The 72,089-nt window shown below is 39.8% G+C and overlaps 1 non-coding gene across 1 annotated transcript; it reads left to right on the top strand.

Moving 5' to 3' along the window:
- The first annotated feature begins 44,361 nt into the window (after nt 1-44,361).
- TRNAL-AAG lies at nt 44,362-44,442 on the top strand. The gene has a single exon. It is a non-coding gene; the product is annotated as a tRNA-Leu (tRNA).
- Nucleotides 44,443-72,089: the final 27,647 nt, after the last annotated feature.

Genomic DNA, 72,089 nt, shown 5'->3' with positions numbered 1-72,089 from the left:
TCACCATAAGTCAAAGAAGAAGAAGAAAAAAGAGCAGACCAAGGAACACCAGCCTTCCCCTTCCTCGAATCTCTAACACCATTCTCAAAATCTTCATTATGCTGAGTATTACCATCTTTCCCAGCCCCTTCAAGGGCAGCAGCCTGAATCGGTTCTAGAACCTGTACCACACCATCTCCAATATTCTCACCATGCACCACCGGAGCACCATCCCCCACCAAACCACCAAGGGTAGGCCACACCTCCTTCCCCGAGCCACCAAGAGCAGCACCACCTTCCCCCAAGCTGATATTCCCCCCACCTTCCCTTCCTCCCTGATTGGGAAGAAGGGGAGGACCATTAGCCGAAGCTAATGGCCTGCCGGCCATCACCAAGAGCAAACCAAAACACTCCCTCCCAAATCACCAAGAGCAAACCAAAAAACCAAAACCTGTATCGTACCTGATGGGAAGGTTGCCAACTAAAGACCAACTCATTAGAAGGAATATTGTTGTAGGATAGAATTGCGTCCTGTGTTGGGGAGGTTTGGAGAGCCATGCCCATCTCTTCTTTGCCTGTCCCTTCTCTAATACCATTTGGGATAGGGTTAGCTCTATGTGTTCTCTCAATGGCAAAGGACCTGCTGCCCTGACTGATGTGGTCAATTGGCTTTCTCATGTGGTTTGTGCTAAAGATAATATGGATTTTATTCCCAAGCTTGCTTTTTGTGCGATGATTTATCATGTTTGGTGGGAGAGGAATCAACGGCTCTTTAGTAATCAGTCAAGAGTGAGGCATGTTTTGAGAGAATTGAACCAACCGGCGGACTTTATTGCTTCCATAAATAGTAGGGATGGGGAAACTATTATGTATCCTCAAGAGTTTCATGAGGACCTGATCCGGCTGATTCATGATGATTCTGTTGGTAAGGCCCAGTTTAGGCCTCCATAATTGGGTTTGGGTGGTTCTCCTTGAATATTCGAGGGGTTTGTCCTCGGGGGTGTGGGGCCTCTTTCTCCTCCTTAGGAATGTCTAAGGGGTGTCAGTACGTTCCCTTCTCTTGTATCTTTCTTTTCTTCTTCTATACATTCACAAATTACTTATAAAAAAAAAATGGTATCAATTCGAAGGTCATGACCCTCAACATCACATCTACACATCTAATAAGAGATGTGGACACATTTTAGAACATCCCAAACCCAAAAAAGTTCAGAAATGCTCCCAAATAACCCCAAACGACCCACCCGGTCTGGTTTAAATAAAAAATGAATGTTTGTCTAAATTGGTATCGATACGAAGGTCACGACCCTCAACTTCATATCCACACGTGTAATAAGAGATAAGGACACATTTTAGAACAATCCAAACACAAAAAAGTACAGAAATGCCCCCAAATAACCCCAAACGAACCACTCAGTCTTGTTTAAACCGAAAATGAACATACGTCAAAATAGGTATCGATTCCAATGTCACAACCCTCAACATCGCATCCACACGTCTAATAAGAGATAAGGACACTTTTTAGAACATCCCAAACCCAAAAAAGTGCAGAAATGCCCCCAAATAACCCCAAACGACCCACCCGGTCTGGTTTAAACCGAAACTGAACATTTGTCTAAATTGGTATCGATATGATGGTCACGACCCTCAACTTCATATCCACACCTGTAATAAGAGATAAGGACACATTTTAGAACATCCCAAACCCAAAAAAGTACAGAAATGCCCCCAAATAACCCCAACGACCAACCCGGTCTAGTTTAAACCGAAAATGAACATTTGTCAAAATTGGTATCGATACGAAGGTCACGACCCTCAACTTCATATCCACACGTGTAATAAGAGATAAGGACACATTTTAGAACTTCCCAAACCCCAAAAAGTACAGAAATGCACCAGAATACCCCAAACAACCCACCTGGTGTGGTTTAAACCAAAAATGAACATATGTCAAAATAGGTATCGATTCAAAGGTCTAGACCCTCAACAACGCATCCACATGTCTAATAAGAGATAAGGACATTTTTTAGAACATCCCAAAAGCAACAAAGTGTAGAAATGCCCCTAAACAACCCTAAACAACCCACCTGGTTTGGTTTAAACCGAAAATGAACATATGTCGAAATAGGTATCGATTCGAAGGTCACGACCCTCAACATCGCATCTGCACGTCTAATAAGAGATAATGACACTTTTTAGAACATCCCAAACCCAAAAAAGTACAAAAATGCTCCCAAATAACCCCAAACGACCCACCCGGTCTGGTTTAAACCGAAAATGAACATTTCTCGAAATTGGTATCGATACGAAGGTCACGAGCCTCAACTTCATATCCACATGTGTAATATGAGATAAGGACTCATTTTGGAACATCCCAAACCCAAAAAAGCATAGAAATGCCCCCAAATAACCCAAAACGACCCACTCGGTCTTCTCTAAACCGAAAATGAACATCAGTGAAAATAGGTATCAATTCGAAGGTCATGACCCTCAACATCGCATCCACACGTCTAATAAGAGATAAGGACACTTTTTAGAACATCCCAAACCCAAAAAAGTATAGAACTGCGCCCAAACGACCCAATCGGTCTGGTTTAAATGGCAAATGAGGAATCGATTTGAAGGTTACGACCCTCGACATCGCATCCACACGTTTAATAAGAGATAAGCACACTTTTTGGAACATCCCAAACCCAAAAAAGTATAAAAATGCCCACAAATAACCCCAAACGACCCACCTGATCTGGTTTAAACCGAAAATGAACATTCGTCAAAATTGGTATCGATACGAAGGTCACGGCCCTGAACTTCATATCCACAGCTGTAATAAGAGATAAGGACACATTTTAAAACATCCCAACCCCAAAAAAGTACAGAAATGCCCCCAAATAACCCCAAACGACCTACCCGGTCTGGTTTAAACCGAAAATGAACATTTGTTTAAATTGGTATCGATACGAAGGTCACGACCCTCAACTTCATATCCACACATGTTATAAGAGATAAGGACAAATGTTAGCACATCCCAAACCCAAAAAAGCATAGAAATGCCCCCAAATAACCCCAAATGACCCACTCGATCTTGTTTAAACCGAAAATGAACATATGTCAAAATAAGTATCGATTCCAAGGCCACGACCCTCAACATCGCATCCACACGTTTAATAATAGATGGACAGTTTTTAGAACATCCCAAACCCAAAAAAGTACAGAATTGCCCCCAATCAACCCCAAACGATCCACCTAGCCTGGTTTAAACCGCAAATGAACATAATTTCAAATAGGTATCGATTCGAAGGTTACGACCCTCGACATCGCATCCACACGTCTAAGAAGAGATAAGGACACTTTTTAGAACATCCAAAACCCAAAAAACTACAGAAATGCCCCCAAATAACCCCAAATGACCCACCCAGTCTAGTTTAAACCGAAAATGAACATATGTCGAAATAGGTATCAATTCGAAGGTCACAACCCTCAACATCGCATCTACACGTCTTATAAGAGATAGGGACACTTTTTAGAACATCCAAAACCCAAAAAAGTACAGAAATGGCCCTAAATAACGCCAAACGACCCACCCGGTTGGTTTAAACCAAAAATGAACATATGTCGAAATATGTATCAATTCGAAGGTCACGACCCTCAATAAGAGATAAGGACACTTTTTAGACCATCCCAAACCCAAAAAAGTACAGAAATACCCCCAAATAACCCCAAACAACCCACCCGGTTTGGTTTAAACCGAAAATGAACAAATAAGGAAATAGGTGTCGATTCGAAGGTCACGACCCTTAACAACGCATCCACACGTCTAATAAGAGATAAGGAAATTTTTTAGAACATCTGAAACCCGAAAAAGTATAGAAATGCCCCCAAATAACGCCAAACGACTCACCCGATTTGGTTTAAACAGAAAATGAACATATGTCGAAATAAGTATCGATCCGAAGGTCACGACCCTCAACATGCATCCGCATGTCTAATAAGAGATGAGGACACTTTTTAGAACATCCCAAACCCAGAAAAGTACAGAAGTACCCCAAAATAACCCCAAAAGACCTACCCGATTTGGTTTAAACCTAAAATGAACAAATGTCAAAATAGGTGTCGATTCGAAGGTCACGACCCTTAACAACGCATCCACACATCTAAGAAGAGATAAGGACATTTTTTAGAACATCCGAAACCCAAAAAAGTATAGAAATGCCCCCAAATAACACTAAAAATGACCCACCCGGTTTGGTTTAAACTGAAAATGAACATTTGTCGAAATTGGTATCAATTCGAAGGTCACGACCCTCAACATCGCATCTACACATCTAATAAGAGATGAGTACACATTTTAGAACATCCCAAACCCAAAAAAGTTCAGAAATGCTCCCAAATAACCCCAAATGACCCACCCGGTCTGGTATAAACCAAAAATGAACATTTGTCTAAATTGGTATCGATACGAAGGTCACGACCCTCAAATTCATATCCACACGTGTAATAAGAGATAAGGACACATTTTACAACATCCCAAACCCAAAAAAGTACAAAAATGCCCCCAAATAACCCCAAACAACCCACTCAGTCTTGTTTAAACCGAAAATGAATATATGTCAAAATAGGTATCGATTCCAAGGTCACGACTCTCAACATCGCATCTACACGTCTAATAAGAGATAAGGAGACTTTTTAGAACATCCCAAACCCAAAAAAGTATAGAAATGGCCCCAAACAACCCCAAACGACCCACCCGGTCTAGTTCAAACCACAAAAGAACATAAGCCGAAATAGGTATCGATTCGAAGGCTACGACCCGTGACATCGCGTCCACACGTGTAAGAAGAGATAAGGACACTTTTTAGAAAGTCCAAAACCCAAAAAACTACAAAAATGCTGCCAAATAATCCCAAACGACCCACCTGGTCTGGTTTAAATCGAAAATGAACACATGTCGAAATAGGTATCAATTCGAAAGTCACGACCCTCAATATCGCATCCATACATCTAATAAGAGATGTAGACACATTCTAGAACATCCCAAACCCAAAAAAGTACAAAAATGCCCCAAATAACACCTAACGACCCACCCGGTCTAGTTTAAACCGAAAATGAACATTTTTCGAAATTGGTATCGATACGAAGGTCATGACCCTCAACTTGTTATCCTCAAGTGTAATAAGAGTTAAAGACACATTTTAGAACATACAAAACTCAAAAAAGTACAGAAATGCCCCCAAATAATCCCAAATGACCCACCCGATCCTGTTTAAATCGAAAATGAACATATGTCAAAATAGGTATCAATTCGAAGGTCACAACCGTCAACAACGCAGCCACACGTCTAATAAGAGATAAGGACATTTTTTAGAACATCCGAAACCCAAAAAAGTATAGAAATACCCCCAAATAACGCTAAATGACCCACCCGATTTGGTTTAAACTGAAAATGAACATATGTCAAAATAGGTATCGATTCGAAGGTCACGACCCTCAACATCGCATCTGCACGTCTAATAAGAGATAATCACACTTTTTAGAACATCCCAAACCAAAAAAGTATAGAAATGCCCCCAAATAACCCCAAACGACCCACCCGGTAGGGTTTAAACCGAAAATGAACATTTGTCGCCATTGGTATCGATACGAAGGTCACGAGCCTGAACTTCATATCCACATGTGTAATAAGAGATAAGGACACATTTTAGAACATCCCAAATCCAAAGAAGTACAGAAATGCCCCCAAATAACCCCAAACGACCCACTCGATCTTGTTTAAACCGAAAATGAATATATATCAAAATAGGTATCGATTCGAAGGTCACGACCCTCAACATCGCATCCACACATCTAATAAGAGATAAGGACACTTTTTAGAACATCCCAAACCCTAAAAAGTAAAAAAATGCCCCCAAATAACCCCAAACGACCCGCCCGGTCTGATTTAATCTGAAAATGAACCTTTGTCGCAATTGGTACCGATAGGAAGGTCACGACCGTCAACATCGCATCCACACATCTAAGAAGAGATAAGGACACTTTTTAGAACATCCAAAACCCAAAAAAATACAGAAATGCCTCCAAATAACCCCAAACGACCCACCCGGTCTCATTCGAATAAAAAATGAACATATACCAAAATAGGTATCGATTCAAAGGTCACGACCCTCAACTTCATATCGACACGTGTAATAAGAGATAAGGACACATTTTAAAATAACCCAAACTCAAAAAAACACAAAAATGCCCCCAAATAACCCCAAACGACCCACCCGGTCTGGTTTAAATCGAAAATGAACATTTGTCAAAATTGGTATCAATACGAAGGTCACGACCCTCAACTTGATATCTACTCGTGTAATAACAGATAAGGACACAGTTTAGAACATCTCAAATCCAAAAGAGTCCAGAAATGCCCCCAAATAACACCAAACGACCCACTCGGTCTTGTTTAAACCGAAAATGAACATATGTCAAAATAGGTGTCGATTCGAAGGACACGGCCCTCAACTACGCATCGACATGTCTAATAAGAGATAAGGACATTTTTTAGAACATCCCAAACCCAAAAAGGTACAAAAATGCCCCTAAATAACCCAAACGACCCACCCGGTTTGGTTGAAACCGAAAATGAACGTATGTCGAATTAGGTATCGATTTGAAGGTCATGACCTTCATAATCGCATCCACACGTCTAATAAGAGATTAGGACACTTTTTAGAACATCCCAAACCCAAAAAAGTACAGAAATGCCCCCAAATGATCCCCAACGACCCACTCGGTCTTGTTTAAACAAAAAATGAACATATGTCGAAATAGGTATCGATTCGAAGGTCACGACCCTTAACATCGCATTCACACGTCCAATAAGAGATAAGGACAATTATCAGAACATCCCAAACCCAAAAAAGTACAGAAATGCCTCCAAACAACCCCTAACGACCCACCTTGTCTGGTTTAAACCGAAAATGAACATAAGTCGAAATAGGTATCGATTCGAAGGTTACGACCCTCAACATCGCATACACACGTCTAATAAGATATAAGGACACATTTTAGAACATCCCAAACCCAAAAATGTACAGGAATGCCCCCAAATAACCCTAAACCACCCACCCGATCTCATTCGAACCGAAAATGAATCTTTGCTGAAATAGGTATCGATTCGAAGGTCACGACCCTCAACATCGCATCAACACGTCTAATAAGAAATGAGGACACGTTTTAGAACATCCCAAACCCAAAAAAGTACAGAAATGCCCCCAAATAACCCCAAACGACCCACCCGGTCTGATTTAAACCGAAAATAAACATATATCAAAATAGGAATTAATTCGAAGGTCACGACCATCAACATCGTACCCACACATCTAAGAAGGGATAAGGACACTTTTTAAAACATCCCAAACCCAAAAAGGTACCGAAATGCCCCCAAATAACCCCAAACATCCCACCCGGTCTCGTTCGAACCGAAAATGAACACATGTCGAAATAGGGATCGATTCGAAGGTCACGACCCTCAACTTCATATCGACACGTGTAATAATACATAAGGACACATTTTAAAACAACCCAAACCCAAAAAAGTACAGAAATGTCCCCAAATAACCGAAAACGACCCACCCGGTTAGGATTAAACCGAAAATGAACATTTGTCAAAATTGGTATCTATACGAAGGTCACGACCCTCTACTTCATATCCACACGTGTAGCAAGAGATAAGGACACATTTTAGAACATCCCAAACCCAAAAAAGTACAGAAATGCCCTCAAATAACCCCAAACAACCCACCCGGTCATGTTGAAACTGAAAATGAACATATGTCAAATTAGGTATCGATTCGAAGGTCACGACCCTCAACATCGCATCCACACGTCTAATAGGAGATAAGGACACATTTTAGAACATTCCAAACCCGGTCTGGTTTAAATAAAAAATGGACATTTGTCAAAATTGGTATCGACAACTTGATATCCACTGGTGTAATAACAGATAAGGAAACTTTTTAGAACATCTCAAATCCAAAAAAGTACAGAAATGCCCCCAAATAACCCCAAACGACCCACTCAGTCTTGTTTAAATCGAAAATGAACATATGTTGAAATAGGTATCAATTCGAAGGTCAAGACCCTCAACAGTGCATCCACACGTCTAATAAGAGATAAGGACACTTTTTAGAACATCCCAAACCCAAAAAAGTACAGAAATGCCCGCAAACAACCCCAAACGACCCACCCTGTCTGGATTAAACCGTAAATGAACATAAGTCGAAATAGATATCGATTCCAAGGTTACGACCCTGGACATCGCATCCACACGCCTAATTTGAGATAAGGACACTTTTTAAAACATCGCATACCCAAAAAAGCAAAGAAATGCCCCCAAATAACCCCGAATGACCCACCCGGTCTGGTTTAAACCGAAAACGAACAAATGTCAAAATAGGTATCAATTCGAAGGTCACGACCCTCAACATCGCATCCACACATCTAATACGAGCTGAGGAAACCTTTTAGAACATCCCAAACCCAAAAAAGTACAGAAATTCCCCCAAATAACAGCAAATGACCCACCCGGTCTAGTTTAAACCGAAAATGAACATTTGTCGAAATTGGTATCGATACGAAGGCCACGAAGCTCAACTTCATATCCACACGTGTAATAAGAGATAAGGACACATTTTAGAACTTCCAAAACTCAAAAAAGTACAGAAATGCGCCCAAATAATCCCAAACGACCCACCAAGTCTTGTTTAAACCAAAAATGAACATTTGTCGAAATAGGTATCGATTCGAAGGTCACGACCCTCAACATCGCATCCACACGTCGAATAAGAGATAAGGACACTTTTTAGAACATCCCAAACCCAAAAAAGTACAGAAATGACACCAAACGACCCACCCGGTCATGTTGAAACCGAAAATGAACATATGTCCTAATAGGTATCGATTCGAAGGTCACGACCCTCAACATCGCATCCACACATCTAATAAGAGATTAGCACACTTTTTAGAACATCCCAAATCCAAAAGAGTATAGGAATGCCCCCAAATAACCCCAAACGACCCACCCGGTCTCGTTCGAACCGAAAATGAGCATATGCTGAAATAGGTATAGATTCGAAGGTCACGACTCTCAACATTGCATCGACACGTCTAATAAGAGATGAGGACACATTTTAGAACATCCCAAACCCAAAAGAGTAGAGAAATAGTCCCAAATAGTCCCAAACGACCCACCCGGTCTGGTTTAAGCCAAAAATGAACATTTGTCAAAATTGGTATCGGTACGAAGGTCACGACCCTCTACTTCATATCCACACGTGTAACAAGAGATAAGGACACATGTTAGAACATCCCAAACCCAAAAAAGTACAGAAATGACACCAAACGACCCACCCGGTCATGTTGAAACCGAAAATGAACATATGTCAAAATAGGTATCGATTCGAAGGTCACAACCCTCAACATCACATCCACATGTCTAATAAGAGATAAGGACACATTTTAGAACATTCCAAACCCAAAAAAGTATAGAAATGCCCCCCAATAACCCCAAAAGAACCACCCGGACTGGTTTAAATAAAAAATAAACATATATCGAAATAGGAAACGATTCGAAGGTCATGACTGTCAACATCGCATCCACACATCAAAGAAGAGATAATGACACTTTTTAGAACATCCAAAACCAAAAAAAGTATAGAAATGCCCCCAAATAACCCCAAACGACCCACCCGGTCTGATTCAAACCGAAAATAAATATATACCAAAATAGGTATCGATTCAAGGGTCACGACCCTCAACTTCATATCCACACGTATAATAGGAGATAAGGACACATTTTAAACCGTCCCAAACTCAAAAAAACTTAGAAATACCCCCAAATAATCCAAAATGACCTACCCGGTCTGGTTTAAATCGAAAATGAACATTTGTCGAAATTGGTATCGATACGAAGGTCACGGCCCTCAACTTGATATCCACTCATGTAATAACCGATAAGGACACATTTTAGAACATCTCAAATCCCAAAAAGTACAGAAATGCCCCCAAATAACTCCAAACCACCCACTCGTTCTTGTTTAAATAAAAAATGAACATATGTCAAAATAGGTATCGATTCGAAGGTCACGACCCTCAACAACGCATCCACACATCTAATAAGAGATAAGGACACTTTTTAGAACATCTCAAATCCAAAAAAGTACAGAAATGCCCCCAAATAACCCCAAACGACCCACTCAGTCTTGTTTAAATCGAAAATGAACATATGTTGAAATATGTATCAATTCGAAGGTCAAGACCCTCAACAGTGCATCCACACGTCTAATAAGAGATAAGGACACTTTTTAGAACATCCCAAACCCAAAAAAGTACAGAAATGCCCGCAAACAACCCCAAACGACCCACCCTGTCTGGATTAAACCGTAAATGAACATAAGTCGAAATAGGTATCGATTCCAAGGTTACGACCCTGGACATCGCATCCACACGCCTAATTTGAGAGAAGGACACTTTTTAAAACATCGCATACCCAAAAAAGCAAAGAAATGCCCCCAAATAACCCCAAATGACCCACCCGGTCTGGTTTAAATCGAAAACGAACATATGTCAAAATAGGTATCAATTCGAAGGTCACGACCCACAACATCGCATCCACACATCTAATACGAGCTGAGGAAACATTTTAGAACATCCCAAACCCAAAACAGTACAGAAATGCCCCCAAATAACAGCAAATGACCCACCCGGTCTAGTTTAAACCGAAAATGAACATTTGTTGAAATTGGTATCGATACGAAGGCCACGAAGCTCAACTTCATATCCACACGTGTAATAAGAGATAAGGACACATTTTAGAACTTCCAAAACTCAAAAAAGTATAGAAATGCCCCCAAATAATCCCAAACGACCCACCAAGTCTTGTTTAAACCAAAAATGAACATTTGTCGAAATAGGAAACGATTCGAAGGTCACGACCGTCAACATCGCATCCACACATCCAAGAAGAGATAAGGACACTTTTTAGAACATCCAAAACCCAAAAAAGTATAGAAATGCCCCCAAATAACCCCAAACGACCCACCCGGTCTGATTCAAACCGAAAATAAATATATACCAAAATAGGTATCGATTCAAGGGTCACGACCCTCAACTTCATATCCACACATATAATAAGAGATAAGGACATATTTTAAACCGTCCCAAACTCAAAAAAACTTAGAAATGCCCCCAAATAATCCAAAACGACCTACCCTGTCTGGTTTAAATCGAAAATGAACATTTGTCGAAATTGGTATCGATACGAAGGTCACGGCCCTCAACTTGATATCCACTCATGTAATAACCGATAAGGACACATTTTAGAACATCTCAAATCCCAAAAAGTACAGAAATGCCCCCAAATAACTCCAAACCACCCACTCGTTCTTGTTTAAATAAAAAATGAACATATGTCAAAATAGGTATCGATTCGAAGGTCACGACCCTCAACAACGCATCCACACATCTAATAAGAGATAAGGACACTTTTTAGAACATCTCAAATCCAAAAAAGTACAGAAATGCCCCCAAATAACCCCAAACGACCCACTCAGTCTTGTTTAAATCGAAAATGAACATATGTTGAAATAGGTATCAATTCGAAGGTCAAGACCCTCAACAGTGCAACCACACGTCTGATAAGAGATAAGGACACTTTTTAGAACATCCCAAACCCAAAAAAGTACAGAAATGCCCGCAAACAACCCCAAATGACCCACCCTGTCTGGATTAAACCGTAAATGAACATAAGTCGAAATAGGTATCGATTCCAAGGTTACGACCCTGGACATCGCATCCACACGCCTAATTTGAGAGAAGGACACTTTTTAAAACATCGCATACCCAAAAAAGCAAAGAAATGCCCCCAAATAACCCCAAATGACCCACCCGGTATGGTTTAAACCGAAAACGAACATATGTCAAAATAGGTATCAATTCGAAGGTCACGACCCACAACATCGCATCCACACATCTAATACGAGCTGAGGAAACATTTTAGAACATCCCAAATCCAAAACAGTACAGAAATGCCCCCAAATAACAGCAAATGACCCACCCGGTCTAGTTTAAACCGAAAATGAACATTTGTCGAAATTGGTATCGATACGAAGGCCACGAAGCTCAACTTCATATCCACACGTGTAATAAGAGATAAGGACACATTTTAGAACTTCCAAAACTCAAAAAAGTACAGAAATGCCCCCAAATAATCCCAAACGACCCACCAAGTCTTGTTTAAACAAAAAATGAACATTTGTCGAAATAGGTATCGATTCGAAGGTCACGACCCTCAACTTCGCATCCACACGTCGAATAAGAGATAAGGATACTTTTTAGAACATCCCAAACCCAAAAAAGTACAGAAATGCCCCCAAATAACCCAACATGACCCACCCGGTCCGGTTTAAATCGTAAATGAAAATATGTCGAAATAGGTATCGATTCGAAGGTCACGACCCTCAACATCGCATCCACACATCTAATAAGAGATTAGCACACTTTTTAGAACATCCCAAATCCAAAAGAGTATAGGAATGCCCCCAAATTACCCCAAACGACCCACCCGGTCTCGTTCGAACCAAAAATGAACATATGCTGAAATAGGTATCGATTCGAAGGTCACGACCCTCAACATCGCATCGACACGTCTAATAAGAGATGAGGACACATTTTAGAACATCCCAAACCCAAAAGAGTAGAGAAATAGTCCCAAATAGTCGCAAACGACCCACCCGGTTTGGTTTAAGCCAAAAATGAACATTTCTCAAAATTGGTATCGGTACGAAGGTCACGACCCTCTACTTCATATCCACACGTGTAACAAGAGATAAGGACACATGTTAGAACATCCCAAACCCAAAAAAGTACAGAAATGACCCCAAACTACCCACCCGGTCATGTTGAAACCGAAAATGAACATATGTCAAAATAGGTATCGATTCGAAGGTCACAACCCTCAACATCACATCCACATGTCTAATAAGAGATAAGGACACATTTTAGAACATTCCAAACCCAAAAAGTATAGAAATGCCCCCCAATAACCCCAAAAGAACCACCCGGACTGGTTTAAATAAAAAATAAACATATATCGAAATAGGAAACGATTCGAAGGTCACGACCATCAACATCACATCCACACATCCAAGAAGAGATAAGGACACTTTTTAGAACATCCAAAACACAAAAAAGTATAGAAATGCCCCCAAATAACCCCAAACGACCCACCCGGTCTGATTCAAACCGAAAATAAATATATACCAAAATAGGTATCGATTCAAGGGTCACGACCCTCAACTTCATATCCACACGTATAATAAGAGATAAGGACACATTTTAAACCGTCCCAAACTCAAAAAAACTTAGAAATGCCCCCAAATAATCCAAAACGACCTACCCGGTCTGGTTTAAATCGAAAATGAACATTTGTCGAAATTGGTATCGATACGAAGGTCACGGCCCTCAACTTGATATCCACGCATGTAATAACCGATAAGGACACATTTTAGAACATCTCAAATCCCAAAAAGTACAGAAATGCCCCCAAATAACTCCAAACCACCCACTCGTTCTTGTTTAAATAAAAAATGAACATATGTCAAAATAGGTATCGATTCGAAGGTCACGACCCTCAACAATGCATCCACACATCTAATAAGAGATAAGGACACTTTTTAGAACATCTCAAATCCAAAAAAGTACAGAAATGCCCCCAAATAACCCCAAACGACCCACTCAGTCTTGTTTAAATCGAAAATGAACATATGTTGAAATAGGTATCAATTCGAAGGTCAAGACCCTCAACAGTGCATCCACATGTCTAATAAGAGATAAGGACACTTTTTAGAACATCCCAAACCCAAAAAAGTACAGAAATGCCCGCAAACAACCCCAAACGACCCACCCTGTCTGGATTAAATCGTAAATGAACATAAGTCGAAATAGGTATCGATTCCAAGGTTACGACCCTGGACATCGCATCCACACGCCTAATTTGAGATAAGGACACTTTTTAAAACATCGCATACCCAAAAAAGCAAAGAAATGCCCCCAAATAACCCCGAATGACCCACCCGGTCTGGTTTAAACCGAAAATGAACATATGTCAAAATAGGTATCAATTCGAAGGTCACGACCCTCAACATCGCATCCACACAACTAATACGAGCTGAGGAAACATTTTAGAACATCCCAAACCCAAAAAAGTACAGAAATACCCCCAAATAACAGCAAATGATCCACCCGGTCTAGTTTAAACCGAAAATGAACATTTGTCGAAATTGGTATCGATACGAAGGCCACGAAGCTCAACTTCATATCCACACGTGTAATAAGAGATAAGGACACATTTTAGAACTTCCAAAACTCAAAAAAGTACAGAAATGCCCCCAAATAATCCCAAACGACCCACCAAGTCTTGTTTAAACCAAAAATGAACATTTGTCGAAATAGGTATCGATTCGAAGGTCACGACCCTCAACTTCGCATCCACACGTTGAATAAGAGATAAGGATACTTTTTAGAACATCCCAAACCCAAAAAAGTACAGAAATGCCCCCAAATAACCCAAAACGACCCACCTGGTCTGGTTTAAATCGTAAATGAAAATATGTCAAAATAGGTATCGATTCGAAGGTCACGACCCTCAACATCGCATCCACACATCTAATAAGAGATTAGCACACTTTATAGAACATCCCAAATCCAAAAGAGTCTAGGAATGCCCCCAAATAACCCCAAACGACCCACCCGGTCTCGTTCGAACCGAAAATGAACATATGCTGAAATAGGTATCGATTCGAAGGTCACGACCCTCAACATCGCATCGACACTTCTAATAAGAGATGAGGACACATTTTAGAACATCCCAAACCCAAAAGAGTAGAGAAATAGTCCCAAATAGTCGCAAACGACCCACCCGGTCTGGTTTAAGCCAAAAATGAACATTTCTCAAAATTGGTATCGGTACGAAGGTCACGACCCTCTACTTCATATCCACACGTGTAACAAGAGATAAGGACACATGTTAGAACATCCCAAACCCAAAAAAGTACAGAAATGACCCCAAACGACCCACCCGGTGATGTTGAAACCGAAAATGAACATATGTCAAAATAGGTATCGATTCGAAGGTCACAAGCCTCAACATCACATCCACATGTCTAATAAGAGATAAGGACACATTTTAGAACATTCCAAACCCAAAAAAGTATAGAAATGCCCCCCAATAACCCCAAAAGAACCACCCGGACTGGTTTAAATAAAAAATAAACATATATCGAAATAGGAAACGATTCGAAGGTCACGACCATCAACATCGCATCCACACATCCAAGAAGAGATGAGGACACTTTTTAGAACATCCAAAACCCAAAAAAGTATAGAAATGCCCCCAAATAACCCCAAACGACCCACCCGGTCTGATTCAAACCGAAAATAAATATATACCAAAATAGGTATCGATTCAAGGGTCACGACCCTCAACTTCATATCCACACGTATAATAAGAGATAAGGACACATTTTAAACCATCCCAAACTCAAAAAAACTTAGAAATGCCCCCAAATAATCCAAAACGACCTACCCGGTCTGGTTTAAATCGAAAATGAACATTTGTCGAAATTGGTATCGATACGAAGGTCACGGCCCTCAACTTGATATCCACTCATGTAATAACCGATAAGGACACATTTTAGAACATCTCAAATCCCAAAAAGTACAGAAATGCCCCCAAATAACCCCAAACCACCTAGTCGGTCTTGTTTAAATAAAAAATGAACATATGTCAAAATAGGTATCGATTCGAAGGTCACGACCCTCAACAACCCATCCACACGTCTAATAAGAGATAAGGACACTTTTTGGAACATCGCAAACCCAAAAAAGTGCAGAAATGCCCCCCACATAACCCCAAATGATCCACTCGGTCATGTTGAAACCGAAAATAAACATGTCAACATAGGTATCGATTCGAAGGTCACGACCCTCCACATTGTATCCACACGTCTAATAAGAGATAAGGACACATTTTAGGACATTCCAAACCCAAAAAAGTACAGAAATGCCCCCAAATAACCCCAAACGACCCACTCGGTCTGGTTTAAACAAAAAATGAACATATATCGAAATAGGTATCGATTCGAAGGTCACAACCCTCAACATCGCATCCACACGTCCAATAAGAGATAAGGATACTTTTTAGAACATCCCAAACCCAAAAAAGTACAGAAATGCCCCCAAATAACCCCAAACGACCCACCCGGTCTGGTTTACACCGTAAATGAACAAATGTCAAAAGAGGTATCGATTCGAAGGTCACGACCCTCAACATCGCATCCACAAATCTAATAAGAGATTAGGACACTTTTTAGAATATCCCAAATCCAAAAGAGTGTAGAAATGCCCCCAAATAACCCCAAACGACCCATTCGGTCTTATTTAAACCAAAAATGAACATACGTCGAAATAGGTATCGATTCGAAGGTCCCGACCCTCAACATCGCATCCACACGTCTAATAAGAGATCAGGACATTTTTTAGAACATCCCTAACCCAAAAAAGTACAGAAATACCCCCAAATAATCCCAAATGACCCACTCAGTCCTGTTTAAACCGAAAATGAACAAATGTCAGAATAGGTATCGATTCGAAGGTCCTGACCCTCAGCATCGCATCCACATGTCTAATAAGAGATCAGGACATTTTTTAGAACATCCCTAATCCAAAAAAGTGCAGAAACGCCCCCAAATAATCCCAAACGACCCACTCAGTCCTGTTTAAACCGAAAATGAACATATGTCGGAATAGGTATCGATTCGAAGGTCACGACCCTCAACATCGCATCTACACGTCTAATGAGAGATAAGGACACATTTTAGAACATTCCAAACCCAAAAAAGTACAGAAATGCCCCCAAATAACCCCAAACGACCCACCCTATATGGTTTAAACCGCAAATGAACATAAGTCAAAATAGATATCAATTCGAAGGTTATGACCCTCGACATTGCATCCACACATCTAATAAGACATAAGGACATTTTTTAGAACATCCCAAACCCAAAAAAGTATAGAAATGCCCCCAAATAACCCCAAACGACCCACCCGACCTTGTTTAAACCGAAAATGAACATTTGTCGAAATTGGTATCTATACGAAGGTCACGACCCTCAACTTCCTATCCACACGTGTAATAAGAGATAAGGAAAATTTTAGAACATCCCAAACTAAAAAAAACACAGAAATGCCCCCAAATAATCCCAAACAACCCACCCGGTCTTGTTTAAACCGAAAATGAACATTGTCAAAATAGGTATCGATTCGAAGGTCACAACCCTCAACATCGCATACACACGTCTATTAAGATATTAGGACACATTTTAGATCATCCCAAACCCAAAAAAGTACAGGAATGCCCCCAAATAACCCAAAACCACCCACCCGGTCTCGTTCAAACCAAAAATGAACATATGCTGAAATAGGTATCGATTCGAAGGTCACGACCCTCAACATCGCATCAAGACGTCTAATAAGAGATGAGGACTCGTTTGAGAACATCCCAAACCCCAAAAAGTACAGAAATGCCCCCAAATAACCCCAAACAACCCACCCAGTCTGGTTTAAACAAAAAATAAACATATATCAAAATAGTAATCAATTCGAAGGTCACAACCTTCAACATCGCATCCACACATCTAAGAAGGGATAAGGATACTTTTTAAAACATCCCAAACCCAAAAAGGTACAGAAATGCCCCCAAATAACCCCAGACATCCCACCTGGTCTGATTCAAACCGAAAATAAATATATACCAAAATAGGTATCGATTCAAGGGTCACGACCCTCAACTTCATATCCACACGTATAATAAGAGATAAGGACACATTTTAAACCATCCCAAACTCAAAAAAACTTAGAAATGCCCCCAAATAATCCAAAACGACCTACCCGGTCTGGTTTAAATCGAAAATGAACATTTGTCGAAATTGGTATCGATACGAAGGTCACGGCCCTCAACTTGATATCCACTCATGTAATAACCGATAAGGACACATTTTAGAACATCTCAAATCCCAAAAAGTACAGAAATGCCCCCAAATAACCCCAAACCACCTAGTCGGTCTTGTTTAAATAAAAAATGAACATATGTCAAAATAGGTATCGATTCGAAGGTCACGACCCTCAACAACCCATCCACACGTCTAATAAGAGATAAGGACACTTTTTGGAACATCGCAAACCCAAAAAAGTGCAGAAATGCCCCCACATAACCCCAAACGACCCACTCGGTCATGTTGAAACTGAAAATAAACATGTCAACATAGGTATCGATTCGAAGGTCACGACCCTCCACATTGTATCCACACGTCTAATAAGAGATAAGGACACATTTTAGGACATTCCAAACCCAAAAAAGTACAGAAATGCCCCCAAATAACCCCAAACGACCCACTCGGTCTGGTTTAAACAAAAAATGAACATATATCGAAATAGGTATCGATTCGAAGGTCACAACCCTCAACATCGCATCCACACGTCCAATAAGAGATAAGGATACTTTTTAGAACATCCCAAACCCAAAAAAGTACAGAAATGCCCCCAAATAACCCCAAACGACCCACCTGGGTCTGGTTTACACCGTAAATGAACAAATGTCAAAAGAGGTATCGATTCGAAGGTCACGACCCTCAACATCGCATCCACAAATCTAATAAGAGATTAGGACACTTTTTAGAACATCCTAAATCCAAAAGAGTATAGAAATGCCCCCAAATTACCCCAAACGACCCACTCGGTCTTGTTTAAACCGAAAATGAACGTTTCAAAATAGGTATCGATTCAAGGTCCCGACCCTCAACATCGCATCCACACGTCTAATAAGAGATCGGACATTTTTAGAACATCCCTAACCCAAAAAGTACAGAAATACCCCCAAATAATCCCAAATGACCCACTCAGTCCTGTTTAAACCGAAAATGAACAAATGTCAGAATAGGTATCGATTCGAAGGTCCTGACCCTCAGCATCGCATCCACATGTCTAATAAAAGATCAGGACATTTTTTAGAACATCCCTAATCCAAAAAAGTACAGAAATGCCCCCAAATAATCCCAAACGACCCACTCAGTCTTGTTTAAACCGAAAATGAACATATGTCGGAATAGGTATCGATTCGAAGGTCACGACCCTCAACATCGCATCTACACGTCTAATGAGAGATAAGGACACATTTTAGAACATTCCAAACCCAAAAAAGTACAGAAATGCCCCCAAATAACCCCAAACGACCCACCCTATATGGTTTAAACCGCAAATGAACATAAGTCAAAATAGATATCAATTCGAAGGTTATGACCCTCGACATTGCATCCACACATCTAATAAGACATAAGGACATTTTTTAGAACATCCCAAACCCAAAAAAGTATAGAAATGCCCCCAAATAACCCCAAACGACCCACCCGACCTTGTTTAAACCGAAAATGAACATTTGTCGAAATTGGTATCTATACGAAGGTCACGACCCTCAACTTCCTATCCACACGTGTAATAAGAGATAAGGAAAATTTTAGAACATCCCAAACTAAAAAAAACACAGAAATGCCCCCAAATAATCCCAAACAACCCACCCGGTCTTATTTAAACCGAAAATGAACATTGTCAAAATAGGTATCGATTCGAAGGTCACAACCCTCAACATCGCATACACACGTCTATTAAGATATTAGGACACATTTTAGATCATCCCAAACCCAAAAAAGTACAGGAATGCCCCCAAATAACCCAAAACCACCCACCCGGTCTCGTTCAAACCAAAAATGAACATATGCTGAAATAGGTATCGATTCGAAGGTCACGACCCTCAACATCGCATCAAGACGTCTAATAAGAGATGAGGACTCGTTTGAGAACATCCCAAACCCCAAAAAGTACAGAAATGCCCCCAAATAACCCCAAACAACCCACCCAGTCTGGTTTAAACAAAAAATAAACATATATCAAAATAGTAATCAATTCGAAGGTCACAACCTTCAACATCGCATCCACACATCTAAGAAGGGATAAGGATACTTTTTAAAACATCCCAAACCCAAAAAGGTACAGAAATGCCCCCAAATAACCCCAGACATCCCACCTGGTCTCGTTCGAACCGAAAACGAACACATGTCGAAATAGGGATCGATTCGAAGGTCACGACCCTCAACATCATATCCACACGTGTAATAAGAGATAAGGACACTTTTTAAAACATCCCAAACCCAAAAAAGTACAAAAATGCCCCCAAATAACAGCAAACGACCCACCCAGTCAGGATTAAACCGAAAATGAACATTTGTCAAAATTGGTATCTATACGAAGGTCACAACCCTCTATTTCATATCCACACCTGTAATAAGAGATAATGACACATTTTAGAACATCCCAAACCCAAAAAAGTACAGAAATGCCCTCAAATAACCCCAAACGACCCACCCAGTCATGTTGATACCGAAAATGAACATATGTCAAATTAGGTATGGATTCGAAGGTAACGACCCTCAAAATTGCATCCACACGTCTAATAGGAGTTAAGGACACATTTTAGAACATTCCAAACGCAAAAAAGTACAGAAATACCCCAAATAACACCAAATGTCCCACCCGGTCCAGTTCAAACTGTAAATGAACATATGTCGAAATAGGTATCGATTCGAAGGTCACGACCCTCAACATCGCATCCACATGTCTAATAAGAGATAAAGACACATTTTAAAATGTCCCAAACACAAAAAAACACAGAAATGCCCCCAAAACGACACACCCGGTCTCGTTTGAACCGAAAAAGAAAATATACCGAAATAGGTATCGATTCGAAGGTCACGACCCTCAACTTCATATCCACACGTGTAATAAGAGATAAGAACACATTTTGGAACATCCCCAAACCCAACAAAGTACAAAAATGCACCCAAATAACCCCAAACGACCCACCAGGTCTGGTTTAAACCCAAAATGAACTTTGGTCGAAATTGGTTTCGATTCGAAGGCCATGACCCTCAACTTCATATCCACACGTGGAATAAGAGATAAGGACACATTTTAGAACAACCCAAACCCAAAAAAGTATAGAAATGCCCCCAAATAACCGCAAATGAGCCACCCGGTCTAGTTTAAACCGAAAATGAATATTTGTCAAAATAGGTATCAATTCGAAGGTCACGACCCTCAACATCGCATCCACACATCTTATAGGAGATAGGGAGACTTTTCAGAACATCCCAAACCCAAAAAAAGTATAGGAATGCCCCCAAATAACCCCAAACCACCCACCCGGTCTCGTTCGAACCAAAAATGAACATATGCTGAAATAGATATCGATTCGAAGGTCACGACCCTCAACATCGCATCGACACGTCTAATAAGAGATGAGGACACATTTTAGAACATCCCGAACCCAAAAAAGTATAGAAATGCCTCCAAATAACCCCAAACGACCCAGTCGGTCTTGTTTAAACCGAAAATGAACACATGTCAAAATAGGGATCGATTCGAAGGTTACGACCCTCAACTTCATATCCACACGTGTAATAAGAGATAAGGACACTTTTTAAAACATCCCAAACCCAAAAAAGTACAGAAATACCCCCAAATAGTCGCAAACGACCCACCCGGTCTGGTTTAAGCCGAAAATGAACATTTGTCAAAATTGGTATCGGTACGAAGGTCACGACCCTCTACTTCATATCCACACATGTAACAAGAGATAAGTACATATGTTAGAACATCCCAAACCCAAAAAAGTACAAAAATGACCCTAAATAACCCCAAACGACCCACCCGGTTATGTTGAAACCGAAAATGAATATATGTCAAAATAGGTATCGATTCGAAGGTCACGACCCTCAACATCACATCCACATGTCTAATAAGAGATAAGGACACATTTTAGAACATCCCAAACCCAAAAAAGTATAGAAATGCCCCCAAAAGAACCACCCGGACTGGTTTAAATAAAAAATAAACATATATCGAAATAGGAAATGATTAGAAGGTCACGACCGTCAACATCGCATCCACACATCCAAGAAGAGATAAGGACACTTTTTAGAACATCCAAAACCCAAAAAAGTACAGAAATGCCCCCAAATAACCCCAAACGACCCACCCGGTCCCATTCCAATCGAAAATGAACATATACCAAAATAGGTATCGATTCAAAGGCCACGACCCTCAACTTCATATCCACATGTATAATAAGAGATAAGGACACATTTTAAACCGTCCCAAACTCAAAAAAAACTTAGAAATGCCCCCAAATAATCCAAAACGACCCACCCGGTCTGGATTAAATCGAAAATGAACATTTGTCGAAATTGGTATCGATACGAAGGTCACGGCCCTCAACTTGATATCCCCTCATGTAATAACCGATAAGGACACATTTTAGAACATCTCAAATCCCAAAAAGTACAGAAATGCCCCCAAACAACCCCAAACCACCCACTCGGTCTTGTTTAAATAAAAAATGAACATATGTCAAAATAGGTATCGATTCGAAGGTCACGACCCTCAACAACGCATCCACACGTCTAATCAGAGATAAGGACATTTTTTGGAACATTGCAAACCCAAAAAAGTGCAGAAATGCCCGCACATGCCCCCAAACGACCCACTCGGTCTCGTTTAAACCGAAAATGAACATACGTCAAAATAGGTATCGATTCGAAGGTCCCAACCCTCAACATTGCATCCACACGTCTAATAAGAGATCAGGACATTTTTTAGAACATCCCTAATCCATAAAAGTACAGAAATACCCTCAAATAATCCCAAACGACCCACTCGGTCCTGTTTAAATCAAAAATGAACATATGTCGGAATAGGTATCGATTCGAAGGTCACGACCCTCAACATCGCATCTGCACGTCAAATAACAGATAACGACACATTTTAGAACATTCCAAACCCAAAAAAGTATAGAAATGCCCCCAAATAACCCCAAACGACCCACCCTGTATGGTTTAAACCGCAAATGAACATAAGTCAAAATAGATATCAATTCGAAGGTTATGACCCTCGACATCGCATCCAGACGTCTAATAAGAGCAAAGGACACTTTTTAGAACATCCCAAACCCAAAAAAGTACAGAAATGCCCCCAAATAACCCCAAACCACCCACCCGACCTTGTTTAAATCGAAAATGAACATTTGGCAAAATTGGTATCTATACGAAGGTCACGACCCTAAACTTCATATCCACACGTGTAATAAGAGATAAGGAAAATTTTAGAACATCCCAAACTCAAAAAAACACAGAAATGCCCCCAAATAATCCCAAACAACCCACCCGGTCTTGTTTAAACCGAAAATGAACATTGTCAAAATAGGTATCGATTCGAAGGTCATGACCCTCAACATCGCATACACACGTCGAATAAGATATAAGGACACATTTTAGATCATCCCAAACCCAAAAAAATACAGGAATGCCCCCCAAATAACCCAAAACCACCCACCCGGTCTCGTTCGAACCAAAAATGAACATATGCTGAAATAGGTATCGATTCGAAGGTCACGACCCTCAACATCGCATCAACACGTCTAATAAGAGATGAGGACTCATTTTAGAACATCCCAAACCCAAAAAAGTACAGAAATGCCCCCAAATATCCCCAAATGACCCTCCCGGTCTGGTTTAAACCGAAAATAAACATATATCAAAATAGTAATCAATTCGAAGGTCACGACCTTCAACATCGCATCCACACATCTAAGAAGGGATAAGGACACTTTTTAAAACATCCTAAACCCAAAAAGGTACAGAAATGCCCCCAAATAACCCCAGACATCCCACCTGGTCTCGTTCGAACCGAAAATGAACACATGTTGAAATAGGGATCGATTCGAAGGACATGACCTTCAACTTCATATCCACACGTGTAATAAGAGATAAGGACACTTTTTAAAACTTCCAAACCCAAAAAAGTACAGAAATGCCCCCAAATAACCGCAAACGACCCACCCAATCGATTAAACCGAAAATGAACATTTGTCGAAATTGGTATCTATACGAAGGTCACGACCCTCTACTTCATATCCACACTCGTAGCAAGAGATAAGGACACATTTTAGAACATCCCAAACCCAAAAAAGTACAGAAATGCCATCAAATAATCCCAAACGACCCACCCGGTCATGTTGATACCGAAAATGAACATATGTCAAATTAGGTATGGATTCGAAGGTAACGACCCTCAAAATCGCATCCACACGTCTAATAGGAGATAAGGATACATTTTAGAACATTCCAAACGCAAAAAAGTATAGAAATACCCCAAATAACACCAAACGTCCCACCCTGTCTAGTTCAAATCGTAAATGAACATATGTCGAAATAGGTATCGATTCGAAGGTCACAACCCTCAACATCGCATCCATACGTCTAATAAGAGATAAGGACACATTTTAAAATGTCCCAAACACAAAAAAACACAGAAATGCCCCCAAAAACCCCAAACAACACACCCAGTCTCGTTCGAACCGAAAATGAAAATATACCGAAATAGGTATCGATTCGAAGGTCACGACCCTCAACTTCATATCCACACGTGTAATAAGAGATAAGAACACATTTTAGAACATCCCAAAACCCAAAAAAGTACAGAAATGCACCCAAATAACCCCAAACGACCCACCAAGTCTGGTTTAAACCCAAAATGAACTTTTGTCGAAATTGGTTTCGATTCGAAGGCCATGACCCTCAACTTCATATCCACACATGTAATAAGAGATAAGGACACATTTTAGAACATCCCAAACCCAAAAAAGTATAGAAATGCCCCCAAATAACCGTAAACGACCCACTCGGTCTAGTTTAAATCGAAAATAAACATATGTCAAAATAGGTATCAATTCGAAGGTCACGACCCTCAACATCGCATCCACACGTCTTATAGGAGATAGGGAGACTTTTCAGAACATCCCAAACCCAAAAAAAGTATAGGAATGCCCCCAAATAACCCCAAACCACCCACCCGGTCTCGTTCGAACCAAAAATGAACATACGCTGAAATAGGTATCTATTCGAAGGTCACGACCCTCAACATCGCATCGACACGTCTAATAAAAGATGAGGACACATTTTAGAACATCCCAAACCCAAAAAAGTACAAAAATGCCCCAAATAACCCCAAACGACCCAGTCGGTCTTGTTTAAACCGAAATTGAACACATGTCAAAATAGGGATCAATTCGAAGGTTACGACCCTCAACTTCATATCCACAAGTGTAATGAGAGATAATGACACTTTTTAAAAGAACCCAAACCCAAAAAAGTATAGAAATACCCCCAAATAGTCGCAAACGACCCACCCAGTTTGGTTTAAGCCGAAAATGAACATTTGTCAAAATTGGTATCGGTACGAAGGTCACGACCGTCTACTTCATATCCACACGTGTAAGAAGAGATAAGGACACATGTTAGAACTTCCCAAACCCAAAAAAGTACAGAAATGACCCCGAATAACCCCAAACGACCCACCCAGTCATGTTGAAACCGAAAATGAATATATGTCAAAATAGGTATCGATTCGAAGGTCACGACCCTCAACATCACATCCACATGTCTAATAAGAGATAAGGACACATTTTAGAACATTCCAAACCCAAAAAAGTATAGAAATGACCCCCAATAACCCCAAAAGAACCACCCGGACTGGTTTAAATAAAAAATAAACATATATCGAAATAGGAAATGATTCGAAGGTCACGACCGTCAACATCGCATCCACACATCCAAGAAGAGATAAGGACACTTTTTAGAACATCCAAAACACAAAAAAGTATAGAAATGCCCCCAAATAACCCCAAACGACCCACCCAACCTCATTCCAACCGAAAATGAACATATACCAAAATAGGTATCGATTCAAAGGTCACGACCCTCAACTTCATATCCACACGTATAATAAGAGATAAAGACAAATTTTAAACCGTCCCAAACTCAAAAAAACTTAGAAATGCTCCCAAATAATCCAAAACGACCCACCCAGTCTGGTTTAAATCGAAAATGAACATTTGTCGAAATTGGTATCTGTAGTCTCTTCAGTCTCGGGCTAGTTGGTTGTCGGGTTTCCTTGCCTGAATTTGGTTATTGCTGTAATGTTGGTTAACTGTAATGTCAGGGTAAAGTTTTCTCTTCGTACTACATAGGCACTTCCGTGTCCAGTTCTTCCTGTTGTAAGGAAGCCAGTGAGTGAGGGAGGTTTCTTTCGAGACCGTAACCTGGCTCAACTAAGCGTGTCTTTTCCTTGAGGGAAGAAGAAGTTGGGCATTGACTCCAAACATCTTTTTGTTCGGCTGGACGATTCACTCAAACGAGAGGCGGCGTGAGACTACTATCCCTTCATTTGAGAGCACGGGAATACATTCGATTGAATGCATTGGCCAGTCAGTTACTTCGTACCTTTCTTCTCTCCTTTTCGAAGTTTGGGAGAAAAACTGGGTAAACCAATGGCTAAGGCCGATGGGAAAGGCGTGGCATGCTTCATTTACTATAATCTTTTTTATGGATTCGGTCTTCCTAAGTCTATAGTCTTAGATAACGGTACCCGAACTTGATATCCACTCATGTAATAACCGATAAGGACACATTTTAGAATATCTCAAATCCCAAAAAGTACAGAAATGCCCCCAAATAACCCCAAACCACCTAGTCGGTCTAGTTTAAATAAAAAATGAACATATGTCAAAATAGGTATCGATTCGAAGGTCACGACCCTCAACAACCCATCCACACGTCTAATAAGAGATAAGGACACTTTTTGGAACATCGCAAACCCAAAAAAGTGCAGAAATGCCCCCACATAACCCCAAACGACCCACTCGGTCATGTTGAAACCGAAAATAAACATGTCAACATAGGTATCGATTCGAAGGTCACGACCCTCCACATCGTATCCACACGTCTAATAAGAGATAAGGACACATTTTAGGACATTCCAAACCCAAAAAAGTACAGAAATGCCCCCAAATAACCCCAAACGACCCACTCGGTCTGGTTTAAACAAAAAATGAACATATATCGAAATAGGTATCGATTCGAAGGTCACAACCCTCAACATCGCATCCACACATCCAATAAGAGATAAGGATACTTTTTAGAACATCCCAAACCCAAAAAAATACAGAAATGCCCCCAAATAACCCCAAACGACCCACCCGGTCTGGTTTACACCGTAAATGAACAAATGTCAAAATAGGTATCGATTCGAAGGTCACGACCCTCAACATCGCATCCACAAATCTAATAAGAGATTAGGACACTTTTTAGAACATCCTAAATCCAAAAGAGTATAGAAATGCCCCCAAATTACCCCAAACGACCCACTCGGTCTTGTTTAAACCGAAAATGAACGTACCTCGAAATAGGTATCGATTCGAAGGTCCCGACCCTCAACATCGCATCCACACGTCTAATAAGAGATCAGGACATTTTTTAGAACATCCCTAACCCAAAAAAGTACAGAAATACCCCCAAATAATCCCAAATGACCCACTCAGTCCTGTTTAAACCGAAAATGAACAAATGTCAGATTAGGTATCGATTCGAAGGTCACGACCCTCAACATCGCATCTACACGTCTAATAAGAGAGAAGGACACATTTTAGAACATTCCAGACCCAAAAAAGTACAGAAATGCCCCCAAATAACCCCAAACGACCCACCCTGCATGGTTTAAACCGCAAATGAACATAAGTCAAAACAGATATCAATTCAAAGGTTATGACCCTCGACATCGAATCCACACATCTAATAAGAGATAAGGACACTTTTTAGAAAATCCCAAACCCAAAAAAGTAGAGAAATGCCCCCAAATAACCCCAAACGACCCACCCTGCATGGTTTAAACCGCAAATGAACATAAGTCAAAACGGATATCAATTCAAAGGTTATGACCCTCGACATCGAATCCACACATCTACTAAGAGATAAGGACACTTTTTAGAAAATCCCAAACCCAAAAAAGTAGAGAAATGCCCCCAAATTACCCCAAACGACCCACCCGACCTTGTTTAAACCGAAAATGACCATTTGTCGAAATTGGTATCTATACGAAGGTCACGACCCTCAACTTCATATCCACACGTGTAATAAGAGATAAGGAAAATTTTAGAGCATCCCAAACTCAAAAAAACACAGAAATGCCCCCAAATAATCCCAAACAACCCACCCGGTCTTGTTTAAACCGAAAATGAACAATGTCAAAATAGGTATCGATTCGAAGGTCATGACCCTCAACATCGCATACACACATCGAATAAGATATAAGGACACATTTAAGATCATCCCAAACCCAAAAAAGTACAGGAATGCCCCCAAATAACCCAAAACCACCCACCCGGTCTCATTCGAACAGAAAATGAACATATGCTAAAATAGGTATCGATTCGAAGGTCACGACCCTCAACATCACATCAACATGTCTAATAAGAGATGAGGACTCATTTTAGAACACCTCAAACCCAAAAGAGTATAGAAATGCCCCCAAATAACCCCAAACAACCCACCCGGTCTGGTTTAAACCGAAAATAAACATATATCAAAATAGTAATCAATTCGAAGGTCACGACCTTCAACATCGCATCCACACATCTAAGAAGGGATAAGGACACTTTTTAAACATCCCAAACCCACAAAGGTATAGAAATGCCCCCAAATAACCCCAGACATCCCACCCAGTCTCGTTCGAACCAAAAATCAACACATGTCAAAATAGGGATCGATTTGAAGGTCATGACCTTCAACTTCATATCCACACGTGTAGTAAGAGATAAGGACACTTTTTAAAACATCGCAAACCCAAAAAAGTACAGAAATGCCCCCAAATAACCGCAAATGACCCACCCAGTCAGGATTAAACCGAAAATGAACATTTGTCAAAATTGGTATCTATACGAAGGTCACGACCCTCTACTTCATATCCACACGCATAGTAAGAGATAAGGACACATTTCAGAACATCCCAAACCCAAAAAAGTACAGAAATGCCCTCAAATAATCCCAAACGACCCACCCGGTCATGTTGATACCGAAAATGAACATATGTCAAATTAGGTATGGATTAGAAGGTAACGCCCCTCAAAATCGCATCCACACGTCTAATAGGAGATAAGGACACATTTTAGAACATTTCAAACGCAAAAAAGTATAGAAATGCCCCAAATAACCCAAACGACCCACTCGGTCTAGTTTAAATCGAAATGAACATATATCGAAATAGGTATCGATTCGAAGGTCACGACCCCAACATCATATCCACACGTTAATAAGAGATAAGGACATATTTTAAAATGTCCCAAACACAAAAAAGATAGAAATGCCCCCAAAAAACCCTAAACGACACACTCGGTCATGTTTAATCCGAAAATGAAAATATGTCAAAATAGTATCGATTCGAAGGTCACGACCCTCAACATCGCATCCACATGTCTAATAAGAGATAAGAACAATTTTTAGATCATCTCAAACCCAAAAAAGTATAGAAATGCCCCAAACAACCCAAACGACCCACCTTGTCCGGTTTAAACCCAAAAATCAAAATAAGTCGAAATAGGTTTCGACTTGAAGTTATGACCTCATGACTTCGCGTCCACACGTCTAATAAGAGATAAGGACACATTTTAAGAACATCACAAACCCAAAAAGTATAGAAATGCCCCAAATAACCCCAAGCGACCCACCGATCTGGTTTAAACCAAAATGAACATTTATCAAAATATGTATCGATTCAAGGTCACGACCCTCAACATCGCATCCACCAAATAGAGGGACACTTTTAAGAACATCTCAAACCCAAAAAAGTATAGAGATGCCCCCAAATAACCCCAAATGACCCACTCGATCTGGTTTAAACCGAAAATGAACATTTGTCGAAATGGGTATCGATTCAAGGTCACGACCCTCAACATCGCATCTACACATCTAATAAGAGATGAGGACACATTTTAGAACATCCCAAACCCAAAAAAGTTCAGAATTGCTCCTAAATAACCCAAACGACCCACCGGTCTGTTTAAACCGAAAATGAACATTTGTTTAAATTGGTATAGATACGAAGGTCACGACCCTCAACTTCATATCCACACGTGTAATAAGAGATAAGGACACATTTTAGAACATCCCAAACCCAAAAAAGTACAGAAATACCCCAAATAACCCCAAATGACCCACCCGGTGTGGTTTAAATCGAAAATGAACATATGTCACAATAGCTATCGATTCGAAGGTCTCGACTCTCAACAACGCATCCACACGTCTAATAAGAGATAAGGACATTTTTAGAACATCCCAAATCCAAAAAAGTACAGAAATGCCTCTAAAGAATCGCAAACGACCCACCCGGTTGGTTTAAATCGAAAATGAACATATGTCAAATAGGTATCGATTCAAGGTCACGACCCTCAACATCCCATCCACACGTCTAATAAGTGATTAGGACAGTTTTTAGAACATCCCAAACCCAAAAAAGTATAGAAATGCCCCCAAATAACCCCAAAAGACCAACCGATCTAGTTTAAACAAAAATGAACATTTGTCTAAATTGGTATCGATTCAAAGGTCACAACCTTCAACTTCATATCCACACGTGTAATAAGAGATAAGGACACATTTTAGAAAATCCCAAACCCAAAAAAGTAAAGAAATGCCCCCAAATAACCCCAAACGAACCACTCGGTCTTGTTCAAACAAAAATGAACATATACCAAAATTGGTATCGATTCGATGGTCACGACCCTCAACTTCATATCCACATGTCTAATAAAGGACAATTTTTAGAACATCCCAAACCCAAAAAGTAGAAATGCCCCCAAACAACCCCAAACGACCCACCTTGTCCGGTTTAAATCGAAAATGAACATAAATTGAAATAGGTATCAATTCAAAGGTCACGACCCTCAACATCGCATCCACACATCTAATAAGAGATGAGGACACATTTTAAAATATCCCAAACCCAAACGACCACCCCGTCTAGTTTAAATCGAAAATAAACATAAGTCAAAATAGGTATCGATTCGAAGGTCACGACCCTCAACATCGCATCCACATGTCTAATAAGAGATAATGACACTTTTTAGAGCATCCCAAACCCAAAAAAGTATAGAAATACCCCCAAATAACCCCAAACGACCAACCCGGTCTGGTTTGAATTGATAATGAATATTTATCGAAATTGGTATCGATCGAAGGTCACGACCCTCAACTTCATGTCCACACACGTAATAAGAGATAAGGACACATTTTAGAATGTCCCAAAAACAAAAAAGTATAGAAATGCCCCCAAATAACATTAAACGACCCACTCGATTTTGTTTAAAACGAAAATGAACATATGTCAAAATATGTATCGATTCGAAGCTCCCTACCCTCAACATCGTATCCACATGTCTAATAAGAGATAAAGACAATTTTTGGAACATCTCAAACTCAAAAAGTATAGAAATGAACCCAAACAACCCCAAACGACCCACCTTGTCTGGTTTAAATAAAAATTAACATAAGTTGAAATAGGTATCGATTCGAAGGTTACGACCCTTGACATCGCGTCCACACGTCTAATAAGAGATAAGGATAGTTTTTAGAACATCTCAAACCCAAAAAAGTATAGAGATGCCCCCAAATAACCCCAAACGACCCACCCGGTCTGGTTAAAACCAAAAATTAACATTTGTCGAAATGGGTATTGATTCGAAGGTCACGACCCTCAACATCGCATCTACACATCTAATAAGAGATGAGGACACATTTTAGAACATCCCAAACCCAAAAAAGTTCAGAAATGCTGCCAAATAATCCCGAACGACCCACCCGGTCTGGTTTACACCAAAAATGAACATTTGTCAAAATTGGTATCAATACGCAGGTCACGACCCTCAACTTCATATCCACATGTGTAATAAGAGATAAAGACACTTTTTAGAACTTCCCAAACCCAAAAAAGTGCAGAAATGCCCCCAAATAATCCCAAACGACCCACCCGATCGGGTTTAAATCGAAAATGAACATTTGTCTTAATTGGTATCGATACGAATGTCACGACCCTCAACTTCATATCCACAAGTGTAATAAGAGATAAGGACACATTTTAGAACATCTCAAACCCAAAAAAGTACAGAAATGCCCCCAAATAACCCCACACGACCCACTCGGTCTTGTTTAAACCGAAAATGAACATATACCAAAATTGGTATCGATACAATGGTCACGACCCTCAACTTCAAATCCACACTTCTAATAAGAGATAAGGACACTTTTTAGAACATCCCAAACCCAAAAAAGTACAGAAATGACCCCAAACAGCCCCAAACGACCCACCCGATTTGGTTTAAACCGCAAATGAACATAAGCCGAAATAGGTATCAATCCGAAGGTTACTACCCTTGACATCGCATCCACAGGTCTTATAAGAGATAAGGAGATTTTTTAGAACATCCGAAACCCAAAAAGTACAGAAATGCCCCCATATATTGCCAAACAACCCACCCGGTTTGGTTTAGATCGAAAATTAAAATATGTCGAAATAAGCATCGATTCGAAGGTCACGACCCTCAACATTGCATTCGCACATGTAATAAGAGATGAGGACACTTTTTAGAACATCCCAAACCCAAAAAGTACGAAATGCCCCCAAATAACCCCAAACGACCCACCCGATTTGGTTTAAACCGAAAATGAACAAATATCGAAATAGGTATCGATTCGAAGGTCACGACCCTCAACAACGCATCCACATGTCTAATAAGAGATAATGACACTTTTTAGAGCATCCCAAATCCAAAAAAGTACAGAAATGCTCTCAAATTATCCCAAACGACCAACCCGGCCTGGTTTAAATCGAAAATGAACATTTATCGAAATTGGTATCGATACGAAGGTCACGACCCTCAACTTCATGTCCACACATGTAATAAGAGATAAGGACATATTTTAGAACATCCCAAACCCAGAAAAGTACAGAAATGCCACCAAATAACCCTAAACGTCCCACTCGGTCATGTTTAGACCGAAAATGAACATATGTCGAAATATGTATCGATTCGAAGGTCACGACCCTCAACATCGCATCCACATGTCTAATAATAGATAAGGATAATTTTTAGTTAATCTCAATCCCAAAAAAGTACAGAAATGCCCCCAAACAACCCAAACGACCCACCTTGTCTGGCTTAAACCAAAAATGAACATAAGTCGAAATAGGTATCGATTTGAAAGTTACGACCTTTGACATCGCGTCCACACGTCTAATAAGAGATAAGGGCACTTTTAAAAACATCACAAACCCAAAAAAGTATAGAGATGCCCCCAAATAACCCCAAACGACCCACTCGATCTGGTTTAAACCGAAAATGAACATTTGTCAAAATGGGTATCGCTTCGAAGGTCACGACCCTCAACATCGCATCTACACATCTAATAAGAGATTAGGACACATTTTACAACATCCCAAACGCAAATAAGTTCAGAAATGCTCCCAAATAACCCAAAATGACCCACCCGGTCTGGTTTAAACCGAAAATGAACATTTGTCTAAATTGGTATAGATACGAAGGTCACGACTCTCAACAACGCATCCACACGTCTAATAAGAGATAAGGATATTTTTTAGAACATACCAAAACCAAAAAAGTATAGAAATGCCCCTAAATAATCGCAAACGACCCATCCAGTTTGGTTTAAACCGAAAATGAACATATGTCGAAATAGGTATCGATTCGAAGGTCACGACCCTCAACATCCCATCCACACATCTAATAAGAGATTAGGATACTTTTTAGAACATCCCAAACCCAAAAAAGTACAGAAATGCCCCCAAATAACCCCAAACGACCCACCCGATCTGGTTTAAACAAAAAATGAACATTTGTCTAAATTTGTATCGATACGAAGGTCACAACCCTCAACTTCATATCCACACGTGTAATAAGAGATATGGATATATTTTAGAAAATCCCAAACCCAAAAAAGTATAGAAATGCCCCCAAATAACCCTAAACGAACCACTCGGTGTTGTTCAAACCAAAAATGAACATATGCAGAAATTGGTATCGATACGATGGTCACGACCCTCAACTTCATATCCACATGTCTAATAAAGGATAATTTTTAGAACATCCCAAACCCAAAAAAGTACAGAAATGCCCCCTAAACAACCCCAAACGACCCACCTTGTCTGGTTTAAACCGAAAATGAACATAAGTCGAAATAGGTATCAATTCAAAGGTCACGACCCTCAACATCGCATCCACACATCTAATAAGAGATGAGGACACATTTTAAAACATCCCAAACCTAAAATAGTACATAAATGGCCCCAAATAAACCCAAACGACCCACCCGATCTGGTTTAAACCGAAACTGAACATAAGTCAAAATAGGTATCGATTCGAAGGTCACGACCCTCAACATCGCATCCACACGTCTAATAATAGATAATGACACTTTTTAGAGCATCCCAAACCCCAAAAAGTACAGAAATACCCCCAAATAACCCCAAACGACCAACCCGGTCTGGTTTAAATCGACAATGAACATTTATCAAAATTGGTATCGATACGAAGGTCACGACCCTCAATTTTATGTCCACACACGTAATAAGAGATAAGGACACATTTTAGAACGTCCCAAACCCAAAAAAAAGTACAGAAATGCCCCCAAATAACATTAAACGACCCACTCGATATTGTTTAAACAAAAAATGAACATATGTCGAAATATGTATCGATTCGAAGCTCACTACCCTCAACATCGCATCTACATGTCTAATAAGAGATAAAGACAATTTTTGAAACATCTCAAACTCAAAAAAGTACAGAAATGCCCCCAAACAACCCCCAACGACCCACCTTGTGTGGTTTAAATCGAAAATTAACATAAGTCGAAATAGGTATCGATTCGAAGGTTACGACCCTTGACATCGGGTCCACACGTCTAATAAGAGATAAAGACAGTTTTTAGAACATCTCAAACACAAAAAAGTAAAGAGATGCCCCCAAATAACCCCAAACGACCCACTCGGTCTGGTTTAAACCAAAAATGAACATTTATCGAAATATGTATCGATTCGAAGGTCACGACCCTCAACATCGCATCCACAAAAAAGGATACTATTTAGAGCATCTCAAACCCAAAAAAGTATAGAGATGCCCACAAATAACCCCAAACGACCCACCCGGTCTGGTTAAAACCAAAAATTAACGTTTGTCGAAATGGGTATCGATTCGAAGGTCACGACCCTCAACATCGCATCTACACATCTAATAAGAGATGAGGACACATTTTAGAACATCCCAAACCCAAAAAAGTTCAGAAATGCTGCCAAATAATCCCGAACGACCCACCCGGTCTGGTTTACACCAAAAATGAACATTTGTCTAAATTTAGTATCAATACGAAGGTCACGACCCTCAACTTCATATCCACATGTGTAATAAGAGATACGGACACTTTTTAGAACATCCCAAACCCAAAAAAGTGCAGAAATGCCCCCAAATAACCCCAAACGACCCACCCGATCGGGTTTAAATCAAAAATGAACATTTGTCTAAATTGGTTTCGATACGAAGGTCACGACCCTCAACTTCAAATCCACAAGTGTAATAAGAGATAAGGACACATTTTAGAACATCTCAAACCCAAAAAAGTACAGAAATGCCCCCAAATAACCCCACACGACCCACTCGGTCTTGTTTAAACTGAAAATGAACATATGCCAAAATTGGTATCGATACAATGATCACGACCCTCAACTTCAAATCCACACTTCTAATAAGAGATAAGGACACTTTTTAGAACATCCCAAACCCAAAAAAGTACAGAAATGGCCCCAAACAACCCCAAACGACCCACCCGATCTGGTTTAAACCGCAAATGAACATAAGTCGAAATAGGTATCGATACGAAGGCCACTACCCTTGACATCGCGTCCACACGTCTTATAAGAGAGAAGGACATTTTTTAGAACATCCGAAATCAAAAAAAGTACAGAAATTCCCCCATGTATTGCCAAAAAACCCACCCGGTTTGGTTTAAACCAAAAATTAAAATATGTCGAAATAAGCATCGATTCGAAGGTCATGACCCTCAACATCGCATTCGCACGTGTAATAAGAGATGAGGACACTTTTTAGAACATCCCAAACCCAAAAAAGTACAGAAATGCCCCCAAATAACCCCAAACGACCCACCCGCTTTGGTTTGAACCGAAAATGAACAAATATCGAAATAGGTATCGATTCAAAGGTCACGACCCTCAACATCGCATCCACACGTCTAATAAGAGATAATGACAATTTTTAGAGCATCCCAAACCCAAAAAAGTACAGAAATGCCCTCAAATTACCCCAAAGAACCAACCCGACCTGGTTTAAATTGAAAATGAACATTTATCGAAATTGGTATCGATATGAAGGTCACGACCCTCAACTTCATGTCCACACGTGTAATAAGAGATAAGGACATATTTTAGAACATCCCAAACCCAGAAAAGTATAGAAATCCCACCAAATAACCTTAAATGACCCACTCGGTCATGTTTAAACCGAAAATGAACATATGTCGAAATATGTATCGATTCGAAGGTCACGACCCTCAACATCGCATCCACATGTCTAATAAGAGATAAGGACAATTTTTAGATCATCTCAATCCCAAAAAAGTACAGAAATGCCCCCAAACAACCCAAACGACCCACCTTGTCTGGCTTAAACCCTAAATGAACATAAGTTGAAATAGGTATCGATTTGAAGAATACGACCTTTGACATCGCGTCCACATATCTAATAAGAGATAAGGGCACTTTTAAGAACATCACAAACCCAAAGAAGAATAGAGATGCCCCCAAATAACCCCAAATGACCCACTCGATCTGGTTTAAACCGAAAATGAATATTTGTCGTAATGGGTATCGCTTCGAAGGTCACGACCCTCAACATCGCATCTATACATCTAATAAGAGATGAAGACACATTTTAGAACATCCCAAACGCAAATAAGTTCAGAAATGCTCCCAAATAACCCTAAACGACCCACCCGGTCTGGTTTAAATCGAAAATGAACATTTGTCTAAATTGGTATAGATACGAAGGTCACAACCCTCAACTTCATATCCACACGTGTAATAAAAGATAAGGACACATTTTAGAACATCCCAAACCCAAAAAAGTACAGAAATACCCCAAATAACACCAAATGACCCACCCGATGTGGTTTAAATCGAAAATGAACATATGTCACAATAGGTATCGATTCGAAGGTCTCGACTCTCAACAACGCATCCACACGTCTAATAAGAGATAAGGACATTTTTTAGAACATCCCAAAACAAAAAAAGTATAGAAATGCCCCTAAATAATCGCAAACGACCCACCCAGTTTGGTTTAAACCGAAAATGAACATATGTCGAAATAGGTATCGATTCGAAGGTCACGACCCTCAACATCCCATCCACACATCTAATAAGAGATTAGGATACTTTTTAGAACATCCCAAACCCAAAAAAGTACAGAAATGCCCCCAAATAACCCCAAACGACCCACCCGATCTGCTTTAAACAAAAAATGAACATTTGTCTAAATTGGTATCGATACGAAGGTCACAACCCTCAACTTCATATCCACACGTGTAATAAGAGATAAGGACACATTTTAGAAATTCCCAAACCCAAAAAAGTATAGAAATGCCCCCAAATAACCCCAAACGAACCACTCGGTCTTGTTCAAACCGAAAATGAACATATGCCGAAATTGGTATCGATACGATGGTCACGACCCTCAACTTCATATCCACATGTCTAATAAAGGACAATTTTTAGAACATCCCAAACCCAAAAAGTATAGAAATGCCCCCCAAACAACCCCAAACGACCCACCTTGTCTAGTTTAAACCGAAAATGAACATAAGTCAAAATAGGTATCAATTCAAAGGTCACGACCCTCAACATCGCATCCACACATCTAATAAGAGATGAGGACACATATTAAAACATCCCAAACCCAAAAAAGTACAAAAATAGCCCCAAATAAACCCAAACGACCCACCCGATCTGGTTTAAAACGAAAATGAACATAAGTCAAAATAGGCATCGATTCGAAGGTCACGACACTCAACATCGCATCCACACGTCTAATAATAGATAATGACACTTTTTAGAGCATCCCAAACCCAAAAAAGTACAAAAATAGCCCCAAATAACCCCAAACGACCAACCCGGTCTGGTTTAAATCGACAATGAACATTTATCGAAATTGGTATCGATACGAAGGTCACGACCCTCAACTTCATGTCCACACACATAATAAGAGATAAGGACACATTTTAGAACGTCCCAAACCCAAAAAAAGTACAGAAATGACCCCAAATAACATTAAACGACCCACTCGATTTTGTTTAAACCGAAAATGAACATATGTCGAAATATGTATCGATTCGAAGCTCACTACCCTCAACATCGCATCTGCATGTCTAATAAGAGATAAAGACAATTTTTGGAACATATCAAACTTAAAAAAGTACAAAAATGCCCCCAAACAACCCCAAACGACCCACCTTGTCTGGTTTAAATCGAAAATTAACATAAGTCGAAATAGGTATCGATTCGAAGGTTACGACCCTTGACATCGGGTCCACACGTCTAATAAGAGATAAGGACAGTTTTTAGAACATCTCAAACCCAAAAAAGTATAGAGATGCCCCCAAATAACCCCAAACGACCCACTCGGTCTGGTTTAAACCAAAAATGAACATTTATCGAAATATGTATCGATTCAAAGGTCACGACCCTCAACATCGCATCCACAAAAAAGGACACTTTTTAGAACATCTCAAACCCAAAGAAGTATAGAGATGCCCCCAAATAACCCCAAACGACCCACCCGGTCTAGTTAAAACCAAAAATTAACATTTGTTGAAATGGGTATCGATTCGAAGGTCACGACCCTCAACATCGCATCCACACATCTAATAAGAGATGAGGACACATTTTAGAACATCCCAAACCCAAAAAAGTTTAGAAATGCTGCCAAATAATCCCGAATGACCCACCCGGCCAGGTGTCCACCGAAAATGAACATTTGTCTAAATTGGTATCAATACGAAGGTCATGACCCTCAACTTCATATATGCACGTGTAATAAGAGATAAGGACACTTTTTAGAACATCCCAAACCCAAAAAAGTGCAGAAATCTCCCAAATAACCCCAAACGACCCACCCGATCGGGTTTAAATTGAAAATGAACATTTGTCTAAATTGGTATCGATATGAAGGTCACGACCCTCAACTTCATATCCACAAGTATAATAAGAGATAAGGACACATTTTAGAACATCTCAAACCCAAAAAAACATAGAAATGCCGCCAAATAACCCCACACGACCCACTCGGTCTTGTTTAAACCGAAAATGAACATATGCCAAAATTGGTATCGATACGATGGTCACGACCTTCAACTTCATATCCACACTTCTAATAAGTGATAAGGACACTTTTTAGAACATCCCAAACCCAAAAAGTATAGAAATGGCCCCAAACAACCCCAAACGACCCACCCGATCTAGTTTAAACCGCAAATGAACATAAGTCGAAATAGGTATCGATCCGAAGGTTACTACACTTGACATAGTGTCCACACGTCTTATAAGAGATAAGGACATTTTTTAGAACATCTGAAACCCAAAAAAGTTCAGAAATGCCCCCAAATTTGCCAAACAACCACCCGGTTTGATTTAAACAGAAAATTAAAATATGTCGAAATAAGCATCGATTCGAAGGTCACGACCCTCAACATCGCATCCGCATGTGTAATAAGAGATGAGGACACTTTTTAGAACATCCCAAACCCAAAGAAGTACAGAAATGCTCCCAAATAACCCCAAACGACCCACCCAGTTTGGTTTAAACAAAAAATGAACAAATATCGAAATAGGTATCGATTCGAAGGTCACGACCCTCAACATCGCATCCACACGTCTAATAAGAGATAATGACACTTTTTAGGGCATCCCAAACCCAAAAAAATACAGAAATGCCCTCAAATTACCCCAAACGACCAACCCGGCCTGGTTTAAATCGAAAATGAACATTTATTGAAATTGGTATCGATACGAAGGTCACGACCCTCAACTTCATGTCCTCACGTGTAATAAGAGATTAGGACATATTTTAGAACATCCCAAACCCAAAAAAGTACAGAAATGCCACCAAATAACCCTAAACTACCCACTCGGTCATGTTTAAACCGAAAATGAACATATGCCGAAATATGTATCGATATGAAGGTCACGACCCTCAACATCGCATCCACATGTCTAATAAGAGAAAAGGACAATTTTGAGATCATCTCAATCCCAAAAAAGTACAGAAATGCCCCCCAAACAACCCAAACGACCCACCTTGTCTGGCTTAAATCGAAAATGAACATAAGTCGAAATAGGTATCGATTTAAAGGTTACGACCTTTGACATTGCGTCCACACGTCTAATAAGAGATAAGGGCACTTTTAAGAACATTACAAACCCAAAAAAGTATAGAGATGCCCCCAAATAACCCCTAACGATCCACTCGATCTGGTCTAAACCGAAAATGAACATTTGTCGAAATGGGTATCGCTTCGAAGGTCACGACCCTCAACATCGCATCTACACATCTAATAAGAGATGAGGACACATTTTAGAACATCCCAAACCCAAATAAGTTCAGAAATGCTCCCAAATAACCCAAAACGACCCACCCGGTCTGGTTTAAATCGAAAATGAACATTTGTCGAAATTGGTATAGATACGAAGGTCACGACCCTCAACTTCATATCCACATGTGTAATAAGAGATAAGGACACATTTTAGAACATCCCAAACCCAAAAAAGTACAGAAATACCCCAAATAAACCCAAATGACCCACCCCGTGTGGTTTAAACCGAAAATGAACTTAAGTCACAATAGGTATCGATTCGAAGGTCTCGACTCTCAACAACGCATCCACACGTCTAATAAGAGAAAAGGACATTTTTTAGAGCATCCAAAACCCAAAAAAGTACAAAAATACCCCTAAATAATCGTAAACGACCCACCCGGTTTGGTTTAAACAAAAAATGAACATATGTCGAAATAGGTATCGATTCGAAGGTCACGACCCTCAACATCCCATCCACACGTCTAATAAGAGATTAGGACACTTTTTAGAACATCCTAAACCCAAAAAAGTACAGAAATGCCCCCAAAATTACCCCAAACGACCCACCGGATCTGGTTTAAACAAAAAATGAGCATTTGTCAAAATTGGTATCGATACGAAGGTCAAAACCCGCAACTTCATATCCACACGTGTAGTAAGAGATAAGGACACATTTTAGAAAATCCCAAACCCAAAAAAGTATAGAAATGCCCCCAAATAACCCCAAACGAACCACACGTCTAATAAGAGAATAGGACAGTTTTTAGAACATCCCAAACCCAAAAAAGTACAAAAATACCCCTAAATAATCGCAAACGACCCACCCGGTTTGGTTTAAACAAAAAATGAACATATGTCGAAATAGGTATCGATTCGAAGGTCACGACCCTCAACATCCCATCCACACGTCTAATAAGAGATTAGGACACTTTTTAGAACATCCTAAACCCAAAAAAGTACAGAAATGCCCCCAAATAACCCCAAACGACCCACCGGATCTGGTTTAAACAAAAAATGAACATTTGTCTAAATTGGTATCGATACGAAGGTCAAAACCCTCAACTTCATATCCACACGTGTTATAAGAGATAAGGACACATTTTAGAAAATCCCAAACCCAAAAAAGTGTAGAAATGCCCCCAAATAACCCCAAACGAACCACTCGGTCTTGTTCAAACCGAAAATGAACATATGCCGAAATTGGTATCGATACGATGGTCACGACCCTCAACTTCATATCCACATGTCTAATAAAGGACAACTCTTAGAACATCCCAAACCCAAAAAAGTACAGAAATGCCCCCCAAACAACCCCAAATGACTCACCTTGTCTGGTTTAAACCGAAAATGAACATAAGTTGAAATAGGTATCAATTCGAAGGTCACGACCCTCAACATCGCATCCACACATCTAATAAGAGATGAGGACACATTTTAAAATATCCCAAACCCAAAAAAGTACAAAAATGGCCCCAAATAAACCCAAACGAACCACCCGATCTGGTTTAAACCGAAAATGAACATAAGTCAAAATAGGTATCGATGCGAAGGTCACGACCCTCAACATCGCATCCACACGTCTAATAATAGATAATGACACTTTTTAGAGCATCCCAAACCCAAAAAGGTACAGAAATACCCCCAAATAACCCCAAACGACCAACCCGATCTGGTTTAAATCGACAATGAACATTTATCGAAACTGGTATCGATACAAAGGTCACGACCCTCAACTTCATGTCCACACACGTAATAAAAGATAAGGACACTTTTTAGAACGTCCCAAACCCCAAAAAGTACAGAAATGCCACTAAATAATCACAAACGGCCTACCCGGTTTGGTTTAAATCGAAAATGAACATATGTCGAAACAGGTATCGATTCAAAGGTCACGATCCTCAACATCCCATCCACACATCTAATAAGAGATTAGGACAGTTTTTAGAACATCCCAAACCCAAAAAAGTACATAAATGCCCCCAAATAACCCCAAATGACCCACCCGATCTGGTTTAAACAAAAAATAAACATTTGTCTAAATTGGTATCGATACGAAGGTCACAACCCTCAACTTCATATCCACACGTGTAATAAGAGATAAGGACACATTTTAGAAAATCCCAAACCCAAAAAAGTATAGAAATGCCCCCAAATAACCCCAAACGAACCACTCGGTCTTGTTCTAACCGAAAATGAACATATACCAAAATTGGTATCAATACGATGGTCACGACCCTCAACTTCATATCCACATGTCTAACAAAGGACAATTTTTAGAACATCCCAAACCCAAAAAAGTATAGAAATGCCCCCCAAACAACCCCAAACGACCCACCTTGTCTAGTTTAAATCGAAAATGAACATAAGTTGAAATAGGCATCAATTCAAAGGTCACGACCCTCAACATCGCATCCACACATCTAATAAGAGATGATGACACATTTTAAAACATCCCAAACCCAAAAAAGTACAAAAATGGCCCCAAATAAACCCAAACGACCCACCCGATCTGGTTTAAATCGAAAATGAACATAAGTCAAAATAGGTATCGATTCGAAGGTCACGACCCTCAACATCGCATCCACATGTCTAATAATAGATAATGACACTTTTTAGAGCATCCCAAACCCAAAAAAGTATAGAAATACCCCCAAATAACCCCAAATGACCAACCCGGTCTGGTTTAAATCGACAATGAACATTGATCGAAATTGGTATCGATACGAAGGTCACGACCCTCAACTTCATGTCCACACACGTAATAAGAGATAAGGACACATTTTAGAACGTCCCAAACCCAAAAAAAGTACAGAAATGCCCCCAAATAACATTAAACGACCCACTCGATTTTGTTTAAATCGAAAACGAACATATGTCGAAATATGTATCGATTCGAAGCTCACTACCCTCAACATCGCATCCACATGTCTAATAAGAGATAAAGACAATTTTTGGAACATCTCAAACTCAAAAAAGTACAGAAATGGCCCTAAACAACCCCAAACGACCCACCTTGTCTGGTTTAAATCGAAAATTAACATAAGTCGAAATAGGTATTGATTCGAAGGTTACGACCCTTGACATCGCGTCCACACGTCTAATAAGAGATAAGGACAGTTTTTAGAACATCTCAAACCCAAAAAAGTATAGAGATGCCCCGAAATAACCCCAAACGACCCACTCGGTCTGGTTTAAACCAAAAATGAACATTTATCGAAATATGTATCGATTCGAAGGTCACGACCCTCAACATCGCATCCATAAAAAAGGACACTTTTAAGAACATCTCAAACCCAAAAAAGTATAGAGATGCCCCCAAATAACCCCAAACGACCCACCGGGTCTGGTTAAAACAAAAATTAACATTTGTCGAAATGGGTATCGATTCGAAGGTCACGACCCTCAACATCGCATCTACACATCTAATAAGAGATGAGGACACATTTTAGAACATCCCAAACCCAAAAAAGTTCAGAAATGCTGCCAAATAATCCCGAACGACCCACCCAGTCTGGTTTAAACCGAAAATGAACATTTATCTAAATTGGTATCAGTACGAAGGTCACGACCCTCAACTTCATATCCACACGTGTAATAAGAGATAAGGACACTTTTTAGAACATCCCAAACCGTCTACATTGAGATGGCCGAGTTGGTCCAAGGCGCCAAATTAAGGTTCTGGTCCGAAAGGGCGTGGGTTCAAATCCCACTCTCAACAAAAAATCAAATGTATACCTATCAAAAAAAAAAAAAAAAAAAAAACATCCCAAACCCAAAAAAGTGCAGAAATGCCCCCAAATAACCCCAAACGACCCACCCGATCGGGTTTAAACCAAAAATGAACATTTGTCTAAATTGGTATCGATACGAAGGTCACGACCCTCAACTTCATATCCACAAGTGTAATAAGAGATAAGGACACATTTTAGAACATCTCTAACCCAAAAAAGTACAGAAATGCCCCCAAATAACCCCACAAGACCCACTCGGTCTTGTTTAAACCGAAAATGAACATATGCCAAAATTGGTATCGATACGATGGTCATGACCCTCAACTTCATATCCACACTTCTAATAAGAGATAAGGACACTTTTTAGAACATCCCAAACCCAAAACAGTACAGAAATGGCCCCAAACAACCCCAAATGACCCACACGATCTGGTTTAAATCGTAAATGAACATAAGTCGAAATAGGTATCGATTCGAAGGTTACTACCCTTGACATCGCGTCCACACGTCTTATAAGAGATAAGGGCATTTTTTAGAACATCCGAAACCCAAAAAAGTACAGAAATGCCCCCAAATATTGCCAAACGACTCACCTGGTTTTGTTTAAACCAAAAATGAAAATATGTCGAAATAAGCATCGATTCGAAGGTCACGACCCTCAACATCGCATCCGCACGTGTAATAAGAGATGAGGACACATTTTAGAACATCCCAAACCCAAAAAAGTACAGAAATGCCCCCAGATAACCCCAAACGACCCACCCAGATTGGTTTAAATCTAAAATGAACATATATCGAAATAGGTATCGATTCGAAGGTCACGACCCTCAACATCACATCCACACGTCTAATAAGAGATAATGACACTTTTTAGAGATTCCCAAACCCAAAAAAGTACAGAAATGCCCTCAAATTACCCCAAACGATTAACCCGGTCTGGTTTAAATCGAAAATGAACATTTATCGAAATTGGTATCGATACAAAGGTCACGACCCTCAACTTCATGTCCACACGTGTAATAAAAGATAGGGACACATTTTAGAACATCCCAAACCCAGAAAAGTACAGAAATGCCACCAAATAACCCTAAACGACCCACTCGGTCAAGTTCAAACAGAACATGAACATATGTCGAAATATGTATCGATTCGAAGCTCACGACCCTCAACATTGTATCCACATGTCTAATAAGAGATAAGGACAATTTTTAGATCATCTCAAACCCAAAAAAGTATAGAAATGCTCCCAAACGACCCACCTTGTCTGGTTTAAACCAAAAATTAACATAAGTCGAAATAGGTATCGATTTGAAGGTTACGACCCTTGACATCGCGTCCACACGTCTAATAAGAGATAAGGACACTTTTAAGAACATTACAAACCCAAAAAAGTATAGAGATGCCCCCAAATAACCCCAAACGACCCACCTGATCTGGTTTAAATCGAAAATGAACATTTGTCGAAATGGGCATCGCTTCGAAGGTCACGACCCTCAACATCGCATTTACACATCTAATAAGAGATGAGGACACATTTTAGAACATCCCAAACCCAAAATAGTTCAGAAATGCTCCCAACTGACCCACCCGGTCTGGTTTAAACCGAAAATGAAAATTCATCTAAATTGGTATCGATACGAAGGTCACGACCCTCACCTTCATATCCACACGTGTAATAAGAGATAAGGACACATTTTAGAACATTCCAAACCCAAAAATGTGCAGAAATGCCAAAAAATAACCCCAAACGACCCACCCGGTCTAGTTTAAACGGAAAATGAACATTTGTCCAAATTGGTATCAATACGATGGTCATGATCCTCAACTTCATATCCACACCTGTAATAAGAGATAAGGACACATTTTAGAACATCCCAAACCCAAAAAAGTAAAGAAGTGCCCCCAAATAACCCCAAACGACCCACTCGATTGGGTTTAAACCAAAAATGAACATTTGTCAAAATTGGTATCGATACGAAGGTCATGACCCTCAACTTCATATCCACAAATGTAATAAGAGATAAGGACACATTTTAGAACATCTCTAACCCAAAAAAGTACAGAAATGCCCCCAAATAACCCCACACGACCCACTCAGTCTTGTTTAAACCGAAAATGAACATATGCCAAAATTGGTATCGATACGATGGTCATGACCCTGAACTTCATATCCACACTTCTAATAAGAGATAAGGACACTTTTTAGAACATCCAAAACCAAAAACAGTACAGAAATGGCCCCAAACAACCCCAAACGACCCACACGATCTGGTTTAAATCGCAAATGAACATAAGTCGAAATTGGTATCGATTCGAAGGTTACTACCCTTGACATCGCGTCCACACGTCTTATAAGAGATAAGGACATTTTTTAGAACATCCGAAACCCAAAAAAGTATAGAAATGCCCCCAAATATTGCCAAACGACTCACCTGGTTTTGTTTAAACCAAAAATGAAAATATGTCGAAATAAGCATCGATTCGAAGGTCACGACCCTCAACATCGCATCCGCACGTGTAATAAGAGATGAGGACACTTTTTAGAACATCCCAAACCCAAAAAAGTACAGAAATGCCCCCAGATAACCCCAAACGACCCACCCGATTTGGTTTAAACCGAAAATGAACATATATCGAAATAGGTATCGATTCGAAGCTCACGACCCTCAACATGACATCCACACGTCTAATAAGAGATAATGACACTTTTTAGAGCTTCCCAAACCCAAAAAAGTACAGAAATGCCACCAAATAACCCTAAACGACCCACTCGGTCAAGTTTAAATCGAAAATAAACATATGTCGAAATATGTATCGATTCGAAGCTCACGACCCTCAACATCGCATCCACATGTCTAATAAGAGATAAGGACAATTTTTAGATCATCTCAAACCCAAAAAAGTATAGAAATGCTCCCAAACAACCCAAACGACCCACCTTGTCTGGTTTAAACCGAAAATGAACATAAGTCAAAATAGGTATCGATTTGAAGATTACGACCCTTGAGATCGCGTCCACACGTCTAATAAGAGATAAGGACACTTTTAAGAACATTACAAACCCAAAAAAATTATAGAGATGCCCCCAAATGACCCCAAACGACCCACCTGATCTGGTTTAAATCGAAAATGAACATTTGTCGAAATGGGCATCGCTTCGAAGGTCACGACCCTCAACATCGCATCTACACATCTAATAAGAGATGAGGACACATTTTAGAACATCCCAAACCCAAAAAAGTTCAGAAATGCTCCCAAATAACCCCAAACGACCCACCCGGTCTGGTTTAAACCGAAAATGAAAATTCGTCTAAATTGGTATCAATACGAAGGTCACGACCCTCACCTTCATATCCACGCGTGTAATAAGAGATAAGGACACATTTTAGAACATCCCAAACCCAAAAAAGTGCAGAAATACCAAAAAATAACCCCAAACGACCCACCCGGTCTAGTTTAAACCGAAAATGAACATTTGTCCAAATTGGTATCAATACGATGGTCACGATCCTCAACTTCATATCCACACCTGTAATAAGAGATAAGGACACATTTTAGAACATCCCAAACCCAAAAAAGTAAAGAAGTGTCCCCAAATAACCCCAAACGACCCACTCGATTGGGTTTAAACCGAAAATGAATATTTGTCTAAATTGGTATCGATACGAAGGTCATGACCCTCAACTTCATATCCACAAGTGTAATAAGAGATAAGGACACATTTTAGAACATCTCAAACCCAAAAAAGTACAGAAATGCCCCCAAATAACCCCAAACGACCCACTCGGTCTTGTTTAAACCGAAAATTAACATATGCCGAAATTGGTATCGATACGATGGTCAGGACCCTCAACTTCATATCCACACTTCTAATAAGAGATAAGAACACTTTCTAGAACATCCCAAACCAAATAAGTACAGAAATGACCCCAAACAACCCCAAACGAACCACCTGATCTGGTTTAAACCGCAAATGAACATAAGTCGAAATAGGTATCGATCTGAAGATTACTACCCTTGACATCGCGTCCACACGTCTTATAAGAGATAAGGACATTTTTTAGAACATCTGAAACCCAAAAAAGTACAGAAATGCCCCCCAAATAATGCCAAACGACCCACCCGGTTTGGTTTGAACCGAAAATGAAAATATGTCGAAATAAGAATAGATTCAAAGGTCACGACCCTCAACCTCGCATGCCCACGTGTAATAAGAGATGAGGACACTTTTTAGAACATCCCAAACCCAAAAAAGTACAAAAATGCCCCCAAAGGACCCACCGGGTTTGGTTTAAACCGAAAATGAACATATGTCAAAAAAGATATTGATTCGAAGGTCACGGCCCTCAACATCGCATCCACACATCTAATAAGAGATAATGACACTTTTTAGTGCATCCCAAACCCAAAAAAGTACAAAAATGCCCCAAATAACCCCAAACGACCAACCCGGTTTGGTTTAAATCGAAAATGAACATTTATCGAAATTGGTATCGATATGAAGGTCACGACCCTCAACTTCATGTCCACACGTGTAATAAGTGATAAGGACACATTTCAGAACATCCAAAACCCAAAAAAGTACAGAAATGCCCCCAAATAACCCTAAACGACCCACTCAGTCAGGTTTAAATCGAAAATGAACATATGTCGAAATATGTATCGATTCGAAGGTCACGACCCTCAACATCGCATCCACATCTCTAATAAGAGATAAGGACAATTTTTAGATCATCTTAAACCCATAATAGTACAGAAATGCCCCCAAACAACCCAAACGACCCACCTTGTCTCATTTAAACCAAAAATGAACGTAAGTCAAAATCGGTATCGATTCGAAGGTTACGACCCTTGACATCATGTCCACACGTCCTATAAGAGATAAGGACATTTTTTAGAACATCCGAAACCCAAAAAAGTACAAAAATGCCCCCCAAATAATGCCAAACGACCCACCCGATTTGGTTTAAACCGAAAATGAAAATATGTCAAAATAAGAATCGATTCAAAGGTCACGACCCTAAACATCGCATCCGCACGTGTAATAAGAGATGAGGACACTTTTTAGAACATCCCAAACCCAAAAAAGTATAGAAATGCCCCAAAATAACGGCAAACCACCCACCCGTCTTTCAAACCAAAAATAGCATATGCCGAAATAGGCATCGATTCAAGGTCACGACCCTCAACATCGTATCCACACGTCTAATAAGAGATAAGGACACTTTTTAGAACATCCCAAACTGAAAAAAGTATTGAAATGCACCCAAATATCTCCAAACCACCCACCCGGTCCTGGTTTAAATCGAAAATAAACATATGTCGAAATAGGTATCGAGTCGAAGGTCATGACCTCAACATCGCATTCACATGTCTAATAAGAGTTGAGGACACATTTTAGAACATCCCAAACCCAATAAAGTACAGAAATGCACCCAAAATAACACCAAACGACCCACCCGGTCTTGTTTAAATCGAAAATAAACATATATCAAAATAGGTATCGATTCAAGGTCACGACCTTCAACATCGTATCCATATGTCTAATAAGAGTTAAGGACACTTTTAGAACTCCCAAACCCAAAAAGGTACAAAAATCCCCCAAATAACCTCAACTGTCCTACCGATCTGGTTTACACCGCAAATGAACATATATCGAAATTGGTATCTATTCGATCGTCACAACCCTCAACATCGCATCCACATGTCTAATAAGAGATAAGGACACTTTTAGAACATCCCAAACCAAAAAAGTACAAATGCCCCCAAACGACCCCATGTGGGTTGGTTTAAACCAAAAATGAACATATGTCAAAATAGGTATCGATTCTAGGCTCAGACCCTCAACAACGCATCCACACGTCTAATAAGAGATAAGGACAATTTTTAGAACATCCCAAACCCAAAAAAGTACAAAAATGCCCCCAAACAACCTCAAACGACCCACCCTAAGTGGTTTAAATCGAAAATGAACATATGTCGAAATGGGTATCGATTCAAGGTCACGACCCTCAATATCGCATCCACATGTCTAATAAGAGATTAGGACACCTTTTAGAACATCCCAAACAAAAAAGTACAGAAATGCCCCGATAACCCCAAACCACCCACCCGGTCACGTTAACAAAAATGAACTTATGCCGAAATAGGTATCGATTCAAAGGTCACGACCCTCAACATCGCATCCACACGTCTAATAAAAGATAAGAACACTTTTTAGAACATCCCAAACCCAAAAAGTTTAGAAATGCCCCCAAATAACCTCAAACTACCCACCCGGTCTTGTTTAAAACGAAAATGAACAGATGTCAAAATAGGTATCGATTCGAAGGTCAACCTCAACATCGCATTCACATGTCTAATAAGAGGTGATGACACATTTTAGAACATCCCAAACCCAAAAAGTATAGAAATGGCCCCAAATAATCGTAAAGGACCCACTCGGTCTGGTGTAAACCGAAAATAAACGTACATCGAAATAAGTATCGATTCGAGGTCACGACCTTCAACATCGCACCCACATGTCTAATAAGAGATAAGGACACTTTTTAGAACATCCCAAACCCAAAAAAGTTTGACATCGCATCCACACATCTAATAAGAGATAAGGACACATTTTAGAACATCCAAAACCCAAAAAAGTACAGAAATGCCCCCAAATAACCCCAAACGACCCACCTTGTTAGGTTTAAACCGAAAATGAACATATGTCAAAATAGGTATCGATTCGATGGTCACGACCCTGAACATCGCATCCACACGTCTAATAAAAGATAAGGACACTTTTGAGAACATCCCACACCCAAAAAAGTACAAAAATACCCCCAACTAACCCCAAACGACCCACCCGGTCTGGTTTAATCCGAAAATGAACATTTATCGAAATTGGTATCGATACGAGGGTTACGACCCTCAACTTCATATCCACACGTGTAATAAAAAATAAGGACACATTTTAGAACATCCGAAACTCAAAAAAGTATAGATATGGCCCCAAACAACCCCAAGCGACCCACTCTGTCTGGTTTAAATTGCAAATGAACATAAGTTGAAATAGGTATCGATTTGAAGGTTACGACCCTTGACATCGCATCCACAGGTCTAATAAGAGATAAGGACACTTTTTAGAACATCCCAAACCCAAAAAAGTACAGAAATGCCCCCGAATAACCCCAAACGACCAACCCGGTCTATTTTAAACCAAAAATGAACATTTTTCGAAATTGGTATCGATACGATGGTACAACCCTCAACTTCATATCCACATGTGTAATAAGAGATAAGGACACATTTTAGAACGTCCCAAACCTAAAAAAGTATAGAAATGCCCCCAAATAACCCCAAACGACCCACCCTGTTTGGTTTAAACCAAAAATCAACATATGTCGTAATAGGTATCGATTTGAAGGTCACGACCCTCAACATCGCATCCACACGTCTAATAAAAGATAAGGATACTTTTTAGAACATCCCACACCCAAAAAAGTATAAAAATACCCCCAAATCACCCCAAACGACCCACCCAATCTGGTGTAAACCGAAAATGAACATTTATCGAAATTGGTATCGATACGAAGGTCACGACCCTCAACTTCATATCCACATGTGTAATAAGAAAAAGGGACACATTTTAGAACAACACAAACCCCAAAAAGTATAGAAATGCCCCCAAACAACCCCAAGCGACCCACCCTGTCTAGTTTAAATTGCAAATGAACATAAGTCGATGTAGGTATCGATTCGAAGGTTACGACCCTTGACATCGCATCCACACGTCGAATAAGAGATAAGGACACTTTCTAGAATATCCCAAACCCAAAAAAATACAGAAACGCCCCCAAATAACCCCTAACAACCCCCCCGATCTGGTTTAAACCGAAAATGAACATTCGCCGAAATTGGTATCGATACGAAGGTCATGATCCTCAACTTCATATCCACACCTGTAATAAGAGATAAGGACACATTTTAGAACATCCCAAAACCAAAAAATTATTGAAATGCCCCCAAATAACCCCAAATGACCCACCCGGTCTAGTTTAAACCGAAAATGAACATTTGACTAAATTGGTACCGATACGAAGTTCACGATCCTCAACTTCATATCACACCAGTAATAAGAGATAAGGACACATTTTAGAACATCCCAAACCCAAAAAAGTATAGCAGTGCCCCCAAACGACCCACCCCGTTTGGTTTAAATCGAAAATGAACGCTTGTCCAAATTGGTATCGATAAGAAGGTCACGACCATCAACTTCATATCCACACGTGTAATAAGAGATAAGGATACATTTTATAACATCGTAAACCCAAAAAAGTACAAATATGACCCACACTAACCCCAAACGACCCACCCGGTTTGGTTTAAACCGAAAATCAACATATGTCGAAATAGGTATCGATTCGAAGGTCATGACCCTCAACATCGCATCCACACGTCTAATAAAAGATAAGGACACTTTTTAGAACATCCCAAACCCAAAAAAGTACAGAAATGCCCAAATAACCCCTAACGACCCACCCGATCTGGTTTAAACCGAAAATGAACATTCTTCGAAATTGGTATCGATACGAAGGTCACAATCCCCAACTTCATATCCACATCTGTAATAAGAGATAAGGACACATTTTAGAATATCCCAAACCCAAAAAAGTACAGAAATGCCCCTAAATAACCCTAAACGACCCACCCGATCTGGTGTAAACCGAAAATGAACATTCGTCGCAATTAGTATCGATACGAGGGTCACGACCCTCAACTTCATATCCACACAAGTAATAAAGGATAAGGACACATTTTAGAACATCCCAAACCCATAAAAGTATAGAAATGCCCCCAAATCACCCCAAACGACCTACCCGATTTACTTCAAACCGAAAATGAACATAGGTCAAAATAGGTATTGATTCGAAGGTCACGACTCTCAACATCACATCCACACCTCTAATAAGAGATAAGGACACTTTTTAAAACATCCACACCCAGAAAAGTACAGAAATACCCCCAAATAACATCAAACGACCCACCCGGTGTGGTTTAAACAGAAAATGAACATTTATTAAAATTAGTATTGATACGAAGGTCACGACCCTCAACTTCATATCCACACATGTAATAAGAGAAAATGACACATTTTAGAACAGTCCAAACCCAAAAAAGTACAGAAATGCGCCAAAATATCCCCAAACGACCCACTCGATCTTGCTTAAATAAAAAATGAACATATGTCAAAATAGGTATTGATTCTAAAGTCATGACCCACAACATCGCATCCACACGTCTAATCAGAGATAAGGAGACTTTTTAGAACATCCCAAACCTAAAATAGTACAGAAATGCCCCCAAATAACCCAAAATGATCCACCCAATCTGGTTTAAATCGAAAATGAACATTCTTCAAAATTGGTAACAATACGAAGCTCACGACCCTCAACTTCATATCCACACTGGTAATAAGAGATAAGGGCCCTTTTTTAGAACATCCCAAACCCAAAAAAGTACAGAAATGCCCCCAAACAACCCCAAACGACCCACCCTGTCTGGTTTAAATCGCAAATGAACATAAGTCGAAATAGGTATTGATTCGAAGGTTACGACCCTTGACATCGCATCCACACGCCTTATAAGAGATAAGGACACTTTTTAGAACATCCCAAACCCAAAAAAGTACAGAAATGACCACAAATAACCCCAAACGACCCACCCGATCTAGTTTAAATCGAAAATGAATATTTGTCTAAATTGGTATCAATACGAAGTTCACGACCCTCGACTTCATATCACACCTGTAATAAGAGATAAGGACACATTATAGAACATCCCAAACCCAAAAAAGTACAGAAATGCCCCCAAATAACCCTAAACGACCCACCCGATCTGGAGTAAACCGAAAATGAACATTCGTCGCAATTTGTATCGATACGAGGGTCACGACCCTCAACTTCATATCCACACCAGTAATAAGGGATAAGGACACATTTTAGAACATCCCAAACCCAAAAAAGTATAGAAATGCCCCCAAATCACCCCAAACGACCTACCTGGTTTGCTTCAAAAAGAAAATGAACATAAGTCGAAATAGGTAATGATTCGAAGGTCACGACTCTCAACATCGCATCCACACTTATAATAAGAGATAAGGACACTTTTTAAAACATCCTCACCCAAAAAAGTACAGAAATACCCCCAAATAACATCAAACGACCCACCCGGTCTGGTTTAAACAGAAAATGAACATTTATTAAAATTGGTAATGATACGAAGGTCACGACCCTCAACTTCATATCCACACATGTAATAAGAGAAAATGACACATTTTAGAACATTCCAAATCCAAAAAAGTACAGAAATGCGCCTAAATATCCCCAAACGACCCACTCGGTCTTGCTTAAATAAAAAATGAACATATGTCAAAATAGGTATTGATTCTAAAGTCACAATCCACAACATCGCATCCACATGTCTAATAAGAGATAAGGACGCTTTTTAGAACATCCCAAAAATAAAATAATACAGAAATGCCCCCAAATAACCCAAAATGATCCACCCAATCTGGTTTAAACCGAAAATGAACATTCTTCGAAATTGGTAACAATACGAAGCTCACGACCCTCAACTTCATATCCACACTGGTAATAAGAGATAAGGACCCTTTTTTAGAACATCCCAAACCCAAAAAAGTACAGAAATGCCCCCAAACAACCCCAAACGACCCACCCTGTCTGGTTTAAATCGCAAATGAACATAAGTCGAAATAGGTATTGATTCGAAGGTTACGACCCTTGACATCGCATCCACACGCCTAATAAGAGATAAGGACACTTTTTAGAACATCCCAAACCCAAAAAAGTACAGAAATGCCCCCCAAATAACCCCAAACGACCCACCCGATCTGGTTTAAATCGAAAATGAACATTTGTTAAAATTGGTATCGATACGAAGGTCACGACCTTCAACTTCATATCCACACCTGTAATAAGACATAAGGACACATTTTCGAACATCCCAAACCCAAACAAAGTATAGAAATGCCCCCAAATAACCCCGAACGATCCACCCGGTCTGTTTTAAACCAAAAATGAACATTTGTCTAAATTGGTATCGATACGAAGGTCACGACCCTCAACTTCATATCCACAGCCGTCAAAAGAGTTAAGGACACAATTTAGAACATCCCAAACCCAAAAAAGTATAGAAATGCCCACAAATAACCCCAAACGACCCACTCGGTCTGGTTTAAACCGAAAATGAACATTTGTCCAAATTGGTATCGATACGAACGTCACGACCATCAACTTCATATCCACAAGTGTAATAAGAGATAAGGACACATTTTATTACATCCCAAACCCAAAAAAGTACAGAAATGACCCCAAACGACCCACCCGGTCTGGTTTAAATCGAAAATGAACATTTGTCGAAATTGGTATTGATACGATGGTCACAACATTCAACTTCATATCCACAAGCGTAATATGAGATAAGGAAGCATTTTAGAACATCCCAAGCCCCAAAAAGTACAGGAATGCCCCCAAATAACCCCAAACGACCCACCCGGTTTGGTTTAAACCGAAAATGAACATAGGTCAAAATAGGTATCGATTCGAAGGTCACGACCCTCAACATCGCATCGACACGTCTAACAAAAGATAAGGACACTTTTTAGAACATTCCACACCCAAAAAAGTACAGAAATACCCCCCAAATAACCCCAAAGGACCCACCCGGTCTGGTTTAAACCAAAAATGAACATTTGTCGAAATTGGTATCGATACGATGGTCACAACCCTCAACTTCATATCCACATGTGTAATAAGAGACAAGGACTCATTTTAGAAGATCCAAAAACCAAAAAAAGTACAGAAATGCCCCCAAATAACCCAAAACGACCCACCCTGTTTGGTTTAAACCGAAAATAAACATATGTCGAAATAGGTATCGATTCGAAGGTCACGACCCTCAACATCGCATACTCACGTCTAATTAAAGATAAGGACACTTTTTAGAACATCCCACACCCAAAAAAGTACAAAAATACCCCCAAATAACCCGAAACGACCCACCCGGTCTGGTTTACACTGAAAATGAACATTTATCGAAATTGGTATCGATACAAAGGTCACGACCCTGAACTTCATATCCACACGTGTAATATGAAATAGGGACACATTTTAGAACATCCCAAACCCAAAAAAGTACAAAAATGCCACCAAACAACCCCAAGCGACCCACCCTGTCTGATTTAAATTGCAAATGAACATAAGTCGAAGTAGGTATCGATTCGAAGGTTACGACCCTCGACATCGCATCCACATGTCTAATAAAAGATAAGGACATTTTTAGAACATCCCACACCCAAAAAAGTACAAAAATACCCCCAAATAACCCCAAACGACCCACCCGGTCTGGTTTAAATCAAAAATGAACATTATTCAAAATTGGTATTGATACGAAAGTCATGACCCTCAAGTTCATATCCACACGTGTAATAAGCGATAGGGACACATTTTACAACATCCCAAACCCAAATAAGTATAGAAATGCCCCCAAATAAGCCCAAACAACCCACTCGGTCTTGTTTAAACCAAAAATGAACATATGTCAAAATAGGTATCGATTCGAAGGTCATGACGCTCATTATCGCATCCACATGTCTAATAATAGATAAGGGCATTTTTTAGAACATCCCAAACCCAAAAAGGTATAGAAATGCCTCAAACGACCCACCCTATCTGGTTTAAATCGCAAATGAACATAAGTCAAAATAGGTATCGATTCGAAGGTTACGACCTCTGACATCGCATCCACATGTCTAATAAGAGATAAGGACACATTTTATAACATCCAAAACCCAAAAAAGTATAGAAATGACCCCAAATAAACCCAAACGACCCACCCGGTTTGGTTTAAATCGAAAATGAACAAATGTTGAAATAGGTATCGATTCGAAGGTCACGACCCTCAACAACACATCCACACGTCTAATAAGAGATAAGTACATTTTTTAGGACATCCCAAACCCAAAAAAGTACAGAAATGCCCCCAAATAAACCCAAACGACTCACCCGATCTGTTTTAAACCGAAAATGGACATTTGGTGAAATTGGTATCGATACGATGGTCACAACCCTCAACTTCAAGTCCACATGTGTAAAAAGAGATAAGGACACATTTTAGAACATCCCAAACCCAAAAAAGTACAGAAATGCCCCCACATAACCCCAAACGACCCACCATGTAAGGTTTAAACCGACAATGAACATATGTCGAAATAGGTATCGATTCGAAGGTCACGACCCTCAACATCGCATCCACACGTCTAATAAAAGATAAGGACACTTTTGAGAACATCCCACACCGAAAAAAGTACAAAAATACCCCCAAATAACCCCAAACGACACACCCGGTCTGGTTTAAACGAAAAATGAACCTTTATCGAAATTGGTATCGATATGAAGGTCACGACCCTCAACTTCATATCCACACGTGTAATAAAAAATAGGGACACATTTTAGTACATCCGAAACCCAAAAAAGTACTGATATGCCCCCAAACAACCCCAAACGACCCACCCTGTCTGGTTTAAATTGCAAATGAACATAAGTCGAAATAGGTATCGATTTGACGGTTACAACCCTTGACATCGCATCCACACGTCTAATAAGAGATAAGGACACTTTTTAGAACATCCCAAACCCAAAAAAGTACAGAAATGCCCCCAAATAACCCCAAACGACCCACCCTGTTTGGTTTAAACCGAAAATCAACATATATTGAAATAGGTACCGATTCGAAGGTCACGACCCTCAACATCGCATCCACACGTCTAATGAAAGATAAGGATACTTTTTAGAACATCCCACACCCAAAAAAGTACGAAAATACCCCCAAATCACCCCAAACGACCCACCCGAGCTGGTTTAAATCGAAAATGAACATTCGTGGAAATTGGTATTGATACAAAGGTCACGATCCTCAACTTCACGTCCACACCTGTAATAAGAGATAAGGACACATTTTAGAACATCGCAAACCCAAAAAATTATAAAAATGCCTCCAAACGACCCACCCAGTCTGGTTTAAACTGAAAATGAACATTTGTCCAAATTGCTATCGATACGAAGCTCACGACCATCAACTTCATATCCACACGTGTAATAAGAGATAAGGACACATTTTATAACATCCCAAACCCAAAAAAGTACAGAAATGACCCTAAATAACCCCAAATCACCCACCCGGTTTGGTTTAAATCGAAAATGAACATTTGTTGAAATAGGTATCGATTCGATAGTCACGACCCTCAACAACGCATCCACACATCTAATAAGAGATAAGGACATTTTTTAGGACATCCCAAACCCAAAAAAATACAGAAATGCCCCCAAATAACCCCAAACGACCCACCCGGTCTGGTTTAAACCGAAAATGAATATTTTTCGAAATTGGTATCGATACGATGGTCACAACCCTCAACTTCATATCCACATGTGTAATAAGAGATATGGACACACTTTTGAACATCCCAAACCCAAAAAAGTACAGAAATGCCCCCAAATAACCCCAATCGACCCACCCTGTTTGGTTTAAATCGAAAATCTACATAAGTCGAAATAGGTATCGATTCGAAGGTTACGTCCCTTGACATCGCATCCACACGTCTAATAAGAGATAAGGATACTTTCTAGAACATCCCAAACCCAAAAAAGTACAGAAATGCCCCCAAATAACCCCTAACGAGCCACCCGATCTGGTTTAAACAAAAAATGAACGTTCGTCGAAATTGGTATCGATACGAAGGTCACGATCCTCAACTTCAAGTCCACACCTGTAATAAGAGATTAGGACACATTTTAGAACATCCCAAACCCAAAAAAGTATACAAATGCCTCCAAACGACCCACCCGGTCTGGTTTAAACTGAAAATGAACATTTATCCAAATTGGTATCGATACGAAGGTCACGACCATCAACATCATATCCACACGTGTAATAAGAGATAAGGACACATTTTATAACATCTCAAACCGAAAAAAGTACAGAAATGACCCCAAATAACCCCAAACGACCCACCCGGTCTGGTTTAAATCGAAAATGAACATATGTTGAAATAGGTATCGATTTGAAGGTCACGACCATCAACAATGCATCCACACGTCTTATAAGAGATAAGGACATTTTTTAGGACATCCCAAACCAAAAAAAGTACAGAAATGCCCCCAAATAACCCCAAACGACCCACCGGTCTGGTTTAAACCGAAAATGAACATTTTTCAAAATTGGTATCGATACGATGGTCACAACCCTCAACTTCATATCCACATGTGTAATAAGAAATATGGATACATTTTTGAACAACCCAAACCCAAAAAAGTACAGAAATGCCCCCAAATAACCCCAAACGACCCACCCTATTCGGTTTAAACCGAAAATCTACATATGTCGAAATAGGTATCGATTCGATGGTCACGACGACCCTCAACGTCACATCCACATGTCTAATAAAAGATAAGACACTTTTTAGAACATCCCACACCCAAAAAAGTATAAAAATACCCCCAAATAACCCCAAACGACCCACCCAGTCTGGTTTAAACCGAAAATGAACATTTATCGACATTGGTATCGATACGAAGGTCACGACCCTCAACTTCATATCCACATGTGTAATAAGAAATATGGACACATTTTAGAACATCCCAAACCCAAAAAGTACAGAAATGCCCCCAAATAACCCCAAGCGACCCACCCTGTCTAGTTTAAATTGCAAATGAACATAAGTCGAAATAGGTATTGATTCGAAGGTTACGACCTTTGACATCGCATCCACACGTCTAATAAGAGATAAGGACACTTTTTAGAACATCCCAAACACAAAAAAGTACAGAAATCCCCCAAATAACCCCAAACGACCCCCCCGGTCTGGTTTAAATCGAAAATGAACATTTGTCGAAATTGGTATCGATACGAAGGTCACGACCTTCAACTTCATATCCACACCTGTAATAAGACATAAGGACACATTTTCGAACATCCCAAACCCAAACAAAGTACAGAAATGCCCACAAATAACCCCAAACGACCCACCCTGTTTGGCATAAACCGAAAATGAACATATGTTGAAATAAGTATCGATTCGAAAGTCACGACGCTCAACATCGCATCCACAAGTCTAATAAGAGATAAGGACAATTTTTAGAACATCCCAAACCCAAAAAAGTGCAGAAATGCCCCAAACGACCCACCATGTCTGGTTTCAATCGCATATGAACATAAGTCGAAATAGGTATCGATTCGAAGGTTACGACCTTTGACATCGCATCCACACGTCTAATAAGAGATAAGGATACTTTTTAGAACATCCCAAACCCAAAAAAGTACAGAAATGCCCCCAAATAACCCCAAACGACCCACCCGATCTGCTTTAAATCGAAAATGAACATTCATCGAAAATAGTATCGATACGAAGGTCACGATCTTCCACTTCGTATCCACACTTGTAATAAGAGATAAGGATACATTTTAGAACATCCCAAACCCAAAAAAGTGTAGAAATGCCCCAAACTAACCCCAAATAACCCACCCGGTCTGGTTTAAACCAAAAATGAACATTTGTCCAAATTGGTATCGATACAAAGGTCACGACCATCAAGTCCATATCCACACGTGTAATAAGAGATAAGGACACATTTTATAACATCCCAAACCCAAAAAAGTATAGAAATGACCCCAAATAACCCCAAACGACCCACCCGATTTGGTTTAAATCGAAAATGAACATATGTTGAAATAGGTATCGATTCAAAGGTCACGAGCCTCAACAACACATCCACACGTCTAATAAGAGATAAGTACATTTTTTAGGACATCCCAAACCCAAAAAAGTACAGAAATGCCCCCAAATAAACCCAAACGACTCACCCGATCTGTTTTAAACCGAAAATGAACATTTGTCAAAATTGGTATCGATACTATGGTCACAACCCTCAACTTCATGTCCACATGTGTAAAAAGAGATAAGGACACATTTTAGAACATCCCAAACCCAAAAAGTACAGAAATGCCCCCAAATAACCCCAAACGACCCACCCTGTTAGGTTTAAACCAAAAATGAACTTATGTCGAAATAGGTATCGATTCGAAGGTCATGACCCTCAACATCGCATCCACACATCTAATAAAGGATAAGGACACTTTTGAGAATATCCCACACCCAAAAAAGTACAAAAATACCCCCAAATAACCCCAAACAACACACCCGGTCTAGTTTAAATCGAAAATGAACATTTATCGAAATTGGTATCGATACGAAGGTCACGACCCTCAACTTCAGATCCATACATGTAATAAGAAATAGGGACACATTTTAGAACATTCGAAACCCAAAAAAGTACAGATAGGCCCCCAAACAACCCCAAACGACCCACCCTGTCTGGTTTAAATTGCAAATGAACATAAGTCGAAATTGGTATCGATTTGACGGTTACGACCATTGACATCGCATCCACACGTCTAACAAGAGATAAGGACAGTTTTAGATATCCAAAACCCAAAAAAGTACAGAAATGCCTCCAAATAACCCCACACGACCCAACGGGTCTATTTTAAATCGAAAATGAACATTTGTCGAAATTGGTATCGATACAATGGTAAAACCCTCAACTTCATATCCACATGTGTAATAATAAATAAGGACACATTTTAGAACATCCCAAACCCAAAAAAGTACAGAATTGCCCCCAAATAACCCCAAACGACCCACCCTGTTTGGTTTAAACCGAAAATCAACATATGTTGAAATAGGTATCGATTCGAAGGTCACGACCCTCAACATCGCATCCACACGTCTAATAAAAGATAAGGATACTTTTTAGAACATCCCATACCCAAAAAAGTATGAAAATACCCCCAAATCACCCCAAACTACCCACCCAATCTGGTTTAAACCGAAAATGAACATTTATCAAAATTGGTATCGATAAAAAGGTCGCGACCCTCAACTTCATATCCACACGTGTAATAAGAAATAGGGACATATTTTAGAACATCCCAAACCCAAAAAAGTACAAAAATGCCCCCAAACAACCCCAACCGACCCACCCTGTCTGGTTTTATTGCAAATGAACATAAGTCGGAGTAGGTATCGATTCGAAGGTTACGACCCTTGACATCGCCTCCACACGTCTAATAAGAGATAAGGACACTTTCTAGAACATCCCAAACCCAAAAAAGTACAGAAATGCCCCCAAATAACCCCTAACAACCCACCCGATCTGGCTTAAATCGAAAATGAACATTCATCGAAATTGGTATCGATACGAAGGTCACGATCCTCAACTTCATATCCACATCTGTAATAAGAGATAAGGACACATTTTAGAACATCCCAAACCCAAAAGGTTACAGAAATGCCCCCAAATAACCCCAAACGACCCACCCGGTCTTGTTTAAACCGAAAATGAACATTTGACTAAATTGGTATCGATACGAAGGTCACGACCCTCAACTTCATATCCACACGTGTAATAAGAGATAAGGACACATTTTAGAACATCCCAAACCCAAAATACATTTTTGGGTTTGGGATGTTCTAAAATGTGTCCTTATCTCTTATTATAGGTGTGATATAAAGTTGAGGGTTGTGAACTTCGTATCTATACCAATTTAGACTAATGTTCATTTTCGATTTAAACAAGACCGGGTGGGTCGTTTGGGGTTATTTGGGGGCATTTCTGAACTTATTTGCGTTTGGGATGTTCTAAAATGTGTCCTCATCTCTTATTAGATGTATAGATGCGATGTTGAGGGTCGTGACCTTCGAAGTGATACCCATTACGACAAATGTTCATTTTTGGTTGAAACCAGATCGAGTGGGTCATTTGGGGTTATTTGGGGGCATCTCTATACTTCTTTGGGTTTGTGATGTTCTTAAAGTGCCCTTATCTCTTATTAGATATGTGGACGCGATGTCAAAGGTCGTAATCTTCAAATCGATACCTATTTCGACTTATGTTCATTTAGGGTTTAAGCCAGACAAGGTGGGTCGTTTGGGTTGTTTGGGGGCATTTCTGTACTTTTTTGGGATTGAGATGATCTAAAAATTGTCCTTATCTCTTATTAGACATGTGGATGCGATGTTGAGGGTCGTGACCTTCGAATCGATACATATTTCGACATATGTTCATTTTCGGTTTAAACATGACCGAGTGGGTCATTTAGGGTTATTTGGTGGCATTTCTGTACTTTTCTGGGTTTGGGATGTTCTAAAATATGTCCTTATCTCTTATTACACGTGTGGACATGAAGTTGAGGGTCGTGACCTTCATATCGATACCAATTTCGATAAATGTTCATTTTCAATTTAAACCAGGTCGGGTAGGTTGTTTGGGGTAATTTGAGGGCATTTCTATACTTTTTTGGGTTTGGGATGCTCTAAAAATTGTCATTATCTCTTATTAGATGTGTGGATGCGATGTTGAGGGTCGTGACCTTCGAATCGATACCTATTTCGATATTTGTTCATTTTCGGTTCAAACCAAAGCAGGTGGGTCATTTGGGGTTATTTGGGGTCATTTCTGTATTTTTTTGGGTTTGGGATGTTCTAAAAAGTGTCCTCATCTCTTATTACACGTGCGAATGCGATGTTGAGGGTCGTGACCTTCGAATCGATGATTATTTCGACATATTTTAATTTTTGGTTTAAACCAAACCGGGTGGGTTTTTTGGCAATACATGGGGGAATTTCTATACTTTTTTTGATTTCGGATGTTCTAAAAAATGTCCTTCTCTCTTATAAGACGTGTGGACGCGATGTCAAGGGTAGTGGCCTTCGTATCGATACCTATTTCGACTTATGTTCATTTGCGGTTTAAACCAGATCGGGTGGGTCGTTTGGGGTTGTTTGGGGCCATTTCTGTACTTTTTTGGGTTTGGGATGTCCTAAAAAGTGTCCTTATCTCTTATTAGAAGTGTGGATTTGAAGTTGAGGGTCGTGACCATTGTATCGATACCAATTTTGGCATATGTTCATTTTCGCTTAAACAAGACCGAGTGGGTCGTGTGGGGTTATTTGGGGGCATTTCTGTACTTTTTGGGTTTGAGATGTTCTAAAATGTGTCCTTATCTCTTATTACACTTGTGGATTTGAAGTTGAGGGTCGTGACCTTCGTATCGATACCAATTTAGACAAATGTTCATTTTCGATTTAAACCCGATCGGGTGGGTCGTTTGGGGTTATTTGGGGGCATTTCTGCACTTTTTTGGGTTTGGGATGTTCTAAAAAGTGTCCGTATCTCTTATTACACATGTGGATATGAAGTTGAGGGTCGTGACCTTCGTATTGATACTAAATTTAGACAAATGTTCATTTTTGGTGTAAACCAGACCGGGTGGGTCGTTCGGGTTTATTTGGCAGCATTTCTGAACTTTTTTGGGTTTGGGATGTTCTAAAATGTGTCCTCATCTCTTATTAGATGTGTAGATGCGATGTTGAGGGTCGTGACCTTCGAATCGATACCCATTTTGACAAACGTTAATTTTTGGTTTTAACCAGACCGGGTGGGTCGTTTGGGGTTATTTGTGGGCATCTCTATACTTGTTTGGGTTTGAGATGTTCTAAATAGTATCCTTTTTTGTGGATGCGATGTTGAGGGTCGTGACCTTTGAATCGATACATATTTCGATAAATGTTCATTTTTGGTTTAAACCAGACCGAGTGGGTCGTTTGGGGTTATTTGGGGGCATCTCTTTACTTTTTTGTGTTTGAGATGTTCTAAAAACTGTCTTTATCTCTTATTAGACGTGTGGACCCGATGTCAAGGGTCGTAACCTTCGAATCGATACCTATTTCGACTTATGTTAATTTTCGATTTAAACCAGACAAGGTGGCTCGTTGGGGGTTGTTTGGGGGCATTTCTGTACTTTTTTGAGTTTGAGATGTTTCAAAAATTGTCTTTATCTCTTATTAGACATGCAGATGCGATGTTGAGGGTAGTGAGCTTCGAATCGATACATATTTCGACATATGTTCATTTTTGGTTTAAACAATATCGAGTGGGTCGTTTAATGTTATTTGGGGGCATTTCTGTACTTTTTTTTGGGTTTGGGACATTCTAAAATGTGTCCTTATCTCTTATTACGTGTGTGGACATGAAGTTGAGGGTCGTGACCTTCGTATCGATACCAATTTTGATAAATGTTCATTGTCGATTAAACCAGACCGGGTTGGTCGTTTCGGGTTATTTGGGGGTATTTCTGTACTTTTTGGGGTTTGGGATGCTCTAAAAAGTGTCATTATCTATTATTAGACGTGTGGATGCGATGTTGAGGGTCGTGACCTTCGAATCGATACCCATTTTGACTTATGTTCAGTTTCGGCTTAAACCAGATCGGGTGGGTCGTTTGGGTTTATTTGGGGCCATTTATGTACTATTTTAGGTTTGGGATGATTTAAAATGTATCCTCATCTCTTATTAGATGTGTGGATGCGATGTTGAGGGTCGTGACCTTTGAATTGATACCTATTTCGACTTATGTTCATTTTCGGTTTAAACCAGACAAGGTGGGTCGTTTGGGGTTGTTTAGGGGGCATTTCTGTACTTTTTTGGGTTTGGGATGTTCTAAAAATTATCCTTTATTAGACATGTGGATATGAAGTTGAGGGTCGTGACCATCGTATCGATTCCAATTTCGGCATATGTTCATTTTTGGTTTGAACAAGACCGAGTGGTTCGTTTAGGGTTATTTGGGGGCATTTCTATACTTTTTTGGGTTTGGGATTTTCTAAAATATGTCCATATCTCTTATTACACGTGTGGATATGAAGTTGAGGGTTGTGACCTTCGTATCGATACAAATTTAGACAAATGTTCATTTTTTGTTTAAACCAGATCGGGTGGGTCGTTTGGGGTTATTTGGGGGCTTTTCTGTACTTTTTTGGGTTTGGGATGTTCTAAAAAGTATCCTAATCTCTTATTAGATGTGTGGATGGGATGTTGAGGGTCGTGACCTTCGAATCGATACCTATTTCGACATATGTTCATTTTCGGTTTAAACCAAACTGGGTGGGTCGTTTGCGATTATTTAGGGGCATTTCTATACTTTTTTGGTTTTGGTATGTTCTAAAAAATGTCCTTATCTCTTATTAGACGTGTGGATGCGTTGTTGAGAGTCGAGACCTTCGTATCTATACCAATTTAGACAAATGTTCATTTTCGGTTTAAACCAGACCGGGTGGGTCATTTTGGGTTATTTGGGAGCATTTCCAAACTTATTTGCGTTTGGGATGTTGTAAAATGTGTCCTAATCTCTTATTAGATGTGTAGATGCGATGTTGAGGGTCGTGACCTTCGAATTGATACCTATTGTGACATATGTTCATTTTCGGTTTAAACCACATCGGATGGGTCATTTGGTGTAATTTGGGGTATTTCTGTATTTTTTTGGGTTTGGGATGTTCTAAAATGTGTCCTTATCTCTTATTACACGTGTGGATATGAAGTTGAGGGTCGTGACCTTCGTATCTATACCAATTTAGACAAATGTTCATTTTCGGTTTAAACCAGACCGGGTGGGTCATTTTGGGTTATTTGGGAGCATTTCTGAACTTATTTGCGTTTGGGATGTTGTAAAATGTGTCCTAATCTCTTATTAGATGTGTAGATGTGATGTTGAGGGTCGTGACCTTCGAAGCGATACCCATTTTGACAAATGTTCATTTTCGGTTTAAACCAGATCGAGTGGGTCGTTTGGGGTTATTTGGGGGCATCTCTATACTTTTTTGGGTTTGTGATGTTTTTAAAAGTGCCCTTATCTCTTATTAGACGTGTGGACGCGATGTCAAAGGTCGTAACTTTCAAATCGATACCTATTTCGACTTATGTTCATTTTTGGTTTAAGCCAGACAAGGTGGGTCGTTTGGATTGTTTGGGGGCATTTCTGTACTTTTTTGGGATTGAGATTAACTAAAAATTATCCTTATCTCTTATTAGACATGTGGATACGATGTTGAGGGTCGTGACCTTCGAAGCGATACATATTTCGACATATGTTTATTTTCGGTCTAAACATGACCGAATGGGTCGTTTAGGGTTATTTGGTGGCATTTCTGTACTTTTCTGGGTTTGGGATGTTCTAAAATATGTCCTTATCTCTTATTACATGTGTGGACATGAAGTTGAGGGTCGTGACCTTCGTATCGATACCAATTTCGATAAATGTTCATTTTCGATTTAAACCAGGCCGGGTTGGTCGTTTGGGGTAATTTGAGGGCATTTCTGTACTTTTTTGGGCTTGGGATGCTCTAAAAAGTGTCATTATCTCTTATTAGACATGTGGATGCGTTGTTGAGGGTCGTGACCTTCGAATCGATACCTATTTCGATATTTGTTCATTTTCGGTTTAAACCAAATCGGGTGGGTCGTTTGGGGTTATTTGGGGCCATTTCTGTACTTTTTTGGGTTTGGGATGTTCTAAAAAGTGTCCTCATCTCTTATTACATGTGCGAATGCAATGTTGAGGGTCGTGACCTTCGAATCGATGCTTATTTCGACATATTTTAATTTTCGATCTGAACCAAACCGGGTGGGTTGTTTGGCAATATATGGGGGCATTTCTGTACTTTTTGGGTTTCAGATGTTCTAAAAAATCTCCTTATCTCTTATAAGACCTGTGGATGCGATGTCAAGGGTAGTAACCTTCGGATCGATACCTATTTCGACTTATGTTCATTTGCGGTGTAAACCAAATCGGGTGGGTCGTTTGGGGCTGTTTGGGGTCATTTCTGTACTTTTTTGGGTTTGGGATGTTCTAAAAAGTGTCCTTATCTCTTATTAGAAGTGTGGATTTGAAGTTGAGGGTCGTGACCATTGTATCGATACCAATTTTGGCATATGTTCAATTTCGGTTTAAACAAGACCGAGTGGGTCGTGTGGGGTTATTTGGGGGCATTTCTGTACTTTTTTGGGTTTGAGATGTTCTAAAATGTGTCCTTATCTCTTATTACACTTGTGGATATGAAGTTGAGGGTCGTGACATTCGTATCGATACCAATTAAGACAAATGTTCATTTTCGATTTAAACCCGATCGGGTGGGTCGTTTGGGGTTATTTGGGGGCATTTCTGCACTTTTTTGGGTTTGGGATGTTCTAAAAAGTGTCTTTATCTCTTATTACACATGTGGATATGAAGTTGAGGGTCGTGACCTTCGTATTGATACCAATTTTGACAAATGTTCATTTTTGGTGTAAACCAGACCGGGTGGGTCGTTCGGGATTATTTGGCAGCATTTCTGAGCTTTTTTGGGTTTGGGATGTTCTAAAATGTGTCCTCATCTCTTATTAGATGTGTAGATGCGATGTTGAGGGTCGTGACCTTCGAATCAATACCCATTTCGACAAATGTTAATTTTTGGTTTTAACCAGACCGGGTGGGTCGTTTGGGGTTATTTGGGGCATCTCTATACTTTTTTGGGTTTGAGATGTTCTAAAAACTATCCTTATCTCTTATTAGACGTGTGGACGCGATGTCAAGGGTCGTAACCTTCGAATCGATACCTATTTCGACTTATGTTAATTTTTTATTTAAACCAGACAAGGTGGGTCGTTTGGGGTTGTTTGGGGTCATTTCTGTACTTTTTTGAGTTTGAGATGTTCCAAAAATTGTCTTTATCTCTTATTAGACATGTGGATACGATGTTGAGGGTAGGGAGCTTCGAATCGATACATATTTCGACATATGTTCATTTTCGTTTTAAACAAAATCGAGTGGGTCGTTTAATGTTATTTGGGGGCATTTCTATACTTTTTTTGTTTTTGGGACAGTCTAAAATGTGTCCTTATCTCTTATTACGTGTGTGGACATGAAGTTGAGGGTCGTCACCTTCGTATCGATACCAATTTCGATAAATATTCATTATCAATTCAAACCAGACCGGGTTGGTCGTTTGGGGTTATTTGGGGGTATTTCTATACTTTTTTGGGTTTGGGATGCTCTAAAAAGTGTCATTATCTATTATTAGACGTGTGGATGCGATGTTGAGGGTCGTGACCTTCAAATCGATACCTATTTTGACTTATGTTTATTTTCGATTTAAACCAGATCGGGTGGGTCGTTTGGGTTTGGGATATTTTAAAATGTGTCCTCATCTCTGATTAGATGTGTGGATGCGATGTTGAGGGTCGTGACCTTTGAATTGATACCTATTTCAACTTATGTTCATTTTCGATTTAAACCAGACAAGGTGGGTCGTTTGGAGGGCATTTTTGTACTTTTTTGGGTTTGGGATGTTCTAAAAATTGTCCTTTATTAGACATGTGGATATGAAGTTGAGGGTCGTGACCATCGTATCGATACCAATTTCGGTATATGTTCATTTTTTGTTTGAACAAGACCGAGTGGTTCGTTTGGGGTTATTTGGGAGCATTTCTTTACTTTTTTGGGTTTGGGATTTTCTAAAATGTGTCCTTATCTCTTATTACACGTGTGGATATGAAGTTGAAGGTTGTGACCTTCGTATCAATACCAATTTAGACAAATGTTCATTTTTTGTTTAAAGTAGATCGGTTGGGTCGTTTGGGGTTATTTGGGGGCATTTCTGTACTTTTTTGGGTTTGGGATGTTCTAAAAACTGTCCTAATCACTTATTAGACGTGTGGATGGGATGTTGAGGGTCGTGACCTTCGAATCGATACCTATTTCGACATATGTTCATTTTCGATTTAAACCAAACTGGGTGGGTCGTTTGCGATTCTTTAGAGGCATTTCTGTACTTTTTTGGATTTGGGATGTTCTAAAAAATGTCCTTATCTCTTATTAGACGTGTGGATGCGTTGTTGAGAGTCGAGACCTTCGAATCGATAGCTATTGTGACATATGTTCATTTTCAATTTAAACCACACAGGGTGGGTCATTTGGGGTTATTTGGGGTATTTCTGTACTTTTTTGGGTTTGGGATGTTCTAAAATGTGTCCTTATCTCTTATTACACGTGTGGATATGAAGTTGAGGGTCGTGAGCTTCGTATCTATACCAATTTAGACAAATGTTCATTTTCGGTTTAAACCAGACCGGGTGGGTCGTTTTGGGTTATTTGGGAGCAATTCTGAACTTATTTGCGTTTGGGATGTTCTAAAATGTGTCCTCATCTCTTATTAGATGTGTAGATGCGATGTTGAGGGTCGTGACCTTCGAAGCGATACCCATTTCGACAAATGTTCATTTTCGGTTTAAACCAGATCGAGTGGGTCGTTTGGGGTTATTTGGGGGCATCTCTATACTTTTTTGGGTTTGAGATGTTCTTAAAAGTGTCCTTTTTGGTGGATGCGATGTTGAGGGTCGTGACCTTCGAATCGATACATATTTCGATAAATGTTCATTTTTGGTTTAAACCAGACCGAGTGGGTCGTTTGGGGTTATTTGGGGGCATCTCTATACTTTTTTGGGTTTGTGATGTTCTTAAAACTGCCCTTATCTCTTATTAGACGTGTGGACGCGATGTCATAGGTCGTAAACTTCAAGTCGATACCTATTTCGACTTATTTTGATTTTTGGTTTAAGCCAGACAAGGTGGGTCGTTTGGGTTGTTTGGGGGCATTTCTATACTTTTTTGGGGTTGAGATGATCTAAAAATTGTCCTTATCTCTTATTAGACATGTGGATGCGATGTTGAGGGTCGTGACCTTCAAATCGATACATATTTTGACATATGTTCATTTTCGGTTTAAACATGACCGAGTGGGTCGTTTAGGGTTATTTGGTGGCATTTCTGTACTTTTCTGGGTTTGGGATGTTCTAAAATATGTCCTTATCTCTTATTACACGTGTGGACATGAAGTTGAGGGTCGTGACCTTCGTATCGATACCAATTTCGATAAATGTTCATTTTCGATTTAATCTTGACCGAGTGGGTCGTTTGGGGTAATTCGAGGGCATTTCTGTACTTTTTTGGGTTTGGTATGCTCTAAAAAGTGTCATTATCTCTTATTAGACGTGTGGATGCGATGTCGAGGGTCGTGACCTTTGAATCGATACCTATTTTGATATTTGTTCATTTTCAGTTTAAACCATACCGGGTGGGTCGTTTGGGGTTATTTGAGGGCATTTCTGTACTTTTTTGGGTTTGGGATGTTCTAAAAAGTGTCCTCATCTCTTATTACACGTGCGAATGCAATGTTGAGGGTCGTGACCTTCGAATCGATGCTTATTTCGACATATTTTAATTTTTGGTTTAAACCAAACCGGGTGGGTTTTTTGGCAATACATGGGGGAATTTCTGTACTTTTTTTGATTTCGGATGTTCTAAAAAATGTCCTTCTCTCTTATAAGACGTGTGGACGCGATGTCAAGGGTAGTGGCCTTCGTATCGATACCTATTTCGACTTATGTTCATTTGCGGTTTAAACCAGATCGGGTGGGTCGTTTGGGGTTGTTTGGGGCCATTTCTGTACTTTTTTGGGTTTGGGATGTTCTAAAAAGTGTCCTTATCTCTTATTAGAAGTGTGGATTTGAAGTTGAGGGTCGTGACCATTGTATCGATACCAATTTTGGCATATGTTCATTTTCAGTTTAAACAAGACCGAGTGGGTCGTGTGGGGTTATTTGGGGGCATTTCTGTACTTTTTTGGGTTTGAGATGTT

Source organism: Telopea speciosissima, chromosome 7, assembly GCF_018873765.1.
Source record: "Telopea speciosissima isolate NSW1024214 ecotype Mountain lineage chromosome 7, Tspe_v1, whole genome shotgun sequence".
Classification (NCBI taxonomy): Eukaryota; Viridiplantae; Streptophyta; class Magnoliopsida; order Proteales; family Proteaceae; genus Telopea; species Telopea speciosissima.
The sequence above is the reverse complement of the archived record's forward strand: the minus strand, read 5'-3'. Positions and strand labels throughout refer to the sequence as shown.